The 60,948-nt window shown below is 37.1% G+C and overlaps 5 protein-coding genes, 1 non-coding gene and 1 pseudogene across 6 annotated transcripts in view; 3 read left to right on the plus strand and 4 right to left on the minus strand.

The window, feature by feature from the left end:
- The window catches only part of LOC132054832 (receptor-like protein EIX1), a 3,644-nt gene extending 3,296 nt beyond the window's left edge, over nucleotides 1-348 (minus strand). The window contains exon 1 of the mRNA XM_059446801.1: nucleotides 1-348. This exon is cut by the window's left edge and continues 1,287 nt beyond it. Within this exon, the coding sequence (XP_059302784.1) occupies nucleotides 1-337 (337 nt within the window). The 5' untranslated portion in view covers nucleotides 338-348.
- A 4,616-nt stretch (nucleotides 349-4,964) lies between these two features.
- Nucleotides 4,965-5,856, minus strand: LOC132054158 (uncharacterized; annotated as a pseudogene).
- Nucleotides 5,857-32,164: 26,308 nt separating this feature from the next.
- Nucleotides 32,165-33,698, plus strand: LOC132053460 (small ribosomal subunit protein mS86 (rPPR1)-like). Its single transcript, XM_059445504.1, has one exon. It carries the CDS (start codon nucleotides 32,250-32,252, stop codon nucleotides 33,459-33,461), a length of 1,212 nt encoding a protein of 403 aa, XP_059301487.1. The 5' UTR covers nucleotides 32,165-32,249; the 3' UTR covers nucleotides 33,462-33,698.
- Nucleotides 33,699-36,519: 2,821 nt separating this feature from the next.
- On the plus strand, nucleotides 36,520-36,592 carry TRNAF-GAA (transfer RNA phenylalanine (anticodon GAA)). The gene has a single exon. It is a non-coding gene; the product is annotated as a tRNA-Phe (tRNA).
- A 1,093-nt stretch (nucleotides 36,593-37,685) lies between these two features.
- Nucleotides 37,686-43,763, minus strand: LOC132053464 (cardiolipin synthase (CMP-forming), mitochondrial). The gene is made up of 8 exons (XM_059445507.1): nucleotides 43,253-43,763; nucleotides 40,480-40,546; nucleotides 40,327-40,401; nucleotides 40,038-40,089; nucleotides 38,750-38,835; nucleotides 38,589-38,663; nucleotides 38,144-38,238; nucleotides 37,686-38,064 (listed from the first exon to the last, which is right to left on the minus strand). The coding sequence occupies exons 1-8, from the start codon at nucleotides 43,738-43,740 to the stop codon at nucleotides 37,974-37,976; spliced, it is 1,029 nt and encodes a 342-aa protein (XP_059301490.1). The 5' UTR covers nucleotides 43,741-43,763; the 3' UTR covers nucleotides 37,686-37,973.
- Nucleotides 43,764-47,107: 3,344 nt separating this feature from the next.
- Nucleotides 47,108-51,501, plus strand: LOC132053461 (probable serine/threonine-protein kinase PBL23). The gene is made up of 5 exons (XM_059445505.1): nucleotides 47,108-47,570; nucleotides 48,597-48,778; nucleotides 48,878-49,067; nucleotides 49,408-49,799; nucleotides 50,908-51,501. Exons 1-5 carry the CDS (start codon nucleotides 47,453-47,455, stop codon nucleotides 51,196-51,198), a joined length of 1,173 nt encoding a protein of 390 aa, XP_059301488.1. The 5' UTR covers nucleotides 47,108-47,452; the 3' UTR covers nucleotides 51,199-51,501.
- Nucleotides 51,502-52,293: 792 nt separating this feature from the next.
- LOC132053462 (N6-mAMP deaminase) lies at nucleotides 52,294-59,647 on the minus strand. The gene is made up of 11 exons (XM_059445506.1): nucleotides 59,417-59,647; nucleotides 56,420-56,490; nucleotides 56,218-56,309; nucleotides 56,067-56,126; nucleotides 54,687-54,929; nucleotides 54,458-54,534; nucleotides 53,864-53,933; nucleotides 53,660-53,773; nucleotides 53,034-53,100; nucleotides 52,784-52,888; nucleotides 52,294-52,702 (listed from the first exon to the last, which is right to left on the minus strand). The coding sequence occupies exons 1-11, from the start codon at nucleotides 59,491-59,493 to the stop codon at nucleotides 52,578-52,580; spliced, it is 1,101 nt and encodes a 366-aa protein (XP_059301489.1). The 5' UTR covers nucleotides 59,494-59,647; the 3' UTR covers nucleotides 52,294-52,577.
- Between the last annotated feature and the right edge of the window lie 1,301 nt (nucleotides 59,648-60,948).

The raw sequence follows: 60,948 nt of genomic DNA on the forward strand, positions 1-60,948 counted from the left end.
GATCATAGTGGTGTAGATATACGCTACTCTCGTAGTCAAAGCTATTGCTAGACGGGCTTCGCAGTTTGAGCTTGACTACGCGATCGGTCTTGTTGTTACACACAACTCCCCGCCATTCGCAACATTCTTCCCCAACCCAAGAAGACAATCTACCCGATGTGTCGATAAGACCTTCCTTGAATTCGAGCAATGCATCCTTCTCAGCTTTTGTACACCTCACCTTCAGATTATCAAGACAAGAAGTAAGCTTCATATTTCCCGAATTGATGAACAACAGAGTAAGAATAATTAGAGTTTGAGTGTGAGGTAGTAGAATATTGATATTAATTGCCATCATTCTAGTTACTCTTATCTTTTTTCTACTTTGCAGTTGCGGCAAGGACATTAAATATATAGATAGAAAAGGGTGATCAGGTGAGCCATCCATGATCAACAAACTTACCAAACTAGACCGTTAAGGTCACATTTTCACACTATATAGTATTGTAACTACTTACAAAATATACTCAAAAGCTTCTTTTCGTGTGGAATATTGATACTAATTGCCATCCTTTTAATTATTCTAGACCGTTTGAGGTCACATTTTCATACTATATAGTACTGTAACTACTTACAAAATATACTCAAAAGCTTCTTTTCGTGTGGAATATTGATACTAATTACCATCATTTTAATTATTCTAGACCGTTAAGGTCACATTTTCATACTATATAGTACTGTAACTACTTACAAAATATACTCAAAAGCTTCTTTTCGTGTGGAATATTGATACTAATTGCCATCATTTAATTACTCTTTTTTTCTCTGGCGGACTTGCTTTGCAGCAAGGATATTAATATAAATTGAGTAGTGGTGACTATTTAACTAATCTTGACAAACTAATGGTTGTTAAAAGTCATTTGGAAGACGACGACGACCAAAAGTCAGTCAAGTTTGCTAATTTCACTCTGTTTATGTTATAGGTTCAGTGAACAATCTAGACTTGACAAAGCAGGTTCGACAGAATTATTTATTGTGTCTAGTTCGAACTATATATGTGTGTACAACAACATACCCAGTGTAGTCCCACATAGTGGGGTCTGGGGAGGGTAAAATGTACGCAGACCTTACGTCTACCTTTATAGGGTAGAGAGGTTGTTTCCGATTCAGCTAAAGAAGAGCGTAGTCAAATGCAGAAATGTAAGAGAAATAAGACAGCAAAATATGAAGATATCAAACAAATAAAGTAACACATAGTGATACACAAATAAAGATAATGATCCACGCGGTACCAAATAAAATAAAAATAATACTTCTAAGAAACAGAAGAAGAAGAGACGGAAAGGCTATGTCACGACCCAGCTCCGTGGGCCGTGACTGGTGCCCTACTTAGGCACCCAAACAGACTTACGAATCAAATCGTCGTATTAGGGCATATCCAGATTTAACAGAAATTACTGCACGTAAGAATCGATAGCAGACATCACACAAATACCGAACGAATGCTATCCTAAGCGGTCGCCGTGCGTAATCATCATACCAAAATCAAACTCGAAGTGAATGCACATCGCCCAAACATACACATACATACAAACACGTGGCCGTATCGGCCATAGCAACAATTCTGGCCGCTTAAGGACGCAAATCGAATCATATGCGAACAAACCGGACCCATGACCCACAAATATGACTACGAGCTCTCTACAAACAAAACAACATACGAACATATGACGACGTGGCCCCGCCGTACCCGAACAAATACAAATGTACGTAATATACATAGCAAAACACGTATACCAAATACGGGGCTCGGACGAGGGGAGCACTCAAAATAAAGTAGTGGGAAGCCTAAACCGAGGATCACCCAACCGAGCGTTCGTACCGCGGGCATGAAACGCAGCCCCCGAAGAAAGCGGGGTCGGCACGAAAGAAGTACCGAGTATGTAAAGCATGAGGTACAAGTAATCCAAATCATGGTTGAGTCGAAGATACGAAGCAACATGAAGTAACATCAAACCGCGTGCGGAATACAAATGTACGTAATGCAAATAAAAGTCATGCATAAGGCTCGGGAACGTGGTCACCCCCCGACGCTCGGTGCCACAACACATCATACTCCGTGTTTTCAAATCCCCGTACATCTCCGAACACATCATAACATCACACACATCAAATCATCGAATATATCGACGCCATATCACATCATAACACCATAAACGGTAGAATCGGCCCTATGGCGAGGTCTCGAAAACCGTAACACATCATACCGCCGAACGTGTCATAAAGCGCACGATCACAAACCGGCCCGGTACCGCGAACGAAATCATAACCATAGGCACGAGCGAGTAGTGCGTAAACCGTATGCATATTAAAAGTAAATTCCGTAACTCGACACATAATTTCATATACATATACATTAGCGTCGAAGCTCAAAAATGGGTATCGAGCCAATCGGATTAATATACAAAAGTCGCGGACTTTTAGTTATCAATTTTTCGAAAAAAAATACATCGTAGGTCATTCTCGAAAAATTTAGTATCATTCGTAGTGAAGGACGTTCAAATATCATTACGGGGCATTTCAAACGGACCTTAGAGTCAAAGGTAAACGTTTCCTTTTCATATCATACGAAAATGAGTCAAACGAATCAATTAAGGGAAGTCTCAGGACTTGCGGGCCCACCTCGGGTCAGGTCGAGGCGGCGGACATAAATTACAAATATTAGGCTCCATAAAGTTATCTGAGGAAGTTTCGGAGCGATTCGGATTCATTTGTGGAAGTTACGAAGGTTAGGCATTCTTTTAGCCAAATATAAGGTTTATAGTTCAATTGCGCTGAATGAATAGTATACCAAATCAAACTCGGATTTCTAAGAGCAGTAATTATCCCCGAGGTTCCGATCTTAACCTAGTAGGGCTAGGACATGCCAAAAGAAGAAAAAGATAGGCTTTACATACCTTACGGACGTCTTATGCTTGCTTAAACTCAAATCCCGTTTCGTCTAGAATCCGCAAATGGTCAAAGTTACCAAATGTAAATCATATGCTTTTTGGGAGCTTATTCTTAGCCCTTATTTGTCTACAAGAATTTGGAAGATCTCCCCTATGAATCCAACATCCCCGAGAATTAAACTCGGCTTAAATGACAACAACCAACCCAACAACAACATCAACAACATCAACAACACCAATAATCGCTACAAAACACATATTAACACAAATAGTCTTTTCTTCCACATAATGCATTAACTTCCGTTCTAACTTCACACCTTTCATCCAATGTCAACGTTTTCATATTTATCTACTAATTCAAGGCCACTCAAATACATTTCGGACACATTTCTTATTATCCTCAAAATATGGAAGGTTTCCATCAAACCATAACTCATCCAAAACCTCTAATCTTCAACATGCATATTCATAACATTTTTTCCATCTTCCAATTTCATAATTCATAATCATAATTCACATCTAAGATCTTACCTTCATCATTATATAAAGACTACATAAAAATCACATAAATTTCTCATAACAACATACAACCAACTTCAACACCAACTTGACTCATTAAACCTTTCTTTTCATCACAAACATCGCAACAACACAACTAACAACTAAATAAAATTTAATTCACTTCTCCTCTCTACTACTTGGCACACGGCCAAACACACCCTTCACACACACACACACGCCATGCACACACACACCACACTTTCATAATTCTCATCTAATTCTAATCATTATAACATATAAACTTATTCCATAACTTAAAACATAAAATTCATACCTTTCCTTCAAATTTCAACTTGCCGCAAACGTAGTTCTTTCGCCAAACTAATTGTACCACGTTGAAGAGCGTCTTGAACTTGTTAAGAATTCACGAAGAACAAGATTTTTGGATCAAGATGAAGGCTAGGAAATTTTCTTTTTTTCTCTCTCTCTCTTCCTTGGAGCCGAATGCTCCTTTCTTGTTTTTTTCTCTTCTTTTCTTTTAATTTCTTGAAACTTCTATGGATATTCATGCATGATCATCCCTTATATTAAGTGGTCATGTGACCACCACATGCACGGGCTTGGGCCAAGGCTTGGCCGGCCACCCCATTCATTTGGGCTCAAATTTTTCTCTTATTTTTCCTAGCCCAATTCATCACGGATCTTATTTTTAAAATTCCCGGAACTCATTTCCAAAATTTCAATTTTGCCCTTGGCCTTCCTCCGTATTTTCACACCACAATTTTTCATGAACAACACACACATAGCTTAATCCCAATCAACATATGACATTATTCTTTACAAATCGAAATTATTTCACATTTTCCAAATATGCTAAAATGCCGGATATAACATCCTACCCCCCCCCCCCCCCCCCCCCCAACACTCACACACTCAGCGCAACGAAACTCAACTACCTACTAACCTTCTATCCCAATCCTCGACCTCCAAATCTTTCTATCTAAGGTCATGTCCTCCGTCAACTGAAGTTGTGCCATGTCCTGTCTAATCACCTCTCCCACTTCTTCTTTGGCCTACCTCTACCTCTCCTAACTCCTGCGACCGCCAATCTCTCGCACCTCTTAACGGGTGCATCCTCACGCCTCCTCTTCACATGCCCAAACCATCTCAGTCTCACTTCTCTCATCTTGTCCGCCACGGACGCCACCCCGACCTTGTCCCGTATATCTTCATTCCTAATCATATCCCTCCTAATATGACCAAACATCCATCTGAGCATCCGCATCTCCGCTACCTTCATTTTTTGGACGTGAACGTTCTTGACAGGCCAACATTCTGCCCCATACAATAAAGCTGATCTAACCACCAAATTTGTAGAACTTACCTTTCAGCCTAGGTGATACCTTCTTATCGCAAAGCACCCTAGAGGCAAGCCTCTATTTCATCGATCCTGCTCCAATACGATGTGCAACATCATCGTCCATCTCCCCGTCCCCTTGTATTATGGACCCAAGATACTTGAAACTTCCTCTTTTAGGTATAGCTTGTGCCTCGATCTTTACTTCCACATGTCTCTTGCGTCACGCCACTGAACTTGCACTCCATGTACTCCGTCTTAGTCCTGCTTAACCTGGAGCCTTCAGATTCTAAAGTCGTTCTCCAAACTTCCAGCTTATCGTTAACTCCACTACGCGTCTCTTCAATCAAAACGATATCGTCTGCAAAAAGCATACACCACGGCACCTCCTTTTGAAGATGTTTTGTCAATTCGTCCATCACTAAGGCAAATAAAAACGAGCTAAGGGCTGATCGCCGGTGCAACCCCATCACGAAAGTGTTTTGAATCACCACCCACTGTTATAACCCGAGTCTTGGCACCCTCGTACATGTCCTTAATTGCCCTGATGTAGGCCACAGGCACACCTTTAGACTCCAAGCATCTCCAAAGGACCTCCCGAGGGACTTTATCACAGGCCTTCTCCAAGTCAATGAACACCAAGTGTAAGTATCTCTTTTTGTCCCTATCTTTGCTCCACCAATCTCCTGACACGATGTATAGCTTCCGTAGTCGAGCGCCCCAGCATGAAACCAAATTGGTTCTCGGCTATCGACACATCCCTCCTCATCCTCATCTCGACCACCCGCTCCCAGACTTTCATGGTGTGACTTAGCAACTTGATACCCCTATAGTTATTGCAACTCTGAATATCCCCTTGTTCTTGTACAACGGGACCATCGTACTCCACCTCCAATCCTCTAGCATCTTAGCCATCCTAAAAATGACATTGAATAATCTAGTCAGCCACTCCATACCTGCCTCCTCTGCGCTCTTCCAAAAGTTTGTCGGGATCTCATCTGGGCCAGTCGCTCTTCCCCTCCTCATCTTACGAATAGCCTCCTTAACCTCCGCAACCTTTATGCTCATACAGTACCCAAAATCTCTACGATTAGTGGAGTGCTCTAACTCCCCCCAACACGATATCCCTGTCCCCTTCCTCATTTAAGAGCTTATGGAAGTACGTCTGCCATCTCCGTCTAATGTATGCGTCGTCTACCAACACTTCGTCATTCAGGTCCTTGATGCACTTCACTTGGTCCAGGTCACGCGACTTCCTTTCTCTCGTCTTGGCGAGCCTATACAACTTCTTATCCCCGCCTTTGCAGTCGAGCTCTTTATACAAGTGCTCAAAAGCTACTGTATGTCCGAGAAGAAAAAAATGGACTCACATAGAAAGAGCAAAATCCACTAACTCTCAGATAGTACCCATTGCGAGTAACTTGGACAGTAAAAACTAATCCACACTAGGTATTTACACATGTCATGCAGTGCTCAAAAGCTACTGTATGTCCGAGAAGAAAAAAATGGACTCACATATAAAGAGCAAAATCCACTAACTCTCAGATAGTACCCATTGCGAGTAACTCAGACAGTAAAAACTAATCCGCACTAGGTATTTACACATGTCATGCATATGCATGACATGTGTTCACAATACTTCTTTAACTAAAGTTATGGTTAATTATTGAATATTTTCACCTTATTAAATCACTTAACTAAGTAAGTTAATATATTTTGGGGTAAACACCTGATGCAACAGGCTTTTATAATTCTAAAGGAATTCATACAAAGTGGATAGGACAAAAGGAGTTAGGTAGTAAAATCAGTATCCTTATATTGATGATGACATCGAGCACAATCGATTGATGAAGAAAACATATTCATCCAACTTCATTAGTCAATATTGGAACCATGTATACATACAAACAGTGCACATGGTTCAGCAAAGATAATTTCCTGAGGTCACAAAAGTCATAACTAAGTCTTGGTTGATTAATCTGTCTTTTCATAATCTAGTCTGATTAAGAAAAGGATGATCTGGTGAGCTAGCCCTGATCAATAAACTTATCATACTACGCTACCCTCTTAGGGCAATTATTGAAGATTGTCAATACTCACAGGAAGACGAAATCACAACAAGGCAACTATTATATATATCTGGAGGGAGGCTAAATGTGGAAATTTTCTGGCAAATGAAGAACATAGGCATGAAGAGGCTTTGCTAGTTTAGAAAGATGCAATCAAGGCAATGGAGTTTTTACTCCTAATTTTAGCAATATAGCTTATGAAAATTTTTAAGAAATTTACATGGTATTTTCCTGTGTACCAACAAAATAAAATTATCGACAACGTCAACATGAGAGTGCTGCTATGGATGTATCATTTAAATCAACAGTCCTTGCAAGCCTTGTGTTCATTCACCATCACAACATATACCAAATAATCTACCAGAATTAAGTATGTGGCTCAATATACTATTCTCATTTCCTGTAATATGCTCCAAAAAATAATCACCATAACTACGAATAAAAGAGTTCTCCAGAATGAGTTCCATTCGACTAAAATGGTTCCACTACTTCATCTAAACATGGAACGAGCAAAATTCACACAGCTCTTATATATAGGCTCTAGCTAACCACTAGTGTTTCGGTCTAAGCTCGCATCTTATACAGTGGTGGAGCAAGAAATCCATACAAGGAGATTCAAAAAAGTACTAATGTCACACCAAGGATTTGAATGTGACTTAAAGCAATATTTGAATCCCCTTTACCCTTACACTTTTAAGGGGATTCAATAGTTCATACATTACAAAAAAAGAAGGTAAGTGTTTTTGCCCTATTTGCGCAGTATGGTATTCCGGCACAGGGGATTCAATTGATTCCCTTTACCTCCCTCTGACTTCGCCTCTGATCATATAGTTGTACACACTTTGGAAAATTAAAATTTTGACCACTTATTTACAAGCATTCACCTACTTAAATAGCCAATAGTGGGCAATGCTGCCATGAATATATTGTATGATGACTCAAGATCAAAGTGGAGTGGACGAGCCTGTTGTTTCATCAATTCATCTGCAGCTCCCATCTTTGACAGCCTTAACAACCACTCTCTCATCTTTTTCTTCACTTCAAAATCAGCTAGCAGAATTGAAAGTTTATTGAGGGAAGACGACAGCAAAGAGCTCGGCAAAGTTGTCATACATTTCTCTTTCACACTTGTCATCCCACAGCTTAACCTCCATAAGAGTTTGCAGGTCTATTTTGAATGAGATAACCTTTGTCAAATGGAGAAGAGAATGGGACACTCGCAAAGATGCTAATATTTGTTACTGTATAAACATCAAATCCAGGTTACAGCATACCAATTGACGATCAACATGTCCTAGAATCACACAGACCGATATGTAACTAAACTGCATCTCATACTAATTACATTTATACAAGCAGCTACATGTACAGGTTTCATACAGGAACTAATATATATTCATATTATGTAATTGAAAAGTGCATCATATCCTTGAGAACGGCAAAATATGAAATCCAGTTAAATACCCTGGTTAGATAAGTAAATTTGGTAAATTCTGAAAGACAAAACAATAAGAAATTATTGTTGATAAGAGAGTAACTAATAGGACAACCGATATGCCAAGATAATCCATCTATAGTACCAGAATTCTGAACGTGGACAAATACGCCCACAAGTAGTGCAAAATATCTTCGTGTAGATGTTAGTCACAGAAGCAAGTACTGCATATATCTTTTCTCTACTTGCTAGCCAGAAGCTTTCTCAGCTTTGATTAGAAATGCAGAGAGCATCTATAGCAAAAACTACAGGAGTTAAATCGCGGGAAGTTGCCCCAACATGTTTGAAAGATGCTCTGGTTCAGCCCCGGTAAATCGGTACTTACAGTTGGCAAATATCTTATGCTCTATATAGCAAATGAAACAACTATTCAAAAACAAGTTCGCCAATGCTCTTACGTTTGATCATTTTAATATAGTTCATTGCTGAGAAAGTTCTTCCCACGATTGCATTAGCAACACATAAAAGCAAAGCCAACTTCACAAGCAAATAAATAAGTGACCACCATCACCCCAGCAAGCTTCTTAACTCCCTTCAACTTGAGAAACTTGCTATTGCTTTCAAGCATAGACTATGAAACTATCGAGCTAAAAACTAAGTTCTCGAAACTTGTATTACCAAACTCACTTGGATAATAGTACACCGTCAACAACCGGACTCAAATTAGTCATCAAATTAGTCATACAACAACAACATATACCCAGTGTAATCCCACAAACGGGGTCTGGGGAGGGTAGAGTGTACGGAGGGAGGGTAGAAAGGCTGTTTTCAGAAGACCGTCGGCTCAAATGCAGCAAATCAAACCAGTTATGAAAAAGAAAGCATTGCAGTGAAAAAAAACATGGCAATTAATAAGGAAAGCATTACAAAACATAAGTAATCTGATTTCATAACTGGTTTGATTTCATTACAACACATCATATTGGCAAAGGACTATTTGGTGTTGAGTTTGGTCTAGTGCCTTCAAGACAAAGTAAACTGATTTCCATGCATCATATCCCCGACCAAACTTCGACGCTTAGTCCCTTTCGCCTTCATTCTCCCGCACCCCCAACCCTGCATTTCTCCAACATTTGAGCTATTTCTTGGCAATCTCATGTTACTGGTTTGGTCATTTTTCTTTACTTTATGAGAGCTCCTTTGACTGTTCCCTTTAATTTCAAAAGGAGGGCAACATCATGATCCTTCCTTCTCAAGGAGGGCACAATTGTGTCACAAATCGTTCTCGCTCCATCAATTTATCAGCTTGAAACGACAACGTAATCTCCAAGATACTGGTAAGGCATAACTAAAAAAAAAAGGATGAAAGACAACATGGCTAGATTTTGAGTTGTACAACAAGCAGTTGCTTTTTTTAAACAACCTGCATAATTCTAATAAGCGTTTCAATGAAAAAATCAATGACCTGTCGTTAAAAGGGCCTCAATGGCCGTTAGCCTCCTCCATTCAAAATTTATTAATACAAGTTGTTGGAACTTTGAAAGAGTGACGAACTGCTCATTTTTTGTAATAAAAAAACAAACTCAACTTTCTTGAATATTACTTCATTTTGGTGCAGATTTTGACCCCAAATTCATTATTTTCTTTAGAAGAAGAAATATCAATTACCGCTAAAAGAAAGAGAAGATACAGCACACCAAAAAAAAAAATATGTGGCATATACACTAAATGATCAGGAAACAGCTCGACCAAACTATGATCCAAGACAGGAAGTGAATCAACAACTTTGCAGAATATCCAAAACATTAGCAGAGATAATAAATCATGCTCTTAAAAAAAGATGAATCTGGATCAATATTTACATTGTTTCACTCCAAAAAGAACTTGCCCAAATAATAAAAGTGTTTCCTTTCAAAACCTACTTGCCAAAGGAAATATATGATTGGATAGCTAAAGTCATTTCAGTGTAGCAAATCATGGATTCTCTTCTTTTTTAACCACTTTGTGAACCTTGTTGCTAGAGAGTTGACAATTTAGGTCATCGTCTACTACTACTGCTGATGCCTTATTGGCAGATTTAGTCCTCTTGTCATACGTCTTCAAAGGAGACGTTATGTTATTATCGTTTGTAGCTTCCTATAGAATAAACAAAAGGAACATTCAGAAAAATTAATCATAGCCATGCTTGTATAGTGAATTAGCCACTATATATCCGACCACATATATAACTAATATAGATGTCATCTTAAAGGACAAATTAAAAGTTAGCGATGTATTTACCTTGCATTCCTTCACTTCATCTACACCTTGATTAGTATTGAAATCAGGGTTTTATCAAACATAAAAAAATATGTGAGTTTAAAAATACACTCAAAATTATGCAATTTAACATAAATGCGCAACTTCAATATGTTATGAGGTTTGTGAGTGAAGATCAAATACAGTGAAGACATCTAACTGTGGAGCGTCGGTATATTTCTTTATCAGATGCTCCTCAGCTGTAAGCTTAACAACGCTGTAAACTTCATCATGCGGCTGAATGTTTGAGCTCTTGACAATCACCTTAAACATGAATGTTCTTTCAAGAATATTATTCAACTTCAATGGATAGGAAGACTCATCAACAACGTCAGTATTCTAGAAGCAATTTTTTGTTAGACATTCTTAAAATAACAAATATGAATTTAATTAATTGATATATCTCAAGTAATCCTTCCTTCAATGCATTTGCGGACTTGCCTATGAAAAACATGGCTTCGCGGTCCCAGAGCAATAGTGAAATAGATGCAATACCGTCCATTACCCTAACCTGAAGCTTGTACCTAAATGCACGTATGATTTGAGATATAAATGTCTATTTTGATGGATTTAGGAAATATAGAAATTTGGTTATTACCTCTTCACCACTGATTACAACAACAACAACATACTAGTGTATTCCCACAAGTGCGGTCTAGGGAGGGTAGAGTGTATGCAGACCTTACCCCTACCTTGGTTATTACCTATTCACCGCTGAGTAATCTTCATTTTACGTGTTGGGTATAGGCAACCATAAATGTTTCCCAGTTTTCAGAAACATATAACATACGGTAGTCTTTCAGTTTATTTCAACTGCTTCCGGTAAACATATTGGAGTCAAGCAGTGATTTGTAGTTTATGTAGTTAGCAACTTTTGGTGGATAGTTGATCATTCGCTTGGTTTTACTATATTCTTGAATCTCTTTAATAAGAAAGTTATACGTAACATCTGTTTTTACCACAAATGGTGCTCCATATCTTCAGCTCTCAGTTGGCATTTTGGCTACTGATGGATGACAACTGTAATATGCCTAATTTACAGTATGCCTAATTTATATTATTCCCGATTTGCACATATATGCTATCCCTCAACTTCAATTTCAAAACTTATATCAATTTATTAAACAAGAAAGTTGGATTATTGCAACTATTGAAATTTAGAACTTGAAAGAGTATGTCAACTGCAAGAAGTGTCAAAAGAAGGTGGAAAAAATGGGAAACATTTATCGTTGCCCAAACCCAAAATATAGAGTTGAAGATTATTCCGCGGTGAATAGGTAATAACCAAATCTGTATTTCCTAAATTCATCAAAACAGAAATTTATATCTCAATCAAACGTGCATTTAGGTACAAGCTTGAGGCTAGGGTCATGGATGGTACTACATCTATTTCACTGTTGCTTTGGGACTGCGAAGCAATGTTTCTCATAGGAAAGTCCGCAAAAGAATTGAAGGAAGGATTAGTTGAGGTATATCAATTAATTAAATTCATATTTGTTACTTTAAAATGTCTAACGAAAAATTGCTTCAAGAATACTGGCGATGTTGATGAGTCTTGCTATCCATTGGGGCTGAATCATATTCTTGAAAGAACATTCATGTTTAAGGTGATTGTCAAGAGCTTGAACATTCAGTTGCATGACGAAGTTTACAGTGTTGTTAAGCTTACAGATGAGGAGCATCTGATAAAGAAATATACTCATGCTCCACATTCAGATGCCTTCACTGTATGTGATCTTCGCTCACAAACCTCATAACATATTGAAGTTGCGTATTTCTATTAAATTGCATAATTTGAGTCTATTTGCAAACTCAATTATTTTTTATGTTTGATAGGACCCCGACTTCAATACTAATCAACGTGTAGATGAAGAGAAGGAATGCAAGGTATATACATTGCTACCTTTTAATTTGTCCTTTAAGATGACATCTATTTATATATGTCAACGTGTAGATGAAGAGAAGGAATGCAAGGTAAATACATCGCTACCTTTTAATTTGTCCTTTAAGATGACATCTACTTATATATGTGGATGGATATATAGTGGCTAATTCACTATACAGGCATGGCTATGATTAAATTTTTTAAATGTTCTAAATGTTCAATTTGTTTATTCTATAGGAAGCTACGGACGATAATGACATGATGTCTCCTTTGAAGACGTATGACAAGAGGACTAAATCCGCCAATAAGGCATCAGCAGTAGTAATAGATGACGACCTGAATTGTCAATCTCTAGCAACAAGGTTCGCAAAGTGGCTAAAAAAGAAAAGAATCCATGATTGGCTACACCGAAATGACTTTAGCTATCCAATTATATATTTCCTTTGGTAAGTAGGTTTTGAAAGGAAAAACCTTTATTATTTGGGCAAGTTCTTTTTAGAGTGAAACAATGTAAATATTGATCCAGATTCTTCTTTTTTAAGAGCATGTTTTTCTGTATCTCTGCTAATGTTTTGGATATTCTGCAATGTTGTTCATTCACTTCCTGTCTTGGATCATAGTTTGGTCGAGTTGTTTCCTACGCATTCAGTGTGTATGCCAAATAATTCTGCAGTTTTTTTTTTGGTGTATTGTATCAATGGTATTTCTCTTCCTTGTCTTACCGCTATGGGCTATATTTTCTTTAGAAGAAGATAAATCAGTTACCACACAGTTGTGTCTTTTCTTTCTTCTTCTTTCAATTTTATGTTATTTATTTCCAAAGTTGGCTCACATGGATGACCCAAATTATTTCCTTCATCCACCTCAACTTTGAATGGAGGAACTGAATTTCAAAACTTTCAATAAGCTCCAACGGAGTGGCCTAGTAGTCGAAGAGTTGGAGTAACAACTTGGATACCAAGTTTGTATCGTAGCAAAGCCATCCTAGGTTTTTCATCAGTCTAAACTTCGCAAGTAACCTTGTATATGTGATGGTTGAATGTAATAGATATCCGATATATTCAGTGGCGGAGCCAGGAATTTGATGAAGGGTGTGCAAATTTTCTTCTTACTTGTGTTAAGGGTGTGCAAAATTGAATATATACTCATTATAGCTAACATTTAACCTATGTACACCGCGTAATTTTCCGACGAAGGGTGTGCACCTGACCACCCTTCGCCGAAGGTGGCTCCGCCCATGGATATATTAGTCAGAGGTATGCACAAGCTAAATTGTAACACCCCGTACCATTAACTCGGACCTTGAGCATGATCCTAGACCAAAAGAAACCAAAAGAAAACATGAGCCTAGACTAAGGCATCACCTGCGAATCGCATGTGCTACATGCGAGTCGCAGGTGGTGTCGCATCTGCTGACAGAGAGGTGCCAAGGAAGATGTAGTCTGTGCACCACATGCGACACCATGTGCGATTCGCATGTTACACATGCGAGTCGCATATGTCATCGCATCTGGTGACAGAGAGGTACCAAAGAATGACGTGAAGGTATGCAAAGACTCGCGACGGTTCGGTGCAACATGCGACTCGCATGTTGCACATGCGACACCATGTGCGAATCGCACATGGTGCACGGGGTATTTGTGTCTGAAAGTTTTCCTCGTTTTTGGACACCCTATAAATAGGTTTTCTAGGGTCTGGGACTCATTATTCAGCAGTTAAATCATTGGTATTCCTTGTGGAGCACATGCAAGTGTTGATTAAACATCTCCTAGGGATTTCTTACTTTTGGTATCTCCTCCACCCAACATTTTGGTAAACCCTAACTAAAACCGTTCAAGATTCAAGAATCAAGAATTGGGGGGAATACTTCAGAAACTCAGGTCTCTAATTCAAGTGTTGAAGCAATTAAGGTATGTAGAACTTCCATCCACATGTGGGAATCTCTACGTTCTTCCCCATGCTCCGTTTCTTGATATTCATGAAGCACAAACCCTAGGGCATTAAACCCAACATATTGGTAGCCCATATTTATGTATTTATGTATATGAATTTTGTATCTATATTCGTTATTGTATTCCTAATCTTCCATTACGGTTATTAGGAACCCTAGCTTAATCCACGAATCATGAATTCTTCCTCATGCATTCTCATTATGTTCATAGGAAAGTTTATGATTTTATGTAGCAAGTTGCAAGCATGTTTTCAAGTCAAATTTTATATCTATATATTTATGAACTATTGTTTCTACTCACGAATCAAGAACATGTTTACAAGATTATGACAAGTTATCTCATGAAACCATATTGCAAGTTATTTCGTGAAATCATGATTACAAGTTATTACAAGCTCTTTCACGAAAATCATGGGCTTCTTAGCCAACTATATCATGTTCATGTTTTTGGGATTGCTTAGTTAACCGAGAAGGCTCAGATAGCCTGAAACTACGTTGCCACCGTAGGATAAGGGTTGTCGCAAGTAGGCAACACCTTCATTATGCGCTTTGGATCCTTACATGCTTATTTTCACGTAAATCTCATATCCCCCGGCAAGGTGTGAGTGTTCTCCGGTAGGGCGCAAGTACCGCATCATGTTGTCGGTTACACTATAGCATTTCCCCACGTTACAAGAAGTTTTATATTCATGTATTTTCATTGAATTACTGTTTTCAGACTTTACTCACGTTTCATGCTCATGTCCAAGTTACATTCAGTTTCCGTTCATGTTCTATACCTATGTATGCCATGCTCTTCATTTCAGCAAGTTTTACATACTAGTACTATTCACCATGTACTAACGTCCCTTTTGCCCGGGGCCTGCACTTCACGGTGCAGATACCGACTTTCAGGAGCATACGCCGCGCGCGAGAGGATCACCTCGCATCGCTTATTGGTGAGCCCCACTCCTCCCGGGTTCAACATGGAGTCTATTATATCTAGTATGCGATTATGGTAGTCCGGGGCCATGTCCCGGTAGTTAGTATTCGTACATGTTTTAGAGGTTTCATAGATAGATGTTAGTTTCCGAGTCATGGTGCATTCATGTTACGACTATTATGTTTTCATAATATTTCATGCTATGAGATGGTTTCAAGACTTTATTCCGCAAATTATATTTTCATGATTTATTTAAATTGCGTCACATAGATATGTTGTTTGATGCCCATGTTGACAAGCAAGCCATGAGGTTCGCTCGGACACATGCAAGCAAGGCCCGAGTGCCGTGTTACGCCCAGGCCATGGTTCGGGGCGTGACAAAGCTTGGTATCAGAGCCTAGGTTCAAGAGTCTTTAGGGAGTCTATGAAACCGTGTCCAGTGGGGTCACTTTTATATGTGTGAGGGCCCCATACATATAAACAGTTGACCACCAAGACATCCAGGATTGTCTCACTTCTTTCATATTTTAGATCGTGCAGTTAGAGCATTACTTTTAGGATATCCTTCTAATTCGTGCGTGTACGTATTTTCAGAAAATGCCTTACAAGAGAACGTACAAGAAAAGGAACACGCCCACCGGCCAAAGGGCTAGCGTGGAAGCAACTCGCGAAGAGACCGTTCCGACTCAGACAGCAGCCCCAACCGCTCCTACAGTTACCCCTCCTACTGATACGGATGGAGATGTTAGGAATGCTATCAACATGCTCACACAACTGGTAGCAGCTCAGGCCCAACGTCAGGAATCCGGGTCAAGTTCAGGGCATAATGGAGAGTCTTCTAGGACTAAGGATTTCCTCAGAATGAATCCCCAGTCTTCACGGGGACAAAGAAAGACGAAGACCCTCAGGACTACATAGATGCTCTTCAGAAGATCTTCAGAATTATGGCAGTCACAGAAACTGAAGCAGCTACTTTCGGAGCTCATCAGCTGCAGAGCATTGCTAACACCTGGTACGAATCTTGGGAATTATCCCGAGGTGAGGATGCACCCGATGCTACATGGGATGAGTTTGCAAGTGCATTCCTGGACCACTTCATGCCAGTAGAGGTCAGGGAAGCTAAGGTTGAGCAATTCCTGAAGCTCAAACAGAATGGCAGATCAGTTCAGGACTACTATTTGGAGTTTGTCAGTCTGGCCAAGCATGCTTCAGATATGGTACCGGATATGAGGGCGAGAGTGAGAAGGTTTGTTGGAGGACTTGATTCTCATTTGTATGATGGGGCCAACATTGCTGCACAGAATGGGGGAATGACCATCTCCAAGATGGTTGCTTTCGTACAGGGCAACGAGACGAGGCTAAAGGAGGAGGAAGCCTTGCAGAAAGAGAAAGACAAGGAGTTCAACAAGAGGGTCAAGTCTACCGGACAGTTCAGCGGGAACAGGAAATTCTTTAACAACAGGTCAGCAGGACCCGCTCCGTCCACAGCAAGTGCTCCAGTTTCCAAGTTCAGGAGAGATAACCGTCAGCAGAATTTCAGGCGTCGAGCTCTCGGTCTCGTGCCGGTGTGACTCGAGTAACTTCACCAATCCGATTTGTGCTAAGTGTGGGAGGAGGCATCGGGGAGTGCCGCTTGGGATCAAATATTTGCTATGGGTGTGGTCAGCCGGGCCATATTCAGCGAGATTGCCCTTCTTCGGACGGGGCACAGAGGTAATCGGACCCGGCCGATAAATTCGTCGGTTCCTCGTAATAATCAAACTCGGGCAGGGACGTGCACCGCTTAGATCCGGCAACGCAAGCGGTGGCCCAAACCGTTTGTATGCTTTGACCGGGCGTCGGGATACCGATGCTCGTACCGATGTTGTCACGGTGTATGCTCACCGTTTTCAGTTTCGATGTCTATGCTCTCATGGACCCTGGATCCACCCTATCCTATGTCACCCCTTATGTTGCTAGAAAATTTGGTATTGAACCTGAAAAGCTAAAAGAACCTTTTGAAGTGTCAACTCCAGTTGGTGAGCCCGTCATAGCCCGACGTGTCTATAAGGGTTGTCCAGTTAGAGTCTATCATCATGTGATTCCAGCTGACTTATGTGAGTTGGAAATGGTAGATTTTGATGTAATCATGGGCATGGACTGGTTATATTCATGTTATGCGTCGCTGATTGTAGAACTAAAACCGTAAATTTCAAGTTTCCTAACGAGCCAGTCTTAGAGTGGAAGGGTAATTCAGTAAGCCCTAAGGGTAGGTTTATCTCTTACCTCAAGGCAAGAAAAATGGTGTCTAAGGGTTATATCTATCATCTCGTTCGGGTTAGGGATTCGCCTTCCCGTGCCCCAACTCTTCGCCCGGTCTCGTTGTTAATGAGTTTCCGTAAGTCTTTCCCGAAGATCTTCCCGGAATCCCTCCTGATAGGGAAATTGATTTCGCAATTGACCTACTCCCAGGTACGAAACCTATATCTATTCCACCTTATAGGATGGCTCTATCTAAATTATGAGAGCTTAAGGCTCAACTCAAAGATCTTCTAGACAAGGGTTTTATCGACCCGTGTGTCTCTCCATGGGGTGCCCCAGTTCTCTTTGTGCGCAAGAAAGATGGTTCTTTGCGTATGTGCATTGACTATCGCCAGCTCAATAAAGTCACAATCAAGAATAAATACCCTCTTCCACGAATAGATGACTTATTTGATCAGCTTCAGGGTGCCCAATGTTACTCCAAGATAGATCTCCGGTCGTTACCATCGCCTTAAGGTTAAGGAACGAGATATTCCTAAGACGCTTTTAGAACCGATATGGTCATTTCGAATTTCGTGTCATGTCCTTCGGTTTGACCAATGCCCCAGCAGCATTTATGGACCTCATGAATAGAGTCTTCAAGCCATACCTCGACCTCTTTGTCATTGTCTTCATAGATGATATCCTCATTTACTCCCGTAGTGAGGCTGAGCACGCAGAACACCTTCGTATAGTCCTTCAGATTCTCAAGGACCGCAAGTTGTATGCAAAATTCTCTAAGTGTGAATTTTGGCTCAAGTCAGTAGCCTTCCTAGGTCATGTGATTTCTGGTGAGGGTGTTCAAAGTTGACTCTCGAAGATCGAGGCCGTTAAGAATTGGCCTAGACCCACATCAGTTTCAGATATCCGCAGTTTCTTGGGTCTAGCAGGCTATTACCGACGTTTCGTCGAGGGGTTTTCATCTATTTCAGCACCATTGACCAAGTTGATGAAGAAGGAAGTTAAATTTCAGTGGTCAGATGCCTGTGAGCGCAGTTTCGAGGAATTGAAAACGAGATTAACCTCTGCGCCAGTTTTGACTCTACCAGAGGGAACCGAAGGGTTCGTGGTTTATTGTGATGCTTCAGGAGTTGGTCTCGGATGTGTTTTAATGCAACATGGTAAGGTTGTAGCTTATGCATCTCGTCAACTCAAGGTTCACGAAAAGAATTATCCGACTCATGACCTAGAGTTGGCAGCTGTTGTTTTTGCACTTAAGATATGGCGTCATTATTTGTATGGAGTGCATGTTGATATTTTCACGATCATAAAAGCTCGCAAATATATCTTCAAGCAAAGGGAGCTGAATCTTAGGCAAAGGAGATGGCTCGAATTGCTTAAGGACTACGATGTGGATATTCTTTACCATCCGGGGAAAGCAAATGTTGTAGCTGATGCTCTTAGTCGGCGTTCCATGGGAAGTATAGCCCACGTGGACGTAGATAAGAGAGTTATGACAAAGGAAGTTCATCGTTTAGCCAATCTTGGAGTTCGACTTTTGGACTCCGAGGATGGTGGTGTGGTTGTTCAGAATAGAGCTCTTTCCTCTTTAGTTGTTGAAGTCAAGGAGAAAAACTAATGATCCCTACTTGCTACCGAAAGAAGGGATTCACAAGCACAAGACGACGGCTTTTGAACAAGGGGAGATGATGGTACCCCGAGGTACCGAGGTAGATTGTGTGTTCCGGATGTAGATGGGCTCGAGAGAGAATCATGTCGAAGCTCACAATTCCTGTGTATTCCATTCACCCTGTGTTCTACTAAGATGTATCATGATCTTAAGGAGATTTATTGGTGGAATGATATGAAGAAGAATGTAGCAGACTTTGTAGCTAAGTGTCCGAATTGTCAGCAAGTGAAAGCTGAACACCAGAGGCCTGGTGGCTTGGCTCAGAATATCGATATTCCGGTCTGGAAATGGGAAATGATCAATATGGACTTTGTGTCGTGTTTACCTCGTTCGCCTAGAGACACGACTCTATTTGGGTGATCGTTGATGTGCTTACTAAGTCAAGACACTTTTTGCTACCAAGACCACGTATTCGAAGCAGAAGATTATGCCAAGCCGTATGTTAAGGAGATTGTCGGATTGCATGGGACACCGTTGTCCATCATTTCGGATCGTGGTGCTCGTTTACGTCGACTTCCGGAAATCCTTTCAGAAAGGATTGGGTACCAAGGTGAACCTTAGCACAGCTTTTCATCCGCAAACAGATGGGCAGGCAGAGCGTACAATTCAGACTCTGGAGGACATGCTGAGGGCATGCGTCTTGGATTTCAAAGGTAATTGGGATGACCACCTGCCTCTCATCGAGTTTTCGTATAATAACAGCTATCATGCTAGTATTGGGATGGCACCGTTTGAAGCTCGTATGGGCGAAGGTGTAGATCACCAATTGGTTGGTTCGAAGTTGGTGAAGCAGAGTTGCTAGGACCGCATTTGGTTTATCAAAGCTATGGAGAAGGTCAAGTTAATTCAGAGCGTTTGAAAACGGCTCGTAGTCGCCGTAAGTCTTACACGTGCGATGTGAGGCGAAGGGACTTAGAATTTTCGATTGATGATTGGGTGTTCCTAAAAGTCTCACCCATGAAGTGGTGTTATGAGATTTGGCAAGAAAGGCAAACTCGGTCCCGTATATATTGGACCTTGCTGCATCTCGCTGCGAAGGGTTGGTCTAGTAGCTTATGAATTGGAGTTGCCACAAGATTTGATTGCCGTACATCCCGTATTCCATGTGTCCATGTTAAGGAAGTGTGTAGGGGACCCGTCGTTAGTTGTTCCTGTTGATACCATATCAGTAAGGATGGTTTGACTTACGAGGAGATTCCCGTAGCCATTCTTGATCGTCGATTCGCAAGTTGAGAACCAAAGAAGTAGCCTCGGTGAAAGTCCCGTGGAGGAGTCGAAGGTTGAGGAAGCTACATGGGAAGCCGAGGAGGGTATGAAATCCAAGTACCCATTCTTGTTTGATCAACAAGCGATAACCTTCAAGGTAACTTTCCATAGCCCATGTCATATCACGTCTCATGTTTCACGCTCATGTCATGTACCCGACGCTTATGTTTCATGTCTCATTCCTCAGTATTCACGTTTTCATGTAATCACATCATGTCATGTCTCATGTTTCATGTTATGTTTTCTTCACATCCGTGTATTCAAGCCATGCCCACCATGTCCTCGACCATGACCCATCATTCGAGGACGAATGATCCTAAGGGGGAGATATTGTAACACCCCGTACCATTAACTCGGACCTTGAGCATGATCCTAGACCAAAAGAAACCAAAAGAAAAACATGAGCCTAGACTAAGGCATCACCGCGAATCGCATGTGCTACACGCGAGTCGCAGTGGTGTCGCATCTGCTGACAGAGAGGTGCCAAGGAAGATGTAGTCTGTGCACCACATGCGACACCATGTGCGATTCGCATGTTACACATGCGAGTCGCATATGTCATCGCATCTGGTGACAGAGAGGTACCAAAGAATGACGTGAAGGTATGCAGAGACCTGCGACGGTTTCGGTGCAACATGCGACTCGCATGTTGCACATGCGACACCATGTGCGAATCGCACATGGTGCACGGGGTATTTGTGTCTGAAAGTTTTCCTCGTTTTTGGACACCCTATAAATAGGTTTTCTAGGGTCTGGGACTCATTATTCAAATAGCTAAATCATTGGTATTCCTTGTGGAGCACATGCAAGTGTTGATTAAACATCTCCTAGGGATTTCTTACTTTTGGTATCTCCTCCACCCAACATTTTGGTAAACCCTAACTAAAACCGTTCAAGATTCAAGAATCAAGAATTGGGGGGAATACTTCGAAACTCGTGTCTCTAATTCAAGTGTTGAAGCAATTAAGGTATGTAGAACTTCCATCCACATGTGGGAATCTCTACGTTCTTCCCCATGCTCCGTTTCTTGATATTCATGAAGCACAAACCCTAGGGCATTAAACCCAACATATTGGTAGCCCATATTTATGTATTTATGTATATGAATTTTGTATCTATATTCGTTATTGTATTCCTAATCTTCCATTACGGTTATTAGGAACCCTAGCTTAATCCACGAATCATGAATTCTTCCTCATGCATTCTCATTATGTTCATAGGAAAGTTTATGATTTTATGTAGCAAGTTGCAAGCATGTTTTCAAGTCAAATTTTATATCTATATATTTATGAACTATTGTTTCTACTCACGAATCAAGAACATGTTTACAAGATTATGACAAGTTATCTCATGAAACCATATTGCAAGTTATTTCGTGAAATCATGATTACAAGTTATTACAAGCTCTTTCACGAAAATCATGGGCTTCTTAGCCAACTATATCATGTTCATGTTTTTGGGATTGCTTAGTTAACCGAGAAGGCTCAGATAGCCCGAAACTACGTTGCCACCGTAGGATAAGGGTTGTCGCAAGTAGGCAACACCTTCATTATGCGCTTTGATCCTTACATGCTTATTTTCACGTAAATCTCATATCCCCCGGCAAGGTGTGAGTGTTCTCCCGGGTAGGCGCAAGTACCGCATCATGTTGTCGGTTACACTATAGCATTTCCCCACGTTACAAGAAGTTTTATATTCATGTATTTTCATTGAATTATCGTTTTCGTACTTTACTCACGTTTCATGCTCATGTCCAAGTTACATTCGCTTCCGTTCATGTTCTATACCTATGTATGCCATGCTCTTCATTTCAAAGCAAGTTTTACATACTAGTACTATTCACCATGTACTAACGTCCCTTTTGCCGGGCCCGCACTTCACGGTGCGTATACCGACTTTCGAGAGCATACGCCCGCGCAAAGAGGATCACCTCGCATCGCCTTATCGCGAGCCCCACTCCTCCCGGGTTCAACATGGAGTCTATATATCTAGTATGAAGATTATGGTAGTCCGGGCCATGTCCCGGTAGTTAGTATTCGACATGTTTTAGAGGTTTCATAGATAGATGTTAGTTTCCAGTCGAGTCGTGGTGCATTCATGATTACGTACTATTATGTCTTCATAATATTTCATGCTATGAGATGGTTTCAAGACTTTATTCCGCAAATTATATTTTCATGATTTATTTAAATTGCGTCACATAGATATGTTGTTTGATGCCCATGTTGACAAGCAAGCCATGAGGTTCGCTCGGACACATGCAAGCAAGGCCCGAGTGCCGTGTTACGCCCAGGCCATGGTTCGGGGCGTGACAACTATCATGCCAAATGTTATACTCCCTCTATCCCAATTTATGTGGAACCCTTTCTTTTTTAGTTTGTCACAAAAAGAATATCACCTTACTATGATTAGAAATAACTTAACTTTAAAATTTCCCTTTTACCCTTAATGAAATGGTCATAAATGTCCAAGGTTTGTTTTAAACCACACATTTCAAAAGTCTTCCTTTCTTTCTTAAACTTTGTGTCAAGTCAAATGGTGCCACATAATTTGGGACGGAGGGATTAGCTGATAGCAAGGGTGCAACTTTATTTCTTAACCAAGACAATCAAGCAAGCGTCATGTTCGACTATGACACTGACCCGGGCCATCATCTGGGCCCCTCCATAGGCAGGATGCTGGCGTTACCCAATAATCCAACAAAATAGTGCGTGAAAGGGAGAATCGCAGAATTCTAGACGTGGTACGTAGTCTTTTGAAAAGAATGACCTACGCCTATTTATTGTGACAATACCTCAACCATTAATCTCCAAAAGAATCCAGTTCTACATGGAAGGAGTAAACATATAGCTATGATCATGTGAAATATCACTTCTTGCTGATCTCACAAAGGATGCAAAGATCAGCCTTGTCTATTGCAAAAGTGAGGAGCAGGTTGCAGACATAATTCACAAAGCCCTTGAAGCTAGTGTCGTTCTTGAAGCTATGTGACTTGTGTGGTGTTTGCAAATTAAATCGAAAGATGTTTCAGTTTAAGGGAGGGAATGTTGGCAATGTGGCTTTGTGGGTCGTGGTTTAGCTCATTTGTTAATAGTATGTTTGTTTACCGCAATTATTTAGGAGTTAAATAGTTGCTTCCTAGTATTTAGGCTACAAGTGCTAGTGGAGTATTACTACAATTTGTAGTCAAGTTAGTGGAGTCCGTTTTTGATTTAGGAGACATGGGAATGTTCAGTTAGTTACTTTCTCTTCTTTTTTTTTCTATTTAAAGTATCTAATGTAATTGATGAATATTGAAGTCAATTAAGTGTTTTCATTTGTTATATTACTTTCTCTATTTTTGCTGTCAATATTTATCATGTGGTATCAGAGCCAAGGTCGTGGGTTCAATTCCCATGAATGACATGGTGCATGTGGCAGGTGTTCGGAGGGGGATTGTTGGGTAACGCCAACACCCTGCCTATAGCGAGGCCTAGGTGAAGGGCCATGGATGGCCCGCGTCAGAGTCATGGTCGAAAATGGTTTTTGCTTGATGGGTTTGGTTAAAAAATAAAGTTGTGCCATTGCTTTCAGCGATAGCTATTGGCATGATGGTAAGTGTTTGATCCTAACAATGCAAGTATACAACCATCACACTTGAGCAAAAGAAAGTAAGCTAACCAAAACCCCAACAAATTGAAACATAATTCGAGCGATAATAAACATTAATACATGGTAGAGAACAATGTTGTGCACTATGTTAGAATACCAATAACAACAATAACATAGCCAGTGTAATCCCACAAATGGAGTATGGAGAGGGTAGGATGTATGCATACCTTACCCCTACCCACACATGGTGGGGGTAGAGAAGTAGACCCTCGTCTCAAAAAAAAAAAAAAGTAATCAAAGCAGGATCGAAAGAAAAATAAAGATAGATAATACCAATAATACTAGCCCACAAACAGAAAATAACCAAAGAAACGAAAACAATGAGAATTCAAAACCCGGGAGCATATACAAACACAAGAATGTAAAGAGATAGCAACTTGTGTTTATATATAAATAGAAAAAGCAGATGGAAGCACCTCAAAAATAAGGAAATCGATTTTGCATAGAATGGGAAGTGTTGCAGGCAACCAAAGTCCAAAATTAAGAGAACAGGCAACTAGGTCGCTTGTTTTACTGATTACTTCGTTCTGTTACTATTTTTTAGGGGGAAATATAGGTATTTCATTTTTATCTGGAGTTTAATAACCAATTTCCAATACAGCTGCAAAAACTTAATTAGTTATTGAGTCGTCAATCAAAGGCCAGGCATTATTTTAAATATAACTGAAAAATATTCTTTTTAAGGTGTAATAAAATTTAGATAGAAATATGAACAGCTAAAATACGGAATAACTCTACCTCCGGCACAATAAAAAATTAGTTGGCATTTCAAATTTCATAAACAATATGGAATTTAAAACTTTTATCGATTCAAATTTCAGGAGCAATTTTATGGAATTCAACTTTTAGAATCTAAGGGTATGTTCGGTATGGAGGAAAACATTTTTCGAAAAATATTTTCCAATTTTCTCATGTTCGTTTGGTAAAAAATTTAGAAAATATTTTTGTTAGGAGATAAGTTTCTCAAAAATTGGAAAAATGACTTCCCTAATAAAAGTAAGGAAAACAAGTCCACAAGTGCATTCCACCAACCACCCAACCCACCCCCAACCACCAAACCTCAATCACTCCCACCACCCCACACCCACCCCCACCCCCACCCCCCCCCCCCCCCAAAAAAAAAATTAATTTTGTTTAGAAAAAAAAGTTTTGAATTTTTTTTTTTTTTTTGGTTTTTTGCACCATCACACACCCCCCCCCCCCACGCTCCAACTACCAAACCTCAACCATGCACCGCCCCACCTCCCAACGATTCCCGCAACCCATGCACCACTCCCCCCACGCTGAACCCTACCCCCATTCCCGCACCCCACACCCCCCCCGCTCGCTCCCCCCCCCCCCCCCCCCCCCCCCCCCCCCCCGCCCCGATTTTTTTTTTTTTTTTTTAATTTTTCTTTTGGGTTTCTACAACACCACATCCCTCCACCACCACCCCCCACTCAACCCAACCACTCCCCTACCCCCACGCACCCCCCACCCCCAATTTCTTTTTTTCTTTTTTCTTGAAAAAAAGGTTTAAAAGTTTCTTTTTTTATTTTTTTCACCCCACCCACCCCCACGACCACCCCACCACCCCCTTTTGAAAAGTTTTCTTTTTTGATTCTCTACACCCACCCCCCGCACGCACTCCCTACCCTTTCCCGAATTTTCTACTTCCTATTTAATTTTACCTTTATTAAAAAATTATAAAAATTGAAAGTTTGTGTGGTTATTGGAGGGGGTGGTGGGGTCATGGGGGTGGGTGGTGTAAAAATCAGAAAAAAATAACTTTTAAAACTTTTTTTAAGATTTTTTTTTTTGCGCGGGCGGGGGGGGGGGGGGTGTTGTTGAAAACCAAGAAAATAAAATTTAAACTTCAAAAAAAAATGCGAGGGGGGGGGGGGATGTGGTGGTTTAGAAAATGGATTTTCACCCTCCAACTTTACTTTAAAAATCAAACTCCCCCCTCAACTATGAACAATAGTCATTCTCCCCCCTTTATCCTATGCAGTTTCTATTTTACCCTTAACATTTTTAATCGTTCATCTATGTAATACCTTTTTATATTATATAATATTTATTTTTTTTTACCTAAATATCAATCATAAAAAGTAACATTAGATTTTGTTATAAATTCTAAAAGGACTATTCTACTTATAATATGAACTTACATAAAACTTTATTTATGATTGATATTTAATATATTTATGATTGAGTATATAACTTAATATCGTTCTATAATAAAAATAATTAAATCCATAAAGTGTGTATATGTACACACACACATATACATAAGTTTCATTGATATCGTATTCTCTATTGTCAATACATAAACGAGTTTTGATTGTCATTAATGGAAGAATTTTTAAATAATAATTTAAAATTTGATTAATTATAATAAATAGATAATCTTTTAGGAATTTTTTATAGAATATACCTCTATTTTTATTAGTTAATTTGTATTACCTGCATTAAAACATATTTATAAAATTATTATTACATGTTATTTTTACTTGTATAAATACATATATTAGAGTTTTGATTATTATTAATACAAAAAATTCTTATTGTTCTCATTTAATTCATTATAGAACGATATTAAGTTATATACTCGATTAGAATTTCTTACTTTTCTTTTTCCGCCTTGAAAATAATATTTATTTTCTTATAGGATTTTTTTTTTTTGTTTAGGAAATTTGTTACATAGATTAAGAAAGATAAGAAAATATCATCATGATTTTATAGAAATAAAAAAATAAGTTGACAATATAAGGGTAAAATAGGAATTTAAACAAGTTAATTAGGATAAAGGGGGGAGAATGACTATTGTTCAAAGTTGAGGGGGGAGTTTGATTTTTAAAGCAAAGTTGGGGGATGAAAATGATTTTCACCCTTTAGAAAATTCAGAAAAAAAAATTATAAACTTCAAAAAAAAAAAAAAAAATAGGGGTGGGTGGTTGTGGAGGGCGGTGTGGTATGGGTCCACGCAGGGGTGGGGTGGCGTGGGGGGTGGGAGGTGGATTCTAGAAAAAAAAATTGGGGTGGGGTGGGGGGTGGGGAGGTTGGTGTGGTATGGGGTGGTGGAGTTGTGGGGCTTGGGTGGATATCTCCCTTATCCCGCGTACCAAACAACCCCTTAGCCTGAAAAGACTTTATAGTTCATTAAGGGGTGTTTAATTGGTGGATAAAGATAAAAATTTCAGAATAAGCGAATAAGATATGGGATTATTTAATTCTACATTTGGTTATGAGTATTTATTAATTCAAGATTATTTAATCCCATCATTTGTATTAAAATGATGGGATTAATTTTCCATATAAAAGGTGGAATAGCTAATATCATGGGATATATCAAACGACCCCTAAATATCAAAAGTAAGTCAAAAATACTTAACAACTTTTGAGTGACAGGTTAAAACCTCCCCGAACTATCATCATTTAGTAACTATCATATCTAAACTATTGAAGTCCCTCTATTATCTCGTGACTACAACTTACTATACATTAAAAATCGCCCAGTTGAATATGTGGAAAAATATTTGGGATAACTTGCTGAGAGACGCGTGGGAGATGAAAAAAAAGTCTTAAAATTAGTCCACCTAACACAATGATTTTATTGTAGTTTTGGGAGTTTTATGAGCACCCAATAGTTTAGATATAAAACTCACAAAACAGTGACAATTTAGGGGGGTTTTAACTTATTCACTCAATTTTTTTCTCGTATACATTCATTTGAAACTCTTTGGAGGAGCTTTTGAAGTGTGATGTTCACGTAGCATGTCTTATTCCTCCAAAGATATTTTAATATGAGTTCATGGTAGTTCAGGGAGTTCTGTAAACACCCAATAATATATATATATATATATATATACAAGATGATGTGGATCCTCTCTATGGCCAAAAAAGTTATTTATCTTTTTTCTCCTTTTTTGGCTTTTTCTCTAGTTTTAAAATGATGGGTTTAATAATGGACAACTGAAAAAGACAGCTAATTGAATTTAATAGTAGAGTGTGAATGGCTAATTATTTAACATCTTTGAAAAGAGAGCAATGACAAAATTAAAAATGATAATTAACTTGTTGAGTATGGTAGAAACAAAAGGCAGATATTAATTGGAATAAATTCATCAAATACTGGGCATATATTCCAGTTCAAATTCATTATCTCAAAGCCCTAAACCTTCAAATCTAAAATCCTAACTCGTATACTTTAAGGGGCCGTGGTATATTGAACAAGCATAAATAGTCTTGTATTAAAAATTTAGTACAGTCAAACCTCTCTATAATTGTCATTCGTTATAACAACATTTCACTATAACGGTTTGATTTTTTCTGGAACCGATTTTTCATGTTATATTTTACTTCTATATAACAATATTCTACATATAACAGCAGTGGCATTCATTATAATAGTACACTCTTTATCAAATTACCTATCTATAACAGTCATACTCAAATATTGGAGTGAGATAGAGCCTCAACCTCCTGCTACATAGGGTGAGATAGAAGAGTTAACTGTTAATCTCTTAGACAAATTTCAAGGAAAAGCTATCTTGAATTCCCTTTTGCTGAAAGTTTGGACAAAATTCTTCATCAATTCAAGCGTTATATTATCATTAAGAGACTGAAATTTACAAAACAACCTATAATTATAGAATTCTTACGTCAAACTTGAAATATTTAAATTCTTAATTAATTCTAAGTGCATATATTCCTTAGTTTTAATTCTTTATCGGTGTGGTACAACTAGTTATGGATTTATTGGTAGTTTATTAGTCTTTTCAATTTTTAATAAATGAGATATGAAAATTAATTGAGATTTTAATATTAACAAATATATTGTTTTCGTTTGTAAAAAGTACAAAAGAACAATTATTGTGTACTTTTGTTTGTAACAACTAAATGAGATCTAAACATGAAATGACAGTATAGATATATACATAATAACACCTCACTATAGTAGCCATGAAATTTTCGGATAAACGCCGTCATTATAGAGAGGTTTGATTATATTGCCTTATTTTTTGTTTGGTTGCTAATCCTGAGATAAATTATACCTGGATTAGAAATAATAGTACCAGGGATAAGTTAACACTGCCAGATGGTGGAATAACGATATTTAATTGTTATTCCTGGATAAAATAATTAAAATAACAAAAATACCCCTGAGGTTACTCAAATCCTCTTTTTCTACTAGATAAGGCGGAAGGTATTTATTTTTGTAAACAAACAAGCCAAACAACCAATAAGAAATAATATCAGTATAACAAATCTCCCCATAAGACCATAACTAATCCCCTATATAACTAATCTAACAAAACCCATTCCAGTCTAACTTGTCTTCAAACCAAACGACCCCTTAAATCCGAAACACACCAACCCATAAGTCCAGTTCAAATTCCATTTCCTTAATTCCCTAAACCCCCAAATCTAAAACCATAACTCGTAAACCATGACAGCACTTCGCAGCAAGCTCCGATTTACCACACTTCGTAAACCCTAATATATTAAAATGTTAATGAACTATTTTAGCAACATAAATCTAATCACTTACTCCTACTAAAGAGATTTTTTTACACCTGAAGCTAAAGAATGAATATTACTGTATACCATCACAATTTCAATCCATTAGAAAAATACAATAACGGAAGAGTCAATAAATAACAAAGGTTTTATAGATGGGTACTTTCTAATCTTTTACTTGTCGAGTTTGAGTTCTCTTAAATGAGGTTAATGACACTCCAATGGTTTGAAAGTTTGAAAATTTCATAAATAGCTATAGTATATAAGTAATTACAAAATGTAGCTACAATTTGCATATTTACGAAACGTAGTTACAGTTGATGTATCAAGCGAATATTGATTGGATCAGCAGAAGTCAGAAAGGCTGTATCAGGCGGGTATCAGTTCAGCTATATCATGCAGGTATCACTAATATCAAGCGGATATCAGCACACACTGTATCAGCTGAAATCGTGCAAAAAAGCTAATAGCTAGTTTTGTAAATACAATAGCTACATTTCATAAATTTTTGAAATTACAACTACATTTCTAATTACCGTCTAAATATTCGTAAGGTCACATAATTGTTTCTTGAATTAAAGTTACTCCTTTCCGTTCTAATTTAAGTGTCTTAGTTGAACTGGACACAAAGTTTAAGGAATAAAAAGAAATTTTTGAATCTTGTGGTCTTAAGTTAAAGATGGATGTAATGTATTAAAATGTTCATTGAATCTTGTGATTTTAAATTGGCACGTAAGATGTTTGAATTGTCAACACTAAATATAGAAAGATGCACTCTTTTTTAGACAAACTAAAAAAAGGAAAGCAAGACACTTAAATTGATACGGGGAGTATAATATAATATAAGTCCCTAATAAACACGTCATATTCCCGCCTATAGTTAAGAAAGCCACGTGTTATGCTCTTATTAAATGAAAAAAATCAGCCCCACTTATTATCTGGAAAATTTCAATAATACAATCCAACATACAATATTACATTCGCATAGCCATATTTTTAATTTACATCCGCATAGCCAATTTTTTTTTTACAACAGTGTTTATACACACGATATACAATATTATACACTTACTGTAAATAATGTATCAGTCTTGTATAAAAAAGTATAATAATATATAAAACGACAATTTCGGATAATATTAGAAATATGAGCCATTTCGGATAAATAGTTTCTCCAAAAATACATAGAGTGTTATTTTCCCTTTATCATCTTAAACGAGGTTTATCATCTTAAACGAGGTTACTTACATACGGACACTCTAATAGTTGAAAAGAATCAAAGTTAGAGCCGTTTGGATTGGCTTATAAGTTGCCGAAAGTTTTTGGAGTGTTTACGGGAACATTTAAAAGCCATTTTGTGCTTAAACTAAGCCCAAAAAAATAATTGGGCCGTTTGGCTTAGAAATTTTTATCTAAAGCGAATTTATGTTCGAAAATAACTTATAAGCCAAAAAAAAAAAAAAAAAATTGGGCTAGCCCATCCAAACAGGCTCTTATACTACTGCTTCTTTCGTCTATTCATTTTCTTAAATCTCTAAACCCCCGAATCTAAAACTCTAAAAAAAAAATTCTACAATTTCACTCCACATCATTCACAGAAATTCAAAAACGACTTCAATTCAAATATCATTTTCAACTCGAAAATAAATTATAATGTTTTCAAATTTTACAATTCTATTCGAACGCCCACCTAGTAGGTGGTTGGCCATGAAAAACAAAATATTTTATACTTTACTTGTAATTTTGAAGTTGGAGTTGAAGATGAAATTATGTTTGATAATAGTTATTACAAAAAATATTTGGTTGTTTGAATGTACCGAAAGTGAAAAAAAGTGAAAATAAGATTTTATGTATACATTTTCACGGCCAAATCTTTGATTTTGAAATAAAGTGGAAAAAAAAATTGAAAAAAAAAGTGAAAATTTCTCAGGGCCAAACGGGTCCCAAATCTCGTACTCCCTCCGTCTCAATTTATGTGATATAGTTTGACTAGACACAGAGTTTACGAAAGACCAGAAGACTTTTGATATTTGTGTCATTTCATTAAGGGTAAGAAGTTTTAAGTTAAATTATTCCTAAATATAAAAATGTATCATTCTTGTTAGAACAAACTAAAAAGTAAAGTACTCCCTCCCTTCACTTTTACTTGTCCAGTATTCCAAAAATAGATTTTCACTTTTACTTGTCACTTTTAGCATATGAAGATAAGACAATTTATTTTTTTCTGTTTTACCTATAGTATTAATTACTCACTTCAAATTATTTTTTAAATCCAATAAAAATATGCACCAATTAATATGGATACTTGATAAATTATGCACTTCATTTATTATTTTTTAAACAGCTTGAAAAGCCCAAAGTGAATAAGTAAAAGTGAACGAAGAAAGTATATCATAAATTAAAAAGGAAAATGTATCACATAAATTGAAACAGAGGGGAGTACTAATCCTCAGAGTTTTTGTTGTCTTAAATTAAATGAGGTTAGTGACACTCCCATAGTAAAAAGAATCAAAGCTATACTATACTATACTTATACTAACCCCCAAAATCTAAAACCCTAACTCTCAACACAATGGCAACATCACTTCGCACCAAGCTCAAATTCACCACAACCACTCTCCACCACCGCCGTTACTCAGCCGCATCCATCCTAAACCCCGATTCACGCGCCGCCCTCTCCTCCAAAGAAAAGTCACGCGCCGCCTTAACCCTCCTCAAATCCGAATCCGACCCGACCCGAATCCTCCAAATCTGCAAAGCCGCTTCCTTAACCCCAGAATCACACCTCGACCGCATCGCTTACTCCAAAGCAATCAACAAACTCAAATCCCTGAACCAAACCCCCAAAATCCGCTCTTTCCTCCAAGAATCCGCGACCCGACCCGACTTGAAATCGGAGCGGGCCGTGGCCCACTTCATCGTTCTGTACGGACAGGCAGGTATGGTTGATGAGGCTGTAAAGACATTTGAGGAAATGGAGGGCATTCCAAGAACTGAGAAAACGTTGAATTCTTTGCTGTTTGCTTGTGTTTTGGGTAAAGATTATGCTAAAATGAAAAGGGTATTCGTCGAATTCCCGAAAAGATACGATCTTGTACCGAATTTGGACACGTATAATACGGTGATCAAAGGGTTTTGTGAGTCGGGTTCATCGAGTTCGGTTTATTCGATATTGGATGAGATGAGGAGGGAGAATGTTAAGCCGAATGCGGAGACGTTTGGGAATTGTATAACGGGGTTTTATAAAGAGGGGAAGTATGAAGATGTTGGGAAAATGTTGGTAATGATGAATGAATATAATATGGCACCGGGTATTAGTACGTATAATATAAGGATTCAGAGTTTGTGTAAGCTTAAGAAGTCGGGTGAGGCTAAAGCGTTGCTTGATGGGATTTTATCGAGAGGTTTAAAGGCGAATCGTGTGACGTATGGTCATTTGATACTTGGTTTTTGTAGGGAAGGTAATTTGGAAGAGGCCAAGAGTATGTTTCGAAAGATGGTTAATAGCGGATTGAAACCTGATGCGGAATGTTATTTTACGATGGTGTATTATTTGTGTCAAGGTCGGGATTTTGAGGCTGCGTTGAAGATTTATAAAAGATGTTTGGATGATGGATGGGTTCCGAATTTCTCGACCATGAAGTCTCTTGTTGAGGGTTTGGCGAGTATTGAAAAGGTTGATGAAGCACGGGAAGTTATAGCTCAAGTGAAGGAGAAGATTTCAAGGAACGTTGAGAAGTGGAATGAGATCGAAGAGGCATTGCCGAAAGATGTTTCTGGTTGAGCGTGCCATGGTCTTAATAAAGTGGAAGTTCAAAATTCCGAGGGAAATTTGGTTTTGTCTTAGTGTTGTAGAAATGTCTTCAGAACCGTTGTGATTTTGCTCATTCAAATGGGTAAAAGTGATTTTGCAGAATTTTATGCTAAGGATTTCTTGTTATACTCAAGGGGCACTATAAATATCTGCTTAATTATCATTGCACGTACTAATTGCATCTTATTTACCGTCCCCACTTGTATACATGACTGTGCCTTTTAATTAATGCATTCCATACATGACTATGCCTTGTTCTTAGTGCCGTTTGTATGGTAAATGATATAGTGCGCAAGGCCTGGTTGAAAGTATTATATGTCAAGATTGTGCATATAACCCGAGTTGGGCGCAACTGGAACCTTCTTTTGTTTGGTTCATGGCGTTGCTTTGATTTCTGTTTTGATGCTAATGGAGACTGCTGATACTTTGAAAAAGGTTTACTTTTACGTTCATCTTGTTCTTTTCTGAAGTGATAAACTTCATTATAATGAACTAATGATTTAAGGCCAATCTGATTCAAATAGCTGATTTCCTGTTTTAGCAGGAAAGCTTCTAGATGTTTGAACAAAAGATTGGGATTGTTATACTGTTGTATACACCTGAAAAATGTGTCTTAGTGTTGTAGAAATGTCTTCGGAAACTGTTGTGATTTTGCTCGTTCAAATGAATAATTCTCCGTTTGACATGGGTAACACTGATTTTGCAGAATTTATGCTAAGGATTTCTTGTTCTATAGAAGGGGCATTCTAAATATCTATTTAATTATCATTGCATGTACTAATTGCATCTTAGTTAATCTAATTGCTTTCTGGAATTAGAGTTCTGAGTCTTTATTCATATGTGCTTTGCTTCCACCCAAGTAACATGTCAGTTGGCTTGACTTTTTGGCAAACAAATTCTGCTATCTAGTAGCATGTGATATTAACATTGACTGCTGTATGTGTTTTTAGGTAATGAAATTAGGGTGTGTTTGGTACGGAGGAAAGTGTTTTCCTAGAAAATGCTTTCTTGGAAAACAAGCGAATTTCTTACTTATTTTCTAGTGTTTGGTCAGTAAGCAAACAAATATTACCCCAAGAGCATTTATATGTAATCTAGCAAAATACTATGGGGTGGGGGGACGGGGGAGGGTGGGATGGTCAAGGATTTGTGGGCGGGTTGGCGCGTTGGGTGGGGAGGAGACAGTGAACTTGAAATGTTACTTATGGTACTTGTTTTCCCCATTAGATAAGTCATTTTTAAGGAACTCGTTTTCCAAAATATTTTGACCAACCAAACATGAGAAAATTGAAAAATACTTTCTGGAAAATGTATGTTTTCCTCCATACCAAACACACCCAAAGCTTTCATTCGAAACTCTATACTTGGTACCCTAGAAAACTATCAAGAGAAGTTATGGATTGACATAATTCAATAGTTTGACTCATATTTTATATTTGTATTAAAAACACTATACCAGACTGTTGTACAGCTGAAGTGGTTGACATTAGCAGATGACATATCTTTGGGAATGTTATGTTCTAAATAGAAAAATACTATGGGGTAGGATGTGGTGGGCGACTGTGGGTTCGGGGACGGCAGAGGGGGGGATGGTCAAGGGTTTTTGGTTGGGTTGGGGGTGGGGGGGGGCGCATTGGGTGGGTGAGGAGGAGACAAAGAACTTGAAATGTTACTTATGGAACTTGTTTTCCCTACTTCCATTCGGGAAGTCATTTTTAAGGAATTGTTTTCCAAAATATTTTGACCAACCAAACATGAGAAAATTGAAAAATACTTTCTGGAAAATGTATGTTTTCCTCCATTCCTAACACACCCCAAGTTTTCATTCAAAACTCTATACTTGTTACCCTAGAAAACTATCAAGAGAAGAAGTTACGGATTGACAGAATTCAATAGTTTTGACTCAAATTTGATATTTGTATTAAAGCTATACAAGACTGTTGTACAGCTGAAGTGGTTGACATTAGCAGATGACATGTCTTTGGGAATGTTATGTACTAAGTACCCTCGACAACAGGTTGTCTAAGCTCTTGATAACATGATCACCTGCATTTACATGGATAGTTGGGGCTACCAAATGTTTCCAGAAATGGAAAAGTTGATATCTACAGCAGGCTATGGCCCATGTCTGTTTTTGGTTTTTTAACTAATGCCTGGAGTGTATGTTTGATAAAAGAACGGCAGTGTCTTTTATCCGACACAACATTGACGATGTACTCTCTCGGGGGCCAATTCTGTTCTGGGGAAAGAATGCTTCTGTAATTCCTGTAACTTGTCCAATGCTTATAAACTATCCCTGACTTTTATACATGACTGTGCCTTTTTCTTAATGCCATTTGTGTGATTAATGATATAGTGGGAAAGCCCTGGTTGAAAGTAGATCAAGATTGTGCATATAACCTGAGCTGGATGCAACTGGAACATTTCTTTTGTTTGGTTCATGGCTTGTGCTTTGTTCTGTTTTGATGCTAATGTTACATGAACCAAACAAAAGAATTTACCTTGTTTACCATGTATACTGATGATACTTTGAAAAAGGTTTACTTTTATGTTCTATTCGGACACGATTAAGTTAAATCTCATTAAACAAGGCTTGTGCGTTGATTTCTGTTTTGATGCTAAATTGCTAATGCATGTCAATGATACTTTGCTGAAGGTTTACTTTTATGTTCACCATGTTTTATTCTGAAACAAATAAACTTAATCTTGATGAACTGAAGATTTTTGGCCAATCTGATAGAAGTAGCTCTGGAAAACCAGTCGTGTGCTGATTGTCATAAACAATCTGGCTAGTACATATCTGATTTGTAGGAAAGCTCTAGACAAGTTAAACAAAAGCAGCCTTTTGATCAATGACATTTTGATCGCATTTTCAAATTTCAAAATACTGCGCTTTATTAACATCAATAATAACAACTTAACAAGCAGCCTACATGGGCAAGATTTTTAGGGTGGTATAGCTGCTTTTGTTGTTATTTTTGTTAGTAATGTTATCTATGCTTGATAGAAAAGCAGTTTTGCTTACCAAGCGGGGATAGCTCAGTTGGGAGAGCGTCAGACTGAAGATCTGAAGGTCACGTGTTCGATCCACGTTCACCGCATTTTTAAGTCTTTTTGTGGAAAAAAATACATCAGTTTGCTTCTGGTTTTTGTTTGTTCATCCCATGATATGGACAAGATAAATTCTGCTTTACTAGGGGCAAATTTTGTTCTGGGAAATATTTTCCTGTAACATGTCTAATGCTCATAATCTTCCTCTCTGCACAAAACCCTGCTTTTATTTTTTCTTCATTTTAGTAGTGCCGTTTGTGTCATTAGTATATAGTGCTAAATGCTTGGTTTAAAGTTAAAATCCAAGATTATGCACATAACCTGAGTTAGGTGCAACCAGAATCTTAGTTCTTGGCGTGTGCTTCAATTTCTATTGTAATGATACTTTGTAAAGAGACTTTAAACCATAAAGTATATAAACCGAAGTTCTAACCCAACCTGACATGAATATCTTCGCAAAAACAGCTGAACTGGTACACTCAGAGATCCTGTTTTAGCAGGAAAGCTTCTACATGTTAAACATAAAATTGGAATTATATTTTCCTAAAAGCATAGAAGTTCTTGTGTTAGTTCTTTCCGATATCTCTGAGCTAGCCATTTTTGCCATAGGTGTGAAGGGAGGGAGAAAACACAAATTAGATCTCTAAAAACGGAAATGCTTTTCATGGAAAATTTTCTCAAGTTTTTAGAAACAATAATGCCAATTTTGATCGTGTTTTCCAGATTATTGAAAACTGTATTCACTTGCATGTGTCAGCTTTGTTAAAACCGACTGTATGATTCCCTTCCAATCCCTATGTTAATAGAAGCGGGACATATAATCTTTTTCCAACGGTAACAAATTGGAAGATTTCGTTGAAATTGTTCTTTTGAAAATTTCCTAAATAGCTAATCACAGGTTCTTCTCTCACTAACATCGAAGCCTTCTAGGATTATGTTGTTCTTTCAATAAGTGAGTTTTCCGCTGATAACAGCATTCCATAATTTCTCTCTGAGAGTCAAATACTGAATGATTAGTAAGGTATCCAACTTTTGGCACATAGCAAGAGTCAGAGATATATAGCAAGACGATCAACAACTTCTAGATTCGCACACTATCTGTAGTACTGGTTAACCATTGGTTTCCTAGGAGAAGTGATTCGATGCCATGGAAATATCACAAGGATGTCGGGATCATGTTATTATTAAGTCTTTCAATATCAGCAGAGACGTAAAACGATAGAGGAAAACTTTTTATTTCCTGATAGGACAGTCCCCTAAGAATTGAGTGAGGATCTATAAGTGTACAACAAAAACTATAACCTCCCCTCCTGTCAGATATACAACAGGACATTACTTTGACATCTCATGGGGAAAAAAGAAAAGGAAAGAAAAAAGTCTGGTCAAAAAGCAGGCAATATTTCTTTTGGTGAGTACTCAGTGTCCGTCCAGTTAGAGTCTGTTCTTAAATGTAGCTCCACTCCTAAGGTGTTGTGATCCATAGGCCGCAGTTGAACCTACCGTTGTCATGGCTACTAACCAGCTGCACCAACCAGAATGGAATTGAGTACACTACATAACTGGGAAGAAATGAAACAAAGAGGTACACAGTTGTCACTTACCTCAGGTAAGTAATATATGTTTGAGTTTCCTCATTACCCAGATCCGGTTGAAGGAGAGCTGCAGCAACAAGGGCCAATTGCAAAACTGTATTTACCTGTACATATTACAATGCTAGTTATGAACTGGAAAATGAACTCTGGCCAAATTTGCAAGCATGCTTTACTAATCATTTCTCTCACAATGACCTTCTTTCTCAATCTAACTGACAATTGAAAATGATGAACACTCAATAGTCAATACAATTCATCAAACCTTGTTAGACACTTATAGCCATACTTAAGAAAGCCTACATCCTCGTAACCACTAAACAATGTCTTAGATTTGGTCCACATATTCTGCAAAATTATTTGTGTAAAATTACAAGCTATCCTCTCAGTTATTCCTTTCTAATGTTACCTAAAGAGCTTCAACTGAATGATAAAGTTCAAAGAACATGTGCTATACCTTGCTTATCATAAGAGGCTCAACCTTCTGAGGACAGGCTCCATCAAGGTTGAAGAATTCATACCAGCTTGACCACTGCAAACAATGTTAAACCAAGTAATATGAGCAAAAGCACTACTGCAGATTAGTATTGCAGAACCTATAGGCAGAGTCGACGTCACCTTCCACTCTAAAATGCTAGCTCTTTTATATACCGCACCACCAACAAGGGCCACATCACGCAGCACAACCAGGGAAACAAGCCCAGCTTCACAGCATAAAACCAAGAAAGTAAGTTTCTGAAAACGAAGTGCAACATCTCATCTTCATTTGGAAAATACAAAATAATTAGAGATCCAACAAGGTAAGCAACTCATCTGAACACTTTTTGCACTCAATGTACTTTAGTAGATATGTGGGCTGAAGGGCCCCAACAAGCAGTAGAATTGCATATGGACCACTGAGATATCTCTTATTTAATATTTCGTTCAATCGAGCCACGATCCAAGGAAATGATGCCGTATAAGCAGAATACACATTTCAAGAGCAAGAGAATTCATCACCAGATTAAGGAAAATACCAAGACCTGCCTACCGTCTACAGACCTGTAATCTTAACTTGAACTAATCACTTGAACTAATCAGTACAATTAAAGGATCACATTTTGGACCAGAACTAGGACTTATAGTCTACCAAAAAGAGAATGAGAGATTCTCGTCCTTAACCTTAATAATTATAAAGACAAAAGGAAAAGCTATAGACAACACAAAGCCTGTAAGTAAGACGCTGATTTATATGCAACATATCAGTTTTGCCAAGTACAGGTATTAATTTTTCATGTTTTTATAAAGGTCAACTTAGATGTTCATTAGTATTAAGCATGAAATCTAATGTTCAAAAAATTATGATCTCAGGGTGATTTGCTACAAGTGTTTTTAGGATAAGTATACGTTTTTCAACAATCTAAAAAGCGCAATGCTAAGCTTGGTAGGAAAGATAAAGAGCTGAGGGACATGCATATAGACGACCAAAGGTAAACATGCATATAGATGAAAAAACAAAAGGTAATTGATCGCTCATATGAACTTCAAGCAATGGGTAGGATATTCATATAGCAAAAAGAAAGAACTAACATTAACTTCTTCATTTCATGGAGAATTCTAAAGGAAGCGAATGATTCACAGAGGCGATACCGAACTAGTAGGAGTGTGATTGAGCTGTTGTAACACTTACATTAGGTCCAGTTAGAGACTTGCACGACAACTTAAGGATAAGTATGAGATTTAGAAAGACAAATTATTTAGTATTTGAATGAACTCGACCCACATATAGTAAAATAGTTTCAGAGAATTCATGCAGCCAATTCTGTTTTTTTGTTGGAAGGTAGTCCATGATGGAGAGCTAAAAAGAACTCTTTAGTCACCCGGAAAAGAGTCTATGCAGTTAAATCCATATAGGATATGAACTTACAGTGAAGAAGACCCTTCTCTACCATTGCCAGAGCAACAAATGCAATAAGAACCTGTAGGTGTAAAAGGTATAGTGATAAGAAGGCCAAGAGATAAGCATCTGAAATCCCAAAATACGCAACATTTTATCCACAAAAGAAGCAAATGAAGAAAGAGACAACAAAGAAACAGGAATGAACCCAGAATAAATTCAGTGAAACAATGTGAGAACATGAATGAACCACAAAAACCAGAAATTTGTTCGCTGGTTAGGTCAATGAACCAGAAAGGAGAGCAGCTTAAGTAGTTACCTTGTCAGCAAGAGGATCAAGGTAAGAACCAACAACAGAATTTATTCCCATCCTCCTCGCCACGTACCCATCTAGCTACAAGGCATAGAGTGAAACTAAATTAGAAAGTTGATCATAACTCCTATTTAAGGAGGAGAAGAATGGGGCACACACCCAATCAGTTGCCCCAGAAACAGCTAGCCCAACAAATGCAGGAAGATACATATCATGTATAATCATCCTGCAATATTTAAACAGCAATGGGAATTAAAGGAGTATATGTCTAATTTGTAGCTAACAGCAGCAGAATGATAACAGTATGTCAATAATGCAGTCTAAATGCTCCGTGGGCTCACATGCAGATTTTACATAATAATTTAACTCATGTAAACTATGCTTATGGCATAAAAGCACAACCACACTCAAGATAACACGGCTGATCATGTCCAATTCCATAGCTTCCCAGTATCTAATTAATGATAAGTAAACATAGAGCCCGTTTGGATTGGCTTATTTCTATAAGCTGTTTGCAGCTTATAAGCTGCTTTAGATAAGCTAAGTCAAATGGGCCCAATTATTTTTTTGAGCTTATTTTAAGCACAAAATGACTTTAAGCTGGCCAGCCAAACACTCAAAAAAGCTGAAAACAGCTTATAAGCCAACTTATAAGCCAATCCAAACGGGCTCATAATGCTTGACCAAGGAAGATAATTAGTCTTCATTAATCACTCAACTACACCTCAATCCTAAGCACAACCAGATTCAAGAAAACCAAGGTGATCATGTTTGTGGCATTCACAAGATCTAATTTATGATAAACAAACATAATGCTTACAACAACAACTACACCTCAGTCAGAAACAAAAAATAATGCTTAGCAGAGGAAAATGACAAACTCAATTATTGTTTGTCCTTGTACTAGTTCCTGTATACTTTCAGAAGCTCAAATGCAAAGGCATACAGCCAAGTGCATAAAATATTTGTGGTCTTTTTACTGACAAAAAAGAAATACAATTGTGGTCTTTTAACTTCTCACTTCTCTTTCAAATTCTTCTTCAATAAATTCAATTATAGCGCTAAAATTAACTGACCTAAACGCGCACAATCGTCGGAATCATGATATACCAATGTCAAGATATGAAGTTGTTCCGCATTCTGCAATAAAGCACTCATTACTGTGATGATCAAAGTAAACGCCTACTAGGTTATTAAAGCAACAAATGCTCACTTAGTCTTTCAACACTACATGTGTATCTTGACTTGTATGGTACAAAATATCTCAAAGAATGTTTTCCTTGATGAAACCATTTACTAGTACTTGGTTATGTTAACTTATGAAAAATATTTTCCACCAAGAAGGGAAAAATAACATCGGTCACTTGTGGTCAGAAGTCATTTTCCTTCAAATATCAAAACTTTAACTCCATATCCAACATTTAAAAGTTGTCGTCAACCTTTAATAATAAAAAATATCACCAAAATACTATCATTATACACGCTATAGTCTTCCTTGTATAATTAGCACATACTCCCTCCGTCCCAATTTGAGTGTCTTACTTTCCTTTTTGGTCTGTACAAAAAAGAGTGTCTCTTTCTATATTTAGTAAGTTTTTCAATTCTAACATTCTATATGACAAGTTTAAGACCCCAAGATTTAAAGGACTACACACATCTTTAATTTAAGACGACAAGATTCAAAAGTCTCCCTTTATTTCTTAAACCTCATGTCCAGTCAAACTAAGACACTTAAATTGGGAAGGAACGAAGGGCGTATTACTTTTACACGAACCAAACATTGGCAATTGAACCTAATATTTCAATGTAAAACATTTTCCTTCATACAAAATGTACATTGCATAAACTATTGCAACCAATTCTTAGGTAAACAAAGAGGAAACAGAGAGAAAAATGGACTGGATATCATTCTACTCACAATTTGAACTCCAAATTACTCACAAAAATCCAAAAACAACTCCAACTTGTATTCACGTCCAAAAACAACTCCAATTTCCAAATACCATTTCTCCAATTTTTATTTTTCCAAATTTCATAATTTTTATGTCCAAACGCCCACTAAGTATTATAATATGCTATAGTCTTCCTTTGTAATTAGCATATAACCATTTTTACATGAACCAAAATCTGCCAAATGACAGCAATCCGACACTCCTCTTTCCATTGCTTTTCATTTTTTCTCAATATTTGCAATATATACGTCGATTGGAAGCATAATAGTACAATTAAACTTTAAAATGCCCATTTTACCATTAATGAGATGATTTATTACCACACAAATATTTATGGCTTATTTTAGACTACAAGTTTCAAAAGTCTTCATTTCTTTCTTAAACTCTGTGCTCAGTCAACCAGCATCACATATATTGGAACGGAGGGTGTATCATTATACACGCTATAGTCTTCCTTGAGTAATTAGCAAATGACTATTTCAATGTAAAACATTTTCCTCCATACAAAATGTACTCTGCATAAACTACTACAACCAAATTCTCAGGTAACAAGAAGGGAAATTTTCAAAAATGTACAGCCCAACATAAACTATTACGCCACGCAGCCCAATATACAATATTATACCTTTGGGGGGTGGGAAGAATTACACATAATGTATCAACCTTGTATAAAAAAAGGTATAAAAGGTGTTTATACACAAATATAGGCTAAACCGGGTAATAAACTCAAAATATGGGCTACAACAAGAAGGGAAATTTTCAAAAATATACAGCCCAACATAAACTATTAAGCCACGTAGCCCAATATGGGAAGAATTATACATAATGTATCAACCTTGTATAAAAAAGGTATAAATAAAAGGTGTTTATACACAAATATGGGCTAAACCTGGTAATAAACTCAAAATATGGGCTACGTGTCGTAAATAAATATTTTCTCCCAGTAGACATAGAGAGTAAACAAAAGAGTGAAAATTTACCAGGCGAGAAATGGACCGGATATCATTCTACTGAATGAAATAAAATTGGGCAAATTGACGAAACTATCCCTAACTTCACCAGCAATCCGACACTCCTCTTGCTTTTCATTTCTCTCATCATTTTGCTGCAATCTATGTGTCGATTGGAAGCACAATTTATACGGAAATTTCAATCTAAGACCACTAACTGTAGGAAATTGCAATTTAAAATCGGATTGAAGATGTAACGAAGTGGCTGATTGTGAAAGTTTACAAGGCGGTGAAGACAGAAAAAGTGGACAGAAATTAACGGCTGAGGCTAACGGAGAAAGGAAATTTGGACGGAAAAGAAAGTGGCTACGCCGGCAATTAAGTAACGGCGTTAATGGAATCGTTGACGAAGAATAGTGAGTTAAGAAGGTTCTAGAAGAATTGAGGTTTTGATTTCGAGAAATTAGGGTTTTGATGATTGATCTGAAAATCGCCATTGATTGACTAGCATTTTTCATGCTTTCTTCGCAAGGGTTTAGCACAGAGCTGTCCGACGTGGCAAATAGACTTGACACGTGTTAACCAACTAAAATTGTTAGATTCACGAACAAGTAATGCACAAAATATAAAGGAAAAACTACGTGTTATAGCTATTTTTAGTACATAATTAGTGATATTAACTACCTTTTGTTTTAATTACTAATAATAACTAAATATTTTTTAAATTTAACTAATACATAGTAACTGAAAGTTACTGGTGCACAAATACACTTAAAATTTAGCACCCTCAATTCCATATCCCCTTTTAATGGTAACAATAGTAATCACTTAATATACATTATCATTCTCTTTCCTTTTTCATAAATTTTTGACTTTCTCTATTCTCACTCACTACCCATTTCAGATTTTTCATTTCTCAAATCCCTAAAAAATTCTCTCCTTCTATCAAGCACCACCACGACGGTGGCGGCGGCCCCTCTCTCAAAATTTTTTTGGTTTCCATGATTTCAAGCTTTGTGGACAAAATTAAACATAAGAAGGCAATTAACCTTTCCATTTTCTTTTTTATTTGAATGATGTTCCAACTAGAATAATCATTCATTATGGCTGTGGCCTTATCTCCCATTATGGGTAAGTTGTAGCTGTAAATGCCAAAACTTTTGAGTTGTGGACCAGTGCCCATAAATTTGGACCGAGTTGCATTTGATCTGTGGCTAGGGTTTTTTGGGTGGTCTGGGGTTTTTTAGAGTTTTGAGAAAATATAAAAAAATATATGTATTTGTGTATGTTCTATGATATAGCTACCAATTGTTGTGGTTGGTGGTGTATTTATGTAAGTTTTTTTATATTTTTGTGTATTTTGTTCAAATTAATTCCATCAGTTCATCTAGTTTCAAATACATGAGTGGCGAAAATACATTGAAAGTTTTCTCTCTATTTGTGTATTTTGTTCAAATTAATCCATCAAATACATGCATGTGTGATGCAAATTGTTACTCACACATATACATGAGATTTAATATAAAATTACATGCGGTTTGATTGGTAACTTCAAATACATTGGTTATGCTATCAAATACATGTGTAAATCAAAACGAAATAAATATTGAAAACTTCAAATACATTACCGCTAAAATACATGGGTGATGCAAATTGTTACTCACACAAATACATGAGATTTAATATAAAATACACGAGATTTGATTGGAAACTTCAAATACATTGGTTATGCCATCAAATACATGGGTAAATCAAGAACGAAATCAATATTGAAAACTTCAAATATATTGGCTGTCGAATGTTTTCAAATTTTGAATTTTTGATTTTTTATGTTTGAACGTTGAAGATTGGATGGAAGAATAGAAAATGGTTATGAAAAGGTAATCTAAAATATGATTTTGTGGAAGGGTATGGTAAAAAATACCAATTAATAACTAATTAATTGATCCCACCGTTATGGCCTTAAATCAAGGGATATGTTTTATTTTTTACTGTGTTACTATGTATTCATAAGCATCAAATACATCCGAAAAAATACCTTAATTTGGGAAAACATAGCTACAAATGATATTTTTTAAAAGGTAGCTATAAATGATAGGAAACTACCAAAAGGTAGTCATTTTGTTAATTTTACCAAAATATAAATTGCATAGAAGAACCTTTATTTTTGTTTTTTTAGATATATTCGGATCTCTCTATAACGGCACCCGCATATAACAGCACCTCTTTATAACAGCCAAATTTTATCGGAACTAAGCATTTTACCTATAATAGCAACAACCAACTTTATAACAGTACGCTCTTTGTAAAATTACCCCTCATATAACAGCTATCTTTTTTTTGTTATAATATAATAATTAATCATCTTTATAAAAATCGAATATCTATGATTTCCAATAATAAGTGTAGAGATTTTGACCAAATATTTGATCATTTAATGCACTATTTATGACAAAAAATATCATATGAACGTATATTTTTTCATCATTAAACGACTTTCCTTATACAAAATGTGATTAAGCTCAGAATTTGACAATTAAAAATGAAAATTAGATTTTATGCATCTTTTTAGCCTATAACAGCGAAGTATTATTTAAACGTCAATACTGTTATAGGTGTATAATAGCTATTCTTTATAATAGCTGAAAAATTTCGGACCCAACGATGTTGTTATAGAGAAATTTGACTGTAGATCTCTTGAAAAGGGTCCTAAGGTTTTTAAAAAAAATATTGTAATAGGCTTAAAAACCAATTCTCCTGTTTATTTAGTACACTTCTAACGATGTTGAAGTGTCTAACAGGAACGAGCCTACCGTTAAATGTCTAAATGAAAAATTACAGGTGGCCGTGTATGTATTTGGCTTTTTCATTCTATTTGAAATTTATGAATTTAGAGTTGAAGATAGAGTTGTGTATAATTTTTATATTTGAATGTACTTAAGTACAAAAATGAAAAGTGAGTTGGGAAACAGGTTATAAATTGTTTTCCATATTTGATACAACTTTAAGTGGATTTAGAATTTTCATAACCAAAAACTGATTTTCAAATAAAGTGAAAATTATTCCAAAAAAAAAAAAAAGTAAATAATTTTTATGGCCAAACCGGTGATAATCACTAGATTATTGACTTATGATCATAAAATTGTTTTTCCATATTAGAATTCGATATACATATGTTTTTTTTTTTCTACCCCCATTTTGGAGGAATGTTTCCACACGTCCACTCCAGTATGTCCTAACTTTTCATTTTAGTAAAATAATTTATGGATTATTTTAAAAATCTTAACTGTTCGGTAAAAATTTTAAGATAATAAATATAAACCGAACAAAATTGATAAAATCAACAATAAGCAAACCGATTAATTTGCATTTATTTGAAATTTTATTTGATTTTAAATATTAAAAACTGAATTAAATTAGTTTGAGTTTGATTTTCACAATAATCGAGCAAACTGAACCGTGAATACCCTTACTCATCTTGGATAATGGTAAAACTTTTATCCAATTTAATTTTGATTCTAAAATCATAGGTAATAAAAAAACGACTAGCGTAAATAATTTTAAAATCATGTAAGATTTATAACTATAAAATTAATATTTTGTGGGAATAAAGGAAATTTGGAAGGAAAGTTAAATGAAGTATACTAGCTAAAATTAATCAAACAAATAAATGAATCTTACATTAACCAGTGGAACAATGTGTATAAAGATATGAAAAAATGAGGATTACCTAGCAAAAGTTAGTTGTTATTAAGATGTCCAAGAGTTTGTTAAGACAAAACAGGCCTTAAACTCCATACTCCATTCAAACTACACATAATAGTACACAAATATCGGATAAATTTTGCTCTTTCCTATGTCCCAATGACACGAGTCTTAACATCATTCAATCTACATCTAATTCTTTGAATTTTTCAATTAATATGCAAAATAGTAACCTGTTTTTTTTTTCTATCTTAAAAATTTACAGTGTCCCTTTTTTTCATTGAAGTAGGATCAATTTCTTCACCTTTCCCTTCTACATTACCCACTTGAATATATTCATTTCTCTAAGAATTCTTTTTTGGAAGGAATTAGGAGAAATGAACATCAATATTCAAGAACTTTAGTTGGTTTTTATTGCAAGGCATAAAAGGGTTGTCTTGCTAAAAAACAAATAGGAGGGAATAGGGAAGAATTGATCAATTTTTATTGTTGAAGAAGCTACAAAAACAATTTTAAAAAAAAAAAATGAGGAAGACTCAATTAAAATCCTCTAGGAGTTCTGTGAATGAGACAAGGACCCCTAACAAATATGATGATTCAGAGGGCTTGGCCACCATTCTCAGAAGTGTTACTATGCATCCAGGTATACATAGGCGAGGCAAATTCAGAATTTAATTTGACCGGTTCAATCTTTTAAGTATATTAGCATTAAAATCAATTGCATGCTTAAATTTATCGATTCAAAATATAATATTTGTTGAAATTTTAGTAATTTTCTGCACGTATATATTTATGTTATGTGTCGAATATAATGGGATTAGTTGAAAAAACACGATGATCTAGATCTTTATAAGATCCTCCATATTGAAAGTTTTCTTGAAATTATTGGAGACATTGATCTCTTAACATATCTGATGCACTAAGCCTTTTTGGCTTAATAAATGTGTAAGCCATCTGAAAGGCTTTTTGATATAAATGTCCTAAACATGGAAATCAACTTTTTCACAATACGTTTTAAATAGCACATTCATGAGAAGGTGCAAGCAGCACACACAGAGGATACAATGAGAAAAGCTTAGCTGAGACAGCTTGATAAAATCTTACGTTGACCTCCAGATGCACCAGATTGTACCATGGTGAATGAAGGTGTTAGGGGACGAGATACACCTAAAATCACTTGAAAGAAAATTGTTTCTGTGGACCTACAATCTCTGCAAATGCCTGCATACCTAAAGAAAAAGATCTATATATGCAATACCAATTAGCTAGCTAAGATTAGGTTTGTCATTTAGTTTGCTTACTCTACGTACCATGTTTTCTAGGAGTCTGGTAGTCTTGTCAGAAATTTATATGCCAGTAGAAAATGTAGATAACTTCAACTGATGGAGACCCTATGTTTTATTATTGTTTTTTTAATTTTTTACTATATGATTGGACAGAGACAGACTAAAATGAAACGATATGGACAATGAGGATAAATGAAGCCGACCTTACTTGCTTGGGATTAAGACATAATTGTTGTTGTTGTTGTATTCCAAATAGCCTTCATTGAGGAGTTGTTTGTAGCCTTTGATTCTTAAAACGAAATATTCTTCCATTTAACTTGTTCTTGATTTTTGTTCTTGACTAAATAGTGCATAAACGTGTTGAAATTTGAATATTCGAGCAGGAGTCAGCAAGCAGAAGATGATGGCTGAAGATATACTTAGATATGGCAATGTAAACATTTCAGCAGAAGTATTCACATTCCGCGAATTGGCTCATGCGACAGACAACTTCAATCCTGAGTTTTTAGTTGGTGAAGGAGGATTTGGGAGGGTCTATAAGGGACACCTCAAAAGAACTAATCAAGTATGTCCTTATTTTTTCTGTCTTTTATCTCTTCCTCCTGTGCTTATTAACAAATAAATAACTGTTTCTGTTTCTTCATCAAACTGTTTGTATGTCCAGGTTGTTGCTGTCAAACAACTTGACCGGAATGGAGTTCAAGGAAACAGGGAATTTCTTGCGGAAGTCTTGACTTTAAGTCTTGTTAGCCATCCAAATCTTGTCAATCTGATAGGGTATTGTGCTGATGGCAATCAAAGAATTCTTGTCTACGAATTCATGCACAATGGATCTTTAGAAGATCATCTTCTTGGTATGTATGACCTAATTTGTAGTCTATTATCCTTACACCATCGAGCTGAACTTCAAAAACATCACTACAGTGTATTAGTAAAGTGCTCTATGACCACTTTGTTGTTTTTTACGGTTAAACCTCTCTATAACAACGTCATTTGTCTGGATACCTTTTGTCTACGAGATGCTGATATAGAAAACATATAATGTAACATAATATGAAAGGCAGTTCCATAAAAACTACTCTGTTCTAATGAAATGTTGTTATAAAGGATGTCTGTCATAGAGAGGTCTGACTGTATAACAAAAATTTGTTCAAGTTGGTTAGAGACATACATACTAATTCACATGCTCCTCAGATTTGCCATCAAATAAGAAGCCACTGGATTGGCATACCAGAATGAAGATAGCTAAAGGCGCAGCGCAAGGGCTAGAATACTTGCATGATATCGCCAATCCTCCCATAATCTATCGCGACTTCAAAGCATCAAATGTATTATTAGACGAGTCCTTTATTCCTAAGCTCTCAGATTTTGGGCTTGCAAAGTTAGGTCCAGCGGAAGGCGAGGATCACGTTTCTACAAGGGTTATGGGGACCTATGGATACTGTGCACCAGAGTATGCTAGGACAGGACAGCTTACATCTAAATCGGATGTATATAGTTTTGGAGTTGTTCTTTTGGAAATTATTTCAGGGAGAAGAGCTATTGATAATACAAGATCACCAGAGGAGCAAAACTTGATTTCTTGGGTTAGTTACTAGCTTTCTTTAACTGTTTTCATATTGAATAAGCTTAATAATTTAGCATCTTCCTAGTTAGTTTTCCATTTCTTTTACTATCCCTATTCCGTAAGATGTTTTACAATCTAGATACTTCTTCTGCTTTTCTTTTAGCTAGGATGGTTTAAATTCTGAAGTTTGTGGTTTCGAATTTTCGCCTTCCTAACAATCCTTTGGTTAGTGTAAAATTTCACTACTTTTGGCAGAAGTACAACGAGGCTAGACTAGGCCGGCCGGCCCAGCCCCTAAATTTCCAGTAGGATGCGACCCAGCGGGCAGGGGGTGGGGGGAGGGGGGATTGATCAATCTCGTTGGCAGCACTTTTGACCTTCAAGGTTGGGTGTCAAAAGTTCAAAACCACCCATTTTGGGGGGGGGGGGGGGGGGGGCTGATTGATCAATCTCGTTGGTAGCACTTTTGACCTTCAAGGTTTGCCCATAGGGCAAGCGGGTGTCAAAAGTTCAAAACCACCCATTTGGAAAGTAGTGTAATTTCCTGCCCTCCTTAGTGATCGAACCGTCATGTACAATGGAGACATAGGCCAAGATAACGAGCAGAAATTTGGGGTGTGTTCGGTATGGAGGAAAAATATCCAATTTTCCCTTGTTCGGCTGGTCAAAATGTTTGGAAAGCGTTTTCTCTAGGAAAACAAGTTCCTTTTGACTTCCCTGCAGAAGTAGGGAAAACAAGTTCTATAAGTGACATTCCACATTGATTGTATCCTCCTCACCCTCCAACACACCTCATCTTCACCCCCACCCCCCAATAGCCCTGATCCCTACCACCCCGGACACCCCTACCCCCCACCCCACCTCTCAGTATTTGTCTAGATTACATACAATTGCTTATAGGATAATTTTTTTTTTGCTTAGCAGTGAACACAAGAAAATAAGTTAGAAACCCACTTATTTTCCAATAAAACATTTTCCTTCATACCGAACACACCCTTGATTTTTGTGCTTGTTATGTTGAGTCATTTTCTAATGTTAGCAAAAGACATGGCATATATATCGGGATTTATGTTATATATACTAAATATGTGATAACAGGTTAGTTACCATTTTTGTCACTTTTGCAGGCCAAACCACTTTTTAAAGACAAAAACATGCTAACCGAAATGGCTGACCCGTTGCTTGGAGGAAATTACCCAGTAAAGGGACTTCGTCAAGCTCTTGCGATTGCAAATATGTGTCTCCAAGACGAAGCCAACACGAGACCTCTGATTAGCGATGTTGTTACAGCTCTTGAGTTCTTAGCCATGCTAAGAGATGATGAAGACACATTAATCACAACAGAACTAGAGGATAGTACTTGTGCTGATGAGTTGTGTCCCAAGGACTTAACAACAGAAACTAATTGTGTGTCATAAGATGTACTTATTTTGTCCGATTTACCTTTTCTTCTCCAGCCAAGAAAGGCAGAAAAAAGACGGCCTTTTTAGCTTATTGCTGATAGACTTCTGTACTTTTTGATGTTTGAGAAATATAAAAGATTTTGAGTTTTTGATAAGAAATTCTAGGTTCTTGAATTCCAAACAACATAAAGAATTCAGAAACCAAGAGTAGAAGCTAAAGAAACTGCAGAGGTAATCCAAGATCTAGAGTTGGTTGGTTCAGAATGAGTTTAATCTTATTACATCGAGTATATACATTTAAAATGTTTTTTTGTTTTGCATATGTATACATAGTTCGAGCAAAAAGTACAGGTTCAGTTAAAGCCATAGAACTTGTCCTAAATCTACCTCTGTGTCACTGAACCAGATGATTTCCTTCTATGTATGGCTCTCAGATGCTTCCACCATAGAACATGCGGGTAGATAACCTCCATCGATTCATCGCTTCTTTTTCCATTTCATCGTAGAGGACCCGAAACTAGGCCAACAACTGCAGCAACCACTGGAATTCATTTCCCTATAATTAGTCTTGTGAGATTCAATAAAGGCCCAGTTACATTCCAATTCTAGTCTTTTGAAATACTCAATCTCTTTCTTCAGAAGTGATCCTATGCTCCCTCTTGTGCCAACCTCCACCAGATCACTTGTAATCATTTCATTATGTGACCTGTTATCAATGCTGCTAGTTTCGTATAACATCTTCTGTCTTTATATCTTTTTTTCTTGTTCATGAAAATAAAGATGTCAGTTTAGGTTTTAGTTATTATTATTGTTGAGATCGGATTGATTTCGCTTTGAGTAAGGAGAATTATAGACATGCTTTAGTTAAAAGCTAAGGCTCTTGCAGAATTATGTTTAGAAAACAAGTCCCTTTCAAGAGGAAAATTCGGGGTAAACCTAATGTGTTGTTTTTGTGCCCCTCGGCAATCAGTAAATTTGCATTCCTTGCCTAATCATTTTGCAGTGTGACAATCAGGATAATTTGAACTTAGAGCCAGTTTGTCTTAACTGATTAAAAGTAGCTGATATGTATTTTATAAATAGACAATAGTACATGCTCAGATAGAGGTGTTGAAGTTGATAATAAGTACGAGTGCATTCCATATTTGGAAATCTTCAGAAGGTACCACTAAATATTATAGAAGAAATAAGTGACATAACCAACACTTCAATCCCAAACATGTTGGAGTCAACTACATAAATCTTCATTGTCCATGTCGCTCCATTTAATAAGCCCGTCTCAGTATCCAATTACAATAACTGGAAGAATATTCCTGTTCATTTGATACATTTCTCCCCCACACCTTACTCGTGTGATCACACTGCATATGTTGTTGTATCTGATAAATTTCTCATCAGAATTTCAGGCTCTTTGCAGCTAAATCAAATACTTGCTCCAGCTCCTGTTTCACTTTATTACCAGCAAAAATAAAATTAACGGCATTCCTAGCCAGCTGAAACATCTCTCGCTTTCGTATACCTTCATAATATTAAACGATAGTTAAAGGAGAGAGCAGAGTCTAAAACGCGACTAGGTATGCTTGCATTAAGCAATACATACCAAAACTAGATGCAGCAAGGCTATACTCGCGAGCCACACTAGTAGAGAACACCCCTGAGTCGTCAGTGCAAAGGACAAGTTGATGTCCACTATTATATAAATCGGCTGCAAGTCAAAGCTAAGATTATGCACTTAATTCAAAGTAGTTAGTATCACCAGATTTCTGCGTAGTTAGGATCACCAGATTTCTGCTTTTCTTTAGATTTAGATAGAGCACAAAACACAATCTAGAGTTGATCAGAAACCTCACCAAAATGATGAATATCCAGAGAAGATATTGTCTCAGTCCTGATGTTGGAAGTCAAGCAAATTTCAACCTACAATGACCCATAGAAGAGAAAATGTGACAAAACTAGAAGGATCAGTAGGACAAGAGAACTTTAAGCCATCATCGTAACATGGCAGGGCCAATGAAAATTGGGCAAGTTACACATTTGGCCGGTCATCCAAAAATAATTACATTTGCTAGCAAATATACAATACTAAGTATCAAAATATATATTACACATTAATATACAAAAATACATCTTTGCTGGCTACCATTTTAATGGGCGGCTATTTATGTCAATTTCTCACGAAAATTCTGCATTTTGTTCATCATGCTGGTATTCAAGAAGGAAACATCTAGCAGCTTTTTTTTTAACCACCAAATATGCAAGGGTATCAAGGAAAAGGAGAAATCTGACCTCGTATACAGTCCATTCTAGGGTAGAGAAGGAAATTTGGTTAAATATTTGCTCAATCATTGATGTGTGACTGTATTTTCTCAAAACAAAAAACAAAAACAAAAAAAACAAAAACAAAAAAACAAGAAACAAAAAACAAAAAACGGATGTCCTACAGAAATCTGAAAGTACCACAGGTGAAATTTCTAACCGGTATCTTTAAGGATTTTAGCTTTGTCCATTCTTCCTCTCCAAAGCAACAAGCATGCCCAATTCTTGCAGGGAGAAAATCTAGCATCGCGTGGATTTCCACCGGATTGGGTACCTAATAGCACTAAGTACCAAATACACCGGTCAGAGAGATTATGGTGTGACACTGATAGAAGCTGGACAAAAATAGTGAAGCCAGATGCACCTCGCCACAGTGAAGGGTGACCAGAAGTCCTTGCTCTTTAGCAAACTCCAAAGCAGGCAGAAAGGTTAGCCTACAAGACAAAAAGTATCAAGAAATTCAAACCTTATTCGACTATCGCGAATTAGGGGTGACAAAATTGGCCCATAAAAACATGATCCATCCAACCCATTCAAGTTTGGGTGGGTTAATGACCCGCCCATTTATTAGCTTTGCCCGTTTTACGCCAACTCATTTCAGCCCATCTAAAAATTAGGCTGATATGTAAGCCCAAATTGACCCATAGAAACCTTGTCAAAATATTTTCAAGAAAATATTTTTTTATTTGATATGTTATATATAGCTATAATAAGGAAAAAGATAATTTTATTAGGTAAGTAAAAGATTATTAAAGGACAAACAAAGAATTTAGAGCTTAAGTAAGAATTGGGTGGGCTGGGTTATGACCCGCTTTTTAGCCCACCCCATTTCAGCCCAAATTGACTCAGCTCATTTTGACCCGCTCAAATCCAACCGAACCCACCATTCGACACCCCTTTCGCCAATGCAGGCAAGGAATAATATGCAATAGAAAATCTTTTTCGAGCAAAAAGGTACCATTCACCAATGACAGGATTTCCAGAAAGGTCAATACCCACTACTCCCAAATGTCTCATTTCCAGAGCAAGCTTAACCTTCACCAATCACAAAGAAATTATTAAGCCTTGGACTTAAAGCTATATATAAACCTTCAGCCTCTTTTTTTTTTTTTTTTTTTTTTTTTTTTTTTGAGAAAGTAACAGAAACCTTCAGCCTCTTTAATCATGCATCAGATTCAGGAACATACCGTTTCCGTTGCAGCTTCCGTGGTTTCACGACGATCAATACTGAGTAGAAGTCTGACAAATATTTTCTTTCTTCCTGTTCCATTGCTTGCACAAGCGTTGCTCCGAGCATAAATACAGGTATTAGCAGGACAATCAAAATTAGGTTCACTAAAAATATCAACTTCAACGGTACTAACAGCCCTTATACCCTCCAAAACTGCTTCCATGTACGACTTCTTGTTCATCCCTTTGGAGACATTTTTCTGCATTCAGAAAAGACAAATATCAATAATAACATCCATAAATATCATAATTGCCTCTTATTGAATGAGCTAGAACAGTACATATGTGAAGAAGCCTTTTGGAGTCGTGAACTAGTTTATGCAACTGTTGGAATACAAGGTGGGCCCTTCGCAATATTATAAGGCACAAAGAGGATGGAACAGGGAAATAAACATAAAACACACTAATAATATATAGAAAAACTCCCCTCTACGTAACATTACAAGGGGGGCTTTTACAGGTGAGAAGAGACACTTCTAGACTCACATTTAATAAATGCACAAGCATTATGTACTTAACTGCGGGCTTTTATAGGTGTGAAGAGACACTTCTAAACACACACCTAATAAAAGCTTTAACACACACTATGAACTTAGTCACAATACCATAAAAGTCATACCTAGATACTACAGAAGATCATGCACCTAGGATAACTAAAAAGACACATGATCCTGGACACTTGAACATTTAAGTTTACTATTTCCAACAGCAAAGTCAAGTTTCTTTTCATGTTTTTAATCTGAAAATAATCAAGGGTTTACTGGCAAAGAGATCTTTAAGGTGAACTTAGCACCTCTTCCAACTAATCAATTTCCTTTAAGAGTAAGAATAGAATACATAGGATCAAATATGTAAAGATGCATTTGCATTCGTTCTGTTTTTATACCCTTTCACCAAATAACTATCTTGAAAAACTAGTGGTAATAAGCTAAATGGAGCTAACATCAAAATCAAGTATCTTGTTCACTTAATTCAACCAAGCTATGCTTGGTAAATTTGATTCCAAATGCCAAGTCCACTCCAGCTGACAGCTGACTAGTTACAATCCTCTCAATTAATCCATTGTAAAACCAAGCACGATGATGCTCCAAATTAGGACCTACAAAGTTCGAATTACATTTTTGGACCGCTCTAAAAAACAATAGCCGAAAAATGTATATGTAATGTATAATAAGTAATAATATACATAATATACCTATCGTATACACAAAATATACACATAATATACATATAATATACACATCATATACATAATCAGTGTATATGTTATGTATATTTTGGCTAGCACCCATAATCAATTTGGCCGAAGGGCCAAAAATGAAAAAAGCCTAAAGTACCTTTGGAGTTGTCCTTAGCTCCAAGTATACAACATTTTCAGCAGCAAAATCTTCAATTACCTATTTTTCATGGATATAATAACAAAATCAAATAATTGCAGCATACATTGCATGAAATGAAGAATTTTGGACTACTGCACTAACAGAGTACCTCTTTAGTAATTCTGGTTACAGTTTCATGGTCAGTTGTAAGAATGTGTATCAAATCAAACAATTTGAAGACTTCAGTAAGGGAGCGATCATCTGAATCACATAGACGTAAGCTCAAGGCATGTTTCAAGATACTAAAATAGAAGTGGAAAAAAGGAGCTTGGCATATTATTAGCAAAAGCACAAAAAGGAAATTGGCTTACGTTTTAAGATAACACGCTCCACATCAGGAAAATGTACGAGCCCCCTGTCACCCAGTTCTCCAGCAAGTTCCCTGCAAAATAAAGATTGAACCACAGAGAAATTTTTAGAATACACGACTAACGCAAGACCAAATGCCAAGTCAGAACTCAAAGCAATGGATGATAAGAAAAACAAGGTAATTGCACTGAAAGAATTAGTTTTTTTTTTTCTTTTTTTTTTTTTTGGAAAGGTAATCAGACACTGAAAGATTAAGTTTATATGTCCCAGCAGCAGAAAATAAAAGTTCAATTTGCAAAAGTGGATGGATCACTTTAAGTCCATGGCTAACCGAAACCTCAAAGGCTAACAGCAAAAATTCATTGCTTAATGGCATGTCCCTAAACAAAAGAAAAATAAAGGTCCTAAATAAGAGAAGCCTAACATTATTTTTCAAACCAAGTGTGGTCTAGGATTTCGCCTTGAAACACACTTGGGGCAAGTTCTAGACCATAAGATATGCGACGAACATAAACAAACCTCACCATACATGGCGCATGCAAACTCAGGTAGAATATGTATCCAAGGCCAACAACAACAATAACAACATACCTAGCGTAATCCCACTAACGGGGTTTGGGGAGAGTAGGATGTATGCAGATCTTACCCCTGCCTTTGTAGAGCGGAGAGGTTTTTCCCTCAGCTCAAAAGAAAAAGAAAAGAAGAGAAAATAAAACGAAAAGAATTTGAAGCAGATACAAAAAATATAGTAGCAAAATATCAAGATACAGTGCAAATGGGCAACAGATAGTAATGCACATAGAAGAGCAAGTAATTACGCGATTACTAAATAATAATACTAACAAGGGGGTGTGGAGAGAAGGCTAGCCCCTGCCTCTCCAACTAAAGTGTGACACCACTCGGCTATCTGCTAACCTTCTACCCTAATCCTCGACCTCCACACCTTCCTATCTAGGCCCATGTCCTCAGTAAGCTGAAATTGTGAGCCCCTGCCTCTCCCAACTAAAGTGTGACACCACTCGGCTATCTGCTAATCTTCTACCCTAATCCTCAACCTCCACACCTTCCTATCTAGGGCCATGTCCTCAGTAATTTGAAATTGTGCCATGTCCAGTATAATCGCCTTCCCCCAATTCTTACTCGACCTACCTCTACCTCTCCTAACTCCTGCGATAGCCAACTCTCACAGTTCCTCGCTGGCACATCCGCGCACCTCTTCACATGCCCAGACCATCTCAGTCTCGCTTCTCTCATCTTATTCGCCACAGAAGCTACTCCCACCTTGTCCCGTATAACTTCATTCCAAATCATATCTCTCCTAATATGCCTACACATCCATCTGAGCATCCTCATCTCTGCTACGTTCATCTTCTGAACAAGAGCGTTCTTGACTAGCCAACACTGTGTCCCATACAACAAAGTTGGTCGACTACCACTATGTAGACCTTACCTTTAAGCTTTGGCTACACATTCTTATCGCACAATACCTCGGAAGCGGGCCTCCATTTAACTCGCCCTTTCCAATACGATGTGAGACATCCTCATCAATCTCCCCCTCTCCTTTGCATTATGGACCCAACATACTTGAAGCTTTCTCTCTTGGAAATGACTTGTGCGTCAATCTTCACTTCCACCTCCGCCTCGTGTGTTACGTCACTGAACTTACACTCCAGATACTCTGTTTTAGTCCTGCTTAACCAGAAACCTGTAGACTCTAAAGCATGTCTCCAAGTTTTCAGCCTATAGTTAACTCCACCGCGTGTCATGTCAATCAATATTATGTCATCTGCGAATAGCATACACCACGACACCTCCCTTGAATATGCCGTGTCAATTCGTACTAAGGCAGATAGGGACAGGCTAAGAGCTGATCCCTGGTGCAACCCCATCACGACCGGGAAGTGATCTAAGTGCCCTCCCACAATTCCAACTCGGATCTTGGCTCCATCATACACGTCCTTAATAGCCCTAATATAAGCCATAGATACACCTCTAGACTCTAAAAATCTCCAAAGGACCTCCCTAGGGACACCTCTAAACAAATGAACTCAAAATGTCACTTATAGTCTAAGAGACTAATTAGTGAACATAATAACCAATAACTGAGTCTAAAAGTCACAATAAGAGTTATCAACTTAAATCCTAGAGTTATCAACTTAAATCCTTTCTCATTTCAAAACCAATAATTCATATTCCAAAGTTTAAATTGTGATGGTACCAAACAAGTCACAAGTTGGCTAAGGGGCAAAATACAGCCAACACCATTTATTCATTAATTATCACTAACGTAACCTAATTTCACCTTGAAAAAGAACCGCGACATAAAAAAAAACCAAAGGAGGTTATTAAAACTATAGTTTTTCACATGTTGATACAGTATTGTCTCAACAATAGCTATTGCCGATTATGTTTATATTCCTAGCAAATGAAAATATCAGCATCACATTCACATCAATGATAAAACTTTCATTCCTATCATTATTATTCAAGGACTTCTTCTTATGGAACCATTTTTGTTTCTTTTTCCCTCTCCCAACAGCAGACACACAAAATCCAAAATGCAAGCAACTCTTAACCCAATTGGCCTCATCATCTTTGTACAAAAAGAAAAACAAAGTTCTTAACTTCACCCCCCCCCCCCCAACACACACACACACAAAAATGGGAGGACAAACAAGAACACCACCCAAGAAGAAGACAACAGATAGGACTATCTGCTTAAACTATAGTTCCCAAGAAACCAACATACAGAAATATTTGTTACTTCCTTTTTTGTTTGTCCCAAAAAAAGTGTCTTTTTCTACGTCCAGTAAGTTGACAATTTAAACATTTTATATGGCAAGATTATAATCGCAAGATTCAAAGAACATTTTAGTACATTACACCCATATTTAATTTAAGACCACAACATTATTTATTAAACTACGTGTCTAGTCAAACTAAAACACTTAAATTGGGACAGAGGGAGTACTTTCAAGAATAAGAAAGAGAGAACATACAGCAAAGTGGAGTCTCTGATAGAGCCATTAAGGTGGGCATGTAGTTCTACTTTTGGCATTGACACCCACCAATCCATATCTGCTATGTTCTTGAAATTCTTAAGCCTAGCAGAATATCAAGAATTGCACTTGGGGTTAGGGCTGGAAATATACTTGCAGATAAATACAAAAGTGATGCAGAGATAAAAGATTCAGTTTAATCGTGTGATAAAACGCCAAAAGTAAGAAAAAATGATTACCTTTGTTTGGAAACTTAGTAGGCTTTTGGTCACGGAAATCAAATATTTTTCCTTTATTTGGAATTTTTGAAGTTGGAATTGAAGATGGGCTGTGTTTGGTTATAGTTTTATAAAAAAATATTTGATTATTTGTATGTACCGAAAATGCAAAAGTGAAAAGAAAAATGAAAACAGACCCATTTGGCCATGAGTATTAAACTTTTTAAAAAAAAAATAAAAAAAATTCACCTTATATGAAAATTGTTTGGCCATGAAAATATTGAGATTTGAAAAACGTATAAAACCCTGTTTTTACTTTTTTCACTTTCAGTACATTCAAACAATCAAATATCTTTGCAAAAATTTTAACCAAACAAAACTCTATATTCAACTCTAACTTCAAAAGTTCCAAATAAAATAAAAAATATTTGATTTTTATGGTATTTAGATAAATTTGACTTTCTTTCTATTTATAATAGAAAACTATTGATACGTCTTATGGCCTTATGGCAGTGAAATCTGTCAATAGTAACATAGTCACACTACTCCAATGAAAAAAAACGAAATCAAAATAATGAAAGTCAACGCATAATTGGTTGAAGATCACGAGACGTTTCGAATAAAAGAAGACCCCGTTTATTTATTATCCTTTATTTAGAATCTTAGTCTATTATTAATTTTTTTATTTAGAATTTAGATATTTTTTAATTTTAAGTAAAATAACTGGCCCAAGTGCTATTTTTACCCAAAGCTTTGCCACTTCAGGTATTTTAACCGAAATACCGTATCCTGGAATATTAGTACATAACTCTTCAATCCGAGTGGTTAATAATGCACGTAAGTATGATGATATTGGGCTATGCAGCCCTTTTATGTGGATCGTTATTATCTGTAGCCATAAAAATATTTGATTTTTATGGCTAAACACCTACTTAAAAAAGGAGAAGGGGAAGGAATAAAAGTTATTGGGTGTTCCTCCTAAATTATTACTGTTATTTTGCGAGTTTCATATCTAAACTACTGGGTATTAATAAAATTCTCTGAACTACCATGAACTCATCGTGCCAAGTGGACCCATTTTAAAGACATTTGCACGCATACTTCAACAAGTTATCCTAAATTTTGTCACATATTAACCGAAGATTTTAATCTAAAGGAGATTATTATCCAGGAGGTAACAAGAACATCTAATAATTTAGGTATAAAACTCGCCGATGATAGTTTGGTGGGTTTTAACATATTCGCTCTAAAAAAAATCTATTATCTTTTGTTTGGTATAGCTTATAAGATAGGAAAAAAGAAATTAAATAAAAT

This window comes from Lycium ferocissimum, chromosome 4, assembly GCF_029784015.1.
Source record: "Lycium ferocissimum isolate CSIRO_LF1 chromosome 4, AGI_CSIRO_Lferr_CH_V1, whole genome shotgun sequence".
NCBI classification, from domain to species: Eukaryota; Viridiplantae; Streptophyta; class Magnoliopsida; order Solanales; family Solanaceae; genus Lycium; species Lycium ferocissimum.

Coding starts and splice junctions, on each gene's coding strand:
- LOC132053462 (XM_059445506.1), bottom strand. CDS start 59,493: ATGGATTGGTGGGTGTCAATGCCAAAAGTAGAACTACATGCCCACCTT. Junction 56,127..56,217: donor TAACCAGAATTACTAAAGAG/GTACTCTGTTAG, acceptor CATGAAAAATAG/GTAATTGAAGATTTTGCTGC. Junction 52,703..52,783: donor CCTTGCTGCATCTAGTTTTG/GTATGTATTGCT, acceptor AATATTATGAAG/GTATACGAAAGCGAGAGATG.
- LOC132053461 (XM_059445505.1), top strand. CDS start 47,453: ATGAGGAAGACTCAATTAAAATCCTCTAGGAGTTCTGTGAATGAGACA. Junction 47,571..48,596: donor AAGTGTTACTATGCATCCAG/GTATACATAGGC, acceptor ATATTCGAGCAG/GAGTCAGCAAGCAGAAGATG. Junction 49,068..49,407: donor TTTAGAAGATCATCTTCTTG/GTATGTATGACC, acceptor CATGCTCCTCAG/ATTTGCCATCAAATAAGAAG.
- LOC132053460 (XM_059445504.1), top strand. CDS start 32,250: ATGGCAACATCACTTCGCACCAAGCTCAAATTCACCACAACCACTCTC.
- LOC132053464 (XM_059445507.1), bottom strand. CDS start 43,740: ATGAAAAATGCTAGTCAATCAATGGCGATTTTCAGATCAATCATCAAA. Junction 40,547..43,252: donor TCCGGTCCATTTCTCGCCTG/GTAAATTTTCAC, acceptor TAAATATTGCAG/GATGATTATACATGATATGT. Junction 38,664..38,749: donor CTAGCATTTTAGAGTGGAAG/GTGACGTCGACT, acceptor CATTGTTTGCAG/TGGTCAAGCTGGTATGAATT.